This window comes from Bidens hawaiensis, unplaced genomic scaffold (assembly GCF_021521415.1).
Source record: "Bidens hawaiensis isolate Kalapana, Puna unplaced genomic scaffold, B.hawaiensis_p1.1 tig00000935_1, whole genome shotgun sequence".
NCBI lineage: Eukaryota > Viridiplantae > Streptophyta > Magnoliopsida > Asterales > Asteraceae > Bidens > Bidens hawaiensis.
In genome coordinates this window covers 76,036-148,124 of record NW_027491054.1, presented here as the reverse complement: position 1 = coordinate 148,124, position 72,089 = coordinate 76,036, and positions in this window count along the sequence as shown.

Here is a 72,089-nt window from a genome sequence, read left to right as displayed (position 1 = left end):
ATTAATAATTTAGTAAATAATTCCAAAATTTTTTTTTATAAAAATCTACATATTTTAATTGATAAGTGGCAAAATTTTCATAATCTAAGGATTAACGGATAATTAATTGTGCTAATTTAAATATTAAACAAATACAATTCCGATAAAAACCGACGAGTTAGTGATTAACGAACCTGTTGGAATATCAGAACACCAAGAGTGATCAAAAATCATAATTTTGAATTAATTAAGTAAAATCAAACTTTTTATGAGATACCCGGAGAAATTGGATAGATTGTGCGCGTCGTTCTCAAATCAAACTGAATAAACGGAAACGAGCCCTGTAGCGAATCCAGAACCCCAATATGTGATCTTTCTTTATAACTTGATCATTTTATCAACCAACACATTTACCCAAACTTAATTCCCCATAACTATTTTCTGAACGTATAAACGAACAACTTGGCCCAGCTGGGAAAACGGGGAAACTGAGCCAAGTTCGGTTTTCAGTGTTAGACAATGAACAACATCACAATCTAAGCCTATTGACACTTTCTGGGCATAGAAGCTATACCTAGATTAGATACACAGCCCAGTTTAGTATTGAGATTATAATAATATTAAAATATTAATATTATTATAATATTCATTATAGGGACCAGTGAACAAGTCAAACGAACTACAAGCTGACGCTGTACTGAATCCCCATTCAACCGTGAGTTTCATGACCCCACTTTAAACTATTTTTACGAACTTTTGGGGTGGTGAACAACATGTTGATACATATCTATATATATTCTGAATTGTTTGATGATGGGATTATCTAAGTGCTAACACACGAAAGTCCCCACGAACACAGTGATTAACTTCGAGCCAGTGGCTTGTCAATAGTACTATTGGTTTGACAAACCCAGGCGGGGCCAGCACGGTTTCCTAAGACATTATCCCGTTTGCACATGACCATAATTATACAAACACGCTATGTAGTGTTAGACATAGCTACTCGGGCATGTTGTGGGCGGTAAGGGGGCCACAGTGGTTGATTGAGCGTGGGAAATGGACGCACGCAGCACAAGCAGTCAAGGTTTCACTGTAGCTTAGCATAATTACATCATAAACATAAAAACAAACGTACTTGTGAACGTACATACACACATACTTGCGTATTTACAACTGTGATTGTTGTACACACAACTGATTTCTTGAAACTCGTGAAACTCACAAACTATTTGTAGTTGACCCGTTTTAACATGTTTTTCAGGTAAACCAGACTTGGGCTAGAAACTCAATGTGCTACGTGTTTGACTTGCAATCAATGCTGGGTGAATTGATGCAAGTGTGCTAGTAAGAAGTAAAGTCGCTTAACGGGCTGGATTTAGTTTGTATCACCTAGTTGTAAACAAAGTTAGATCGATGTAAAAAATTATAAACTAGTTTGCAATGTTCTTTATAAACAATGTGGTTGATACTAGAGGTTTCTGTTACATTTCCGTTTTACGCTTCCGCAAATCGCTCAACGGGGTGTGACAATAAATAAAGGATATGTTTTGAATTCCCCGAATATTGAACTTATCTTTAAATTTTTATTGTAGTATGTCAAGAGAATAAAGTGAAAACACTCAGAATAATCCTTCCAATAAAGTTGGAAGCGGAGAGAATATTAATAATGAAAACAAGGAACTTACCCCCCAATATAAAGATGAAATCCAGAAGATGATCCAAGAAGCTATCACGGATAACTCTATCAATCAAAGCCAACCAAAATCTGATAAGAGCAGTAAAGTAAATCTGTTCATTTAAGAAAGGAAGAAGCTTATGATAGCTCTGCATCTGACAATAACTCAAAGGACAAACCTCGAAATAAGTTGAAGCATCAAAAAGGTTGCAACTTCAAAAATTTTCAAGCTTATAATCCTAAGGAATTTATGGAGACAAGGGAGCTATAGCCGCTTTAAGATGGCTAGAAGGACAAGAAGCAATTGTCTACATTAGCAAGTGTAGAAACGAAGAAACAATCCAATATTCTTCTCAAATGTTCAAGGGAGAAGCTCTTGAATGGTGGAATACTCTAATTTGGAATAAGGGACGAGAAACAATGTACAATCTAAGCTGGGAAGCATTCAAAGGTCTCGTTATAAAAAAAATATTGTCCACTCCACGAGATGGATCGGATTCAAACTCAGCTATGGAATCATAAGATTGCTGGTACAAATCTTAAAGAATACAATAAAGTAACTCACTATAAGAGAAATAATTGAGAAATAAGAGATTTGGTAAGATTCAATATACCGTAAACAATTGAGTCGGCCATGGAAGTAGCTGGATACTTGATCAACAGCATGATAAGAAATCAAGAGGAAGAAAAGAAAGAAGAAAAAGAAATCAAGAAACCGAAAGATTTCGAGAAGATAGAAAAAGAAAGAAATATTCCAAAATCCACTTATAAAACTTGTGGAAGAAAACATTCTGGGAAATGTCGACTAGAAGGCACAGACAAGTCTGCATACTGTAGAAGAGCAGGGCACATGATAGAAGAAAGCGGGAAGAAATCAGGAATATGTTACATATGTGGGGAAACGGGCCACTTCAAAACAAATTTCCCGAAAAGAAAAGCTAATCAAGACTAACATCAATGTCAGAAGAAAATCAGAGATATCTGACAAATAATCAAGAAAAGAATAAACAAGAATTATATCAAAAGAATGTCAGATAGAATAGTTAATTTCTATATATTAAGTTGTAACTCATTCAGAAACGAGAAATTTTGTAAACTGAAAAAAAGGTATTTAATTCCTTATGTTCTAAATAAAATATTAGTATACAGATCTTGTTAATACATAAGAATGTTCATATTCAGTATTTCTAAAAGGAAAGAAAATCGAGCATATGAATTTAAAGCTGATATTCAAAACCGATAACATGTTGATTTGGGTTTATCATCTGACAGATTTATCCAGTTGGATGGACTATCTTTATTAGGCCAAAGCATGCCATACCAAACCTTATATGTAAATAAGAAACATATTTTCATAAAACGATTATAAACTCTATTAAGGTTAGGTCAAACCTAAGAGTCTGCTGAAGTGAATTAGACTAAAAGTCTGCTGATCAGACCAATAGTCTGTTGAATTAAATCAAACTTAAAAGTCTGCTAATCAGACCACAAGTCTGCTGCTACGAGCCTGCTGAACTGAAACAGACTTAAAGTCTGCTAATTAATCAAGAAACACCATTTAGATACTTATGCAAGTATATTAAAAATATAGGTTAATAACATACTGAGGGAAAAGATTCTGAATGCCACTGAGAAAGGATAATTAGATGTCGAGAGATATCAAAATATCCAAAGACGGAATATCATTGAAAAAAATCTATGCTCAATCGCAAGATATTCAAGAAATACTGTTAATGAAATGATCAACAAGGATTGATCAAAAAGTCAAAAGAACTCGAGAATGCTCATAAAGATATGATTGATCGCATATCAAATACGATACTATCAGAAAATAAGGAAAACAAATGATTGGGATCAAGAGATATAATTGATTCGACAGATCAAATCCAAAGAAGCAATAGAGCTAACATTGGTAAATATTTAGAATACATAAGGTAAGGTAAATAATTAAACACAACTGACCACTGTGCTTTGCAATTTACAATTACTTATAACATTCTGAACTATTGACTTATTACATCAAATAAGATGTAAAGTTAGCAGTAAATCTGAAATTTCAATCCTTCTGCATAGAAAGTTGAACTCAAGAATCAGATTAGATAGAATCTAATCCTGAATCAACAAAGTAAAAACACCCAAAACTAAGACAGTGAATCTCAAGGACGAGATTTATTTCAAGGTGGGGAGGATGTAACATCTCCTAAAATTTCATATTTATTTTGAACTAAAAATGTCAACTTTGAAAGTTGAAGGTTTTTTCAAGATAAGTCATGGGAAAAATGATTTAAGAAAAATAAAGACATCTTATCTCAAGAAAATGAGAAAATCCATCCCACATGGAAACAAGAAAAGAAATGGAAGCTCTTTATAAGGAAACAAGTTTCCATAGTAATATTCTTATGTGGCTAACCACTCTCCATAGTCCAAGCAGAGGGTGCGAAGCACCCGACGCGCTCGAACTCAGACACGGACACGGACTCGGGCGATGGGCGTAATGTGGCGTTTTGATGGCGCACTTTGCACTTCGCACGCTCGCATCGCCACGATCGCATAAGGGCCGCTTTAGTATTTTTGGAAAATGGAAGTATGATCAAGAAGTGACAAGTTATCAAAAGACAAGGGACAAAAAATAAAAAGTTTAAATTCTGAAACCCATCGCGCTATGCGATGAGCCCATGAACAAGACCATCGTGCTATGCGATGGAGGGTGATGACGCATCAAACACGTGTCGCAACGGGGAGACCCGTGGCGGAAGCTAGGGCTGAGTCAGCAGCCACGAGTCATTCCCCTAACATCACGCTACGCGATACCCAAGGAGAAAGGACCATCGCACTATGCGATGGTACGCAAAATCAACTATAAAAGGGAGGGGGTATGACATTCTCATCCCACACCAAATCACATACATTTTCACACAATTAGCCTCGGTTTGCGTGCCGATCTCATGGAACGTGCCAAGGTCCGAAGCTCAGACGGTTTAAGCTGTAGAACGCGATATAGAGTAGAAGTGCTGCTCGATCAGTCATAGGCATTTAACTCCAAATACCCGTGTGAGGTAAGGGTTCTGATTAAGTTATTATTTTATTATTATTATAATGGCTTAGATCATAGTCAGAGGTATAGCCCGAACCTTGATTACTGTTAAGTATAATATAACTTTTCGTAAGCAAAGGTTATAGTTAATTATTATTTCTTTATGATTAAGAAACGTAATCATTTGCATGCAAAGGGTATAGTTAGAATAGTATTTCTTAATGATTAAGAAATATACTATTCATTCACAAAGGTTATAGCTAAAGTAATGTTTCTTCTTGAAGAAAAAACTGGTATAAATGTTTCTTCCTGAAAAAGAAGCCTGACATATAATTGATAAACAAACAATAGGACTAAAGGTCCAAATGTTTTATACAAACAAATAAATTGCCAAGGTTACAGCTATACAAAACAGACTACGGGGTCTGAAGCTAGATCGTTGATCTAGATATTTATACAAATGTTATACTCGTACTATAGGTTCGAGATAACAACCAATCAATCAATCAGAAAGCTGAAAACAGAAACAGGAATCAGTAGCAGAAACTAATTTACAGACAGGGGTCAGTAGCAGAAATTGATCAATAAACAGGAATTAGTGTCAAAAACTGGTTACAATCATAAAAGGTGAATACGCCCTAAACTTTTACAATTTTTTTAGAGTTTGACAGTTTGCATAGGATCTACGAATCCTTAAAACTTTGTGTTACAATAATAAGAAATGGGCATACTCAGATTAAGAGTATACATGTGTCTGGATCCATTCATACATGCTGACTCAGAGTTCCCCGAGGCCATGCATATCATCTAACATGCCTCTGGAAGTCTACGGGACTGTTCAGAGAAATGATATTATGTATATGATTAATTGCACATGTACTTAGGATAATTTTATCCCAATAAGCTGGGTTCCTAATTAGTGTTGTCACAAAGGTATTATTATTGTTTACACAATGGTACTGAACTGAGTCAGCGTCATTCACCGGCTGTGTGTTGACGTATTTTTCCCCCACATTTCAGGAAACTGTAAAAGATAGAACTGGCAGGCAAGACAGACTAGAAGATTGGAGACATAGTCATTAGAGGTGATCTGATGACTCAGATATTTTATTCAGAATATTATTAAAGAATTATATTTTCAAAAGGCAGGTATTTGAATTATCAAATGGGTATTTTAACCCAATACTTTTATAAATGAATATTATATTTTAAAGACTTCCGCTAAAACAAATCCGCAACTCTGATATATTTTCAAAACAGATACCAACTAACGGGTGTCGAACATAGGCCCTAAGTCGGGGTGTGACAAAACTTATTTTTAACCACATGTTTTTAATTAAAGTTTAAATCTTTTGGTGCATAATTAAAGTTAATAAAAAATGTAAACCTAAATATAACTTTTTCTCTTTCCTGAATACATATATAAAAATTAGAAAAAAAATTGTTAAAAAATAGCAAAACAATTTATTTTTTATTTTTCGATGTTTTGTATTAAATGTACCAACATATATTACATGTGAAAAAAAAAACAAAAAAAAATGATGTTATATAGGGTTTTCACGGGGTTTCACAACTTAAATGGGTTTTCATTCTATATTTCCTCATATATATATATATATATATATATATATATATATAGGGGTGGGATCAAATGGAAACTTCTTTTAAAGAGAAAACTTAAAAACTTTTAAAAAAATATTTTTAACTTTAAAAAAAAAAACTTTTATGGTGTTTCTTTTTTTTTTCATTATTTTTATATGTTGATATTGTTAAAAAAAAGTCCTCGTCGGTAAGTTCGTTGTTGTAGTGCATACGAGCAATAGTGTGTATTGAATATATGCAAGAGTGTTGTATTACATAGAATACAACACTATTGCACATATCTGATACACACTATTGTATATATGGATAATAAGGCTAATGCATACATTGAATGCACATTAGTACGTATGTGTAATAAAACACTAATGACATGTGCATTACATCGACTTTTTTTATATATATTTTTCGCATATAATACAACAGTACTACACATATACACTACACAAATATTGAATATATGCAATAAAATACTATTTAACATAAAAATACACAGTATTACGCATGTGTAATACAACAGTATCGCATAGTAATATGTATGTGCATTACAAAGTCTTTTTTTATTTATTTTTTGTTTTTTCCGGTGAAGAGTAACAAAATATAAGAAGAATGAAAGAAACAAAATTTTGAAAATATTTTTTATTTTTAATTAAAAATAATTATTTATGAGTTTTTTAGTTTTCTCTATAAAGATAAGTTTTCTCTTGATTCTCTCTCTCTCTCTCTCTATATATATATATATAGGATCAGGATTATGTGTGAACTTTTTGGGAATTGAGAACTATAAGAACCATTTTGGATCACAAAAAAACCCAAAAATAAAAAAAAATCATAAAACAAAAAAAAACACAAAAATAACAAAAGTAATAAAAGTAACTAGAGATTAAATGAAAGTATACATATATGTATAGATATAATACGAAATAAAAAGAAAAAAAATTTCGTTTTTTTTATTGAGACCAGAAGGAAATATAATAATTCTAGTTTTTTACTTTTTAAAAATTTTTGTTTTTTTTTTGTTTTATAATTTTTTAAAGATTGTTTTTAGTGATTTAAAATGCTTCTCAAAGTTTTCAATTTGCCAATAATTCTCATAGAATCCTTATCCTCATTCAATAATAGGAATCTTATCCTCATACATTGTGTATACACTTCTTTAATAGCAATTAAAGTTGCCTGTTTTAATATAGTCCTCAACTCATTCAGTTCATTTCAACGTCACGCTATATATTACATTATTAATTACTACATCTAGGTAGTACATTAAGCAAATAACTAACCATATAATATATCATACACGCATATGCACTATACCATGTCCGTTAATCCTATGAAGGGCATCTGGTTTTGTATGCTTGTACTATTGTATGTGATAAACTAGTTTTTATATTTTATGTAAACTTCTACTATGTTATCATTTGATAGAATTAACCAGCGAAACAGTAAGAAGATAAGTTTTTGTTACGTAAAGTTTTTTTTCTAGTAACACTTCTTCTCAATCTTTGTGATAGCCAAATATGGTCTTAAGAAATATTCTATAAAAATTTGGCATATAATTGTCGAAAATAATACTGAATTAGTTGCTTTTAAGACTCCTAAAGACTGAGATTTTGCAACTTGATTATAACGTGTAAAGGGACTTTATCTTCAAAATCCCACCACCTTATCCTTTCCCTTGTTCATTGTTGCCACCAAGCGTCACCAATAACACTAGAAGCTCAGATATTATTTACGGACATTAGTACATATGATATACATACTAGCTATATGATATACATACTAGCTGATCTAATAGTTGACAGACTCTTATATGAGTTGTTACTGGTAAAAAACGACAGAAGAAGCCCACACTTAAAAACGACACATGTGCTACGAGTGAAATTATAGAGATCGCCACTATTCAACAAAAAGGTCTCAAGGACTGAAACCATTTGACAAACCTTCATGGCTCAGCTATTATACTCAAATTTCACACTAAATGTGTCAACGGACGCACCAACCGTAATGGAGTCGGATTCTTGATGCTATTAATGAATTAAACAAACAATTAAGTCTAAACAAATCAAAATATCAATTGATTTGAAATTGGAAATAATTCTTCATTAAAAAGTGTTGATTGGCCATGAAAAGTTTAAAATATCAATTGAAAAAGTGTTGGTTCACTATTCTTTTAGGCAATTAGCAAACCAATGATAGGATAACAAGAAGCTATTGACAAAAATAAAAAATCATTCCTTTTGAAAATTAAAGTTGAAATCCAAACATTAGTGAAACATAATTGAATAGAAAAAATTCCAAAAAGTTAAATCCCCATAGAAAGAATTCTAAGCAGAACAAATTTAGATTTTAATTAAAATAGATAAACTTTATTTTAAAAGATCAACATTTTTAATCGTTAGTATTGCTTTGACTTTTGAGCAGTTATTAAGTCAAATTCGATACTTACAAGTTACAATCTTAAAAATTAATACAATATAATTGCTAATATATTAAATACATAATTAAATTAAATTGATTTATTTAGTGGATGTGGATAAGAAAAAAGGGAGAGTCATGAGAGCATGACAAGTGGCAAAACATGGTACTTATTTATTAGAGTAGTAAGATTTTAATTTCATTTTGCATTAGTTGTTTTGAAATTTCAAAATCTTAGCAAACCGGTTAAAATTAGAAAAACCCTATATACAGGGTTTTCATGTAATCGTTTCATTATTTAAATTCTAATAAGTGTTCTTCTTTTTCGAGAACTACGTTCTTTCTTGATTTTATTGTTTTCGCTTTACATTACACATACACAAGTCGAAACGTGGGTTTTCAAACCATGAACTAAATGAGTCTCTAAATAACGTAGTGAACCGATCAATTTTCTTCAATTTATTAAACGGTTAATTTTAAAAGTTTAGGACACTTCTAGACAAAAATGATTTGAAACCTCTTCTAGTTTTTGTTCATCATTATCAATTGCTAAAAGTGACAAAATGCAGATATTATTCCGTAAACTATATACTAGAATATCATAATATAGTTTAGGCATTACATATATCGTCATGAAGGGATTGGGTCCGTAAGAGGCTCTTAGACCACAAGAATTCCCCCATAGACCAGACCCACCAGTGCAAGAACATTCGCGGGAGCCGCTCGCATAAATTACACCAAACGCTTCTAGAAGCCTACATAAGTCATCAGCAGGCAGAAGAATACAAGTGACACCGTTAGGCGGATAGTTGATCATAATCAAAAGATTCCCTGGTAGTGACGTTTACCTGCATAGGTAGGAGCACATGAAAGCTGAACCAACGAGAGGATGTTAGCAAGGCACTCCCTAACGGTACTGCACATGACCCCACTGTTACATTTGATCAGAGATAACCACGTGTTCCTTCAGGTGAAGGAATGTTCTTCTGATAGTGGCAGCCTAGCCAATCATTCCCCCCCCCCCTTCCCCACTTTCGGCTATAAATTGTTAACCAGTTCTTCACATTGGTAATGGAAAACATGAATATTATGATAAGCCTATAATTAGACATACCTATTACAACAAAGAGAGTTGCCACGGCTAATGAGAATGATCCAGATGACATGATTGTCAACTTGGTCGAGTTTCCCTTTAGGATGTATATTAGTGATGGGGATTATGGTTCTTGAGAAAATGAAAAATATATAAAGAGACAGGTCACGAACTTTTGATGTGTGCGTTAGTGTTATGTCTTATGATGTTAATTAGTCTCTCCATATATTTATATACACCCAAAGGGAAACCCTTGATTAGCTAGTAATGTAATATGGCCATCAACAATTGCCTGGCTAATATAATAATAACGTATAATTTAATTATTTTAATCTATTATTATATAAATGATAATGATGGTTATACACACACACACACATACATATATTTATTCTTACATACATACCCTCATAACTTAACAAAGAGGTACACATGCATTCCATCAATTACACACTTATACTTTCGGGTACTTTCCCATATTGGAAACTTTAGTGATTCTCACGCCGGAGGGTGATTACGAGAAGATCTCCCATCTTGTCCTTCTCGTAACGAGCTCACGGGGGATTTATTTTATAGGTTTCAATCTGATTTAAACTAGTAACGGGCAAAACAGTACATTCGAAACCCTAACCCGGCCGAGACATGGGCTTGATCTTGATTGAGGGTCGAATCGGTGTTTCTTCGTTGGCGCTATCCGTTTTTTACTAGAACGGTTTTTGTTTTGTGGTTTTGATCAATATGAGTCAAGCTCAGGCAAATTTGAACGTTACTCCGTCATTCGCTTAGGGAGGTGCTGCCACGGGCGGTCCTAGCCCTAGCTTTTTTCACACCAGAGGTCTCTTAACAATATTTCTATTTATGTTATGGAGCGAAAAAAAATTCTTTTTTCCTTAGTTTATTTATTATTTGATCAAATAAAAGGCAACTTTGGGATTGCTGAATGACAGACAAATCATAGACAAAAAAATATAATAAATATATATAGCAACGGAGCCATCATAGTATTTTTGAATTCCTTCGAAAGGAAGGGTGGTAAGTTGATCATTTACCGATCGGCGGACATCTGACTATAGAAAACCGACGAAGTCAATAGACTCTAGATCAGAAGCCCGTTCCGGTGGAGTTCACCGCTTCAAGGGAATATGGCGCGCTCCCTAGGCATCAACAATCTCGATCTCGACGAAAGAAGCAAACTCCTGAAGAGTGGTTACGTCAAGAGCAGGATCGAATTGGAGATGAGTATGAACGCATGTTGCGGGGGAGATCAAGTGCCTCCAAGGAATTTAACATATGAAGAATCTCTTTCGCCATCCCCATCTCCTCCGCTGACAGAACATCATAGTTACGTTGGTACTAACATAAGAACTGCAACTATACCAAGAGAGAGATAGGAGAGGCGAAGTCATGACAGAGGTTGTTGTATGGATCAGAGTATGTCTCGCGGTCATATGTATGATTAGAGTCATGCTACCCTCGGGTACTGCGATGAAATGTATCGAGGTGATAATGATGGATATCCTAGCGATGATAGCCGGAATTATGCTCATGAAGAAACACGTCTTCCGCGGATGATGGTCAAACACACCTAATATTGTAGCGCCGTAGAGGTGGATTTCACAAAACCCTACATACCCGTGGCATTCGCTGAAATTTCAAAGTTCATCCTGTGCATCGCCACTGCACCTTTCCCGATTAATGTATAAATCCCTAGTAACTTAGGAAAATATGATGGGATAACTATGTTCACGCTTACAATGACTAGAGCCGCCTGTAAATGGTTTGTGAAGTTACCGGATGGTCAGATCCAGAGTTGGAATGATCTTGTGGCAAAATTTTCACAAAATTTTAGCCAACAGAGGAAACACACTCGTGATCCCTCGGAATTTTGAATGTCGTTCGGTGGGATAAAAAATCAATTGAAGATTTCATCACCCTCATTAACAAGGCAGGGCTTAACATTGGAAGGATTAGTGAAGAAATGATAGGGGGCGCTTTCAGGCAAAACGTCTAGAATGACGATCTTATCCGTTGTCTAACCTATCGGGACGCTATGCCCAAGTCTAGGGACGCGATTATGATCGCCGCTAAAGTTTTCGCAGCAACAAAGAATGCTCTGGGGAGAGATATCCCGCGACAAGAGTACCGAGGGGAAATTAAAAATAGTAAAGCCACCTCTCCATTCAAAAGGGGGTGACGGCGCGGCTTATTGCCCGCTTACCACTTCTCTATTGAAATTAGTTCCTTTTGTTCAGTATATGAATTACTATTAAAAGGCTATAAAAAATAAAATAAAGCCAACAAACAAGAAAAATCTTCCATTCGGTCACGAATTCAACCACTCGCAGAGAGCTCCCACAGCCCAGACGCACGAATGCTGATTGGGCAAAGGGAAAGGACAGGGGTCGCGAACACGAAGAGCATAAGTGGACTCCCCTTATAAAAACTTCAACATAAATTTTGACTACCGAGAATGTTGAATTCAAGAAACCTAAACTAATGACTAGTAGGAAAATTCTAAATCCCAACAAACATTGTATGTTTCATAAAGACATTGGTCATCACACAGATGATGGCATTAGTCTGAAAAACATTGGAGAGGCGGCCATGACAAGGAAGTTGAAACACTTAGTTGAAAATGTCAAACAAGGTGCCTGTAACCAACCCGCCAAAATTAAAAATGGTTCATCGAAGAGGCAAATCAAACACTTGAATGTGCATATAATTCAAGGGGAAAAGTTCCGCGGCCATAAAATGCTAGTGGTGAATGATAAGGATTGGCTAGGTAACCTGTTGTTTTTCCAAGAGTGATGAGGGGCCCTTGCATGAAAAGTCTGCTAATCATGACGGTTGTGATTGGACGCTATCAGTTCCAATATGTATTCTTTGATACAAGAAGTACTTCAGACATCATGTATGAGAAATGTTTCAAACAACTCGATGAAGAGGACAATGCTTGTCTACAACCGGTGCATGCGCCGGTCATAGGATTCGGGTATGAAGTTAGGCATACAAGTGGCATGATCACCTTTCTTATAACCTTAAGTGATTGGATCCATTCAAGAACTGTAATGATTCCGGCAAATTCAGGTATACCCTAGCCGGAATATACTATTTATGTGTTATTCAATACTGAATATATGAATTATAATGTGTTTACACGAGTATATAAGATTCACAGTACGAATTATACTCGAATGAACAGTTAGTCGTATTAGAATTACGATTAACCGATGATCGGTTATTGAAACCCGAACGAATCGGGAATTACATTATAGACGATGTATATAATGTTTAGTGATGTTTACGAAGTATTAAAGCTTCGGGATAAGTGAATTATCGCACAGAAAAAGGATTTCGATTTATTAGTACGTCGGTACGATAAACGAAACCTTTAACATCAAACCAAGCAAGAGACGATCGATCAAGCCGAAAAAGATGCACAATTACCGACAATACGATGTGTTAAGTCATTTAATGTCATGGGTTAAGTTTTTTTTAAAGTTTTTAAATCAGTTTTATATAAATTTAAATTTTAAGCCGAAAAACGACTGTTTTGGACTCGTTTTGAGCGGAATTAAGCATTTAACCGAGAAACGAACTGAACCAGATTATCCACAACATTATCCGGATTGCGTAATCCGAATGTGTGGCCTAGAATGGATGTGTGGGCCCCACCCCACACATAACCTTGGACCGATCGGTCCTTGTACACATACACACACATTACATTTTCTTTTTTCTAAACATCCAACTCCAAAATCCTCTCAACCCTCATCTATCTTCATCCAAGTTCTTGATTTCCAACCAAGATTTGCAAGGTATAACACATGTTTTAATGCTTGAATCTTGTTTCCAACTTCATGATCTTGAGAAAAGGAGGTTTCAAATGTAAAAATGGGTGAAAACCCGAGTTGAAACCGATTCTCGCATGATCAAGTGATGTATACAAGTTATACAAAGGATCTTGATCCAAGTAATGAGTTAAAAGAGTTTAGAACGAAATTTTACGGTTGAAATCTTGTAAAATGAGTTTCCATGTGAAAGACGGGTGAAAACCCGAGATGAAACCGACTCTTGCATGATCAAGAGATGTATACAAGTTATACAAGGGATCTTGGTCCAAGAAATGAGTAAAAAGGGTCGAGAACGGATTTTTACGGTTAAAATCTTTGTTTTTATATCAAAACCGACACTATGAAAGAAATGGTTTGATTGTTGGTGTAACTTGCTTGGTATGGTGTTATTGTGCTTGTAAGTGTTGTATCTAGTGGCTAGCAAAGGCTAGAAACCAAGATCTTTGCGATCTAACGCTAGAAAACACAAGATAGTTCGGTTTTCGTGTGGTTCTATGATTTTGGACAGATTGTAGTGTGCTTAGAGTCGGGTCATGAAATTTCACAAAGATGATCTACACATGAAAATATGAGATCTGTGAAATTTTGGTAATTTTTGGATAAAGGATGAATATTTGGTGAATTTAATGCTCGGTTTTGGCTAAAAATGGTGAAAAATAGCTAAACATGATGAAAAATTCTTGAAAATTTAAGATAAGCTCTTTATAACATATAAAAGTCACACACAAAATTTGAGCTCAGTTGGAGAAGTCTAAGTGGGCTTTTCGGTAAAACGAGTTCTAGGGCTATCTAGCTCGGTTTTTGTGAAAATGGCTTGAAAAATGAGTTTTGGGTTCTGGAAAAATTCCAGGGAGTTATGAGGATGGCAGGGATCATCCCGGAAAAACTTGGGATTTTTCTAAAGTCTTTTGGTATTTTTGACATATTTAGTGTTTTAATGATGATTAAAAATAGATAAATAAATGTAAATATAAAAAATTAAATCTGGAAAAATTTTTGTAAAATTTCTTACTGTCAAAATAAGTGTTGTGTAAAATTTCAAGACCCGAGACTAAACGGGTAATTATTTGTGCTAAAAGGAACATAAAAACAAATTTCTAAAGCTTAAAACGTGTAAACCGGCAAAGTTCGCATAAGCGAGCTGACTGGTATATAAAAAAAAAAAAACCTAAAAATGGACCATTTTCATAAAACTAAGTAAATTAAGTAAAAGTAAATCATCCGAAAATAATTCGGATGATTTGGGTAATTTTACCCGATTTTACTGTTTCCGGCACCTAAATGACGGAAACGGGCCCCGCGGCCAAACGGGGTGTCCAAACCGAGCTCTAATTTCGTCACTTTAACTAAAATAACAGTCAAACACCATTTTTGAGTCGGGTGTGAACAAACTCATTTTTGAAACTAAAAACGGATAACCGTGCTAGGCACGCAAATCAAGGAAAACATAAAAATGATAATTTTGACCGTCAGACTCTAAGTAATGTCACAATCTGAGTCCTTAGAAGTGTCACGGGGTTAACATTGTCCCCGGATCGAGTACAGTACTGGGTTAACAATGTCCCCAGATGTACCGATTGACACGGATTTAATTTATGTGAATTATATAGTAACGACTAGATATCATATTACAGATCCAGGCTTATAGCAGTTCATTGTATCACGTCCCGACTCACAGAAAGGTGAGTTTTCACGAGCCCCTTTTTATTGAACTGTTTTAAATATTTTCCCGGGGCGGAAAGCATGTTTCTATCCAAAGTGTTTAAGTACATGCTAATCGCATGTAAACGAATGTATTTATATAATGTTTATTGTACGGAAATCGTACGGTAATGTATTAAGATGGTAATTAACTGAGTAGCTAATATTGTAAGGCCCGAAACAGTGTTCTGGGGTAACCGAGTTCCCAGAGGCTATTAAATGTGTTTCTGGGGTAACAGAGTTCCCAGAGGTTATTAAATGTGTTTCTGGGGTAACAGAGTTCCCAGAGGTATTTGAAAGTATTCTGGGGTAACAAAGTTCCCGGAGGTTAATCGTTATGTTTTGGGGTTAATAGAGTTTTCAATTGTGAACTCAGTATAATTACATCACTTACTTATGATTTTTATAATGATTTGTTATGGTTTATTTAAATTAGTGAAACTCACCAACTATTCGTAGTTGACCCGTTTTCTTTACATGCTTTCTAGGTACACTCATATTGGAATGAGTGATATGTGTTCGATGCTGTGTGCTATTTTATGGAAGTCTAGAGATCTATATTTTGCATTAAATATGTTAATGTACTATCGGTAACACTTATGTGATAACGCTTAGATGGTTATGAAACTCAGAACAATGTAATACGTTTAAATTAATGTAGTGGTGTTTTCTTTATAAACAATGCTGTTGATATCAGATGTGTCTGTTGCATTCCGTGTACGTTTCCGCTGCTGTTACGGGGTGTTACAGAACTTGGTATCAGAGCCATTGGTTATAAAGAATTAGGATGTCTTTAAAAGATACCTAAAATATAACCAGTAGCTCAAGTATTATAGGATCTGAATATCAACTAAATATATATTGTGACGAGATCGGGATGAACTTGGATGGACAAGTGGGTTATTATGGTCCGGAACATAATAACAGACTTGTCTGCACGAGGGAATTCAGGGAATGTCACGAGGGATTTTAATAGGTAAAATTGGCAACATACGTGCAAATATGTGATAATATTGTTATGTGGTCAAGTTGTATAAGTAAGTGCATATTAATTTGATTATGATTTACACTATGGAAAGAACTATATGTTTGTTAACTTGTGTGCAGGTAAAATGTCAAGAACCCCCAGTGTGTCGATTGAGGAGGACCCGGAGGAGGTCAGCTCGGGGGACTTTTCGGGAGCCCACTTGTAGCATCTAGCACCGAGCCTTCCGAGGCTAGCTTTAGGAGTTCCGGCCAGTCCTCCCCAGCTAGGATTGCCAGATCCCCGACCCCACCCGCACCACAGGTCGCTCCTGCACCCCCTGGATTCGGACCCCGCCTCACTGCGCGGATCAGTATCCCACCTGTCCGACCTATCTCGCCCCCACCTAGACCTGCTACTCGCAGGGGCGAGTCCTCCAGCTCTCGGCCCGAGCCTGCGACTCTACCCGTGTGGGGTCTCCCGAGACAGGAACGGGACGCGGCGGCCTGGATCCGAACGCTCACCGAACAGGTGAACGAGCACTCCGCCGCCCTGACGGTGGGAGTCCAGAGGAGGATGTACTTGGGTGATTGCATACTAGATCATCAGTATGTGATTACCCAGCTGAAGAGGGAGTGCTCATACTCCCAATGGATGCTTGACCGGATGGAGAGTCGGGTTCGGGTTATGATAGCTGTGTTAGTAGTGTTGGTGGCGATGTTGGTGGGGTTGGTTTACCACCGTGTTTAGTTGGTTTTGGGTTGGGGTTATACAGGGACCATCTTTTTGATACTCTGTGCAAGCAGTTAGTGGTGATGCTAACATGGAGTGAATCTTGGTTAGTTATAATACAACCACTGGCCCTTAGGGTGGGTCTCTTTTGGGGCATATCAGTATAGATACTTTTGGGTATCATTCAAGCACTGACCCGTTGCGGGTTATGTCGAGATGATGCCGACATAGGCCCTATGTAGGAAAACTTATCTAATGTAATAGTGTCAGGAAAGTAATGTGAACGGATGTTGTGTAATATGTACTAACGTTTATTAATGAATGGAATGTTTGTTGTGTTTTATGATTGGAATTTGTATTGATTATATATATTTTCTTGATGTTGTGTAGAATGGCACCAAAACGTTCAGCCCAATTGTCGGAAGTGGACGTGAGCCGTCTGATTGCTCGCCAGTTGGAGGCGGCGATACCAGATATAGTATCGCGCATCGCCGCCAGTATTAACAACTCGACCAATCCAACCCCTCCGAGCAATCAAACGACCCCCAATAATGACGGGGAACGAAATACTAATCCTCCGCAGAATGAAAACACGATTCCGAGTAATGACGCACCGCCTAGGGTAGTCGTTACTGATAGTAATGGCCCTATACCTAAGGTTGAGACAAACCGTACTGAACCGGTTCGTACATCCAGGGGATGTTCGATCAAGGACTTTATGTTGTGCAAACCTCTAGAGTTTAGCGGGTCTGAAGGACCAAATGGATTAGTTAAATGGATCGAGAAAATAGAATCCGTGGTGAATATCAGCAACTGCCCCGAGGATTGTGTTGTTAAGTATGCTGCCTGCACATTCACGGACCATGCCTTGACATGGTGGAACACGATAGTGCAGACTCGCGGTCAGGCGACGACAAACCGCATGACCTGGACAGAGCTCAAGGCTCTTGTATTGGAACATTTCTGCCCGAGAAACGAATTGTAGAAATTAGAAAATGAATTGTGGAATCTGGAGATGCAGGGGGCGGATCATTTGGGTTATACAAACCGGTTTAATGAGTTGGCGTGATTGGTACCATGGTTGGTCACCCCGGAGTCGAAGAGGGTGGAGCGTTATATTTGGGGGCTAACTCCAGTTGTAAGGAGTATAGTAAATTCTGGGGGACACCAGACATATGAGGGTGCGGTGACGCAAGCGGGTATCGTAACGTACGATTTCGTAAGGAGCGGGTCACTGAAGGTGGCGGGAGAGTCCGCGGGAGGAAATCGGAGTTCACATGACCATAGGACCCAAGAAAAGCAGCAAGGTAAACGTGCTAGACCCACTGCCCAGAACTACGCCATGACTAGTTCGGGCGGAAGGCAAGAACCGCAGAGGGGAACGTTTCCTAAGTGTGGGAAATGTGGTTACCACCATGGTGGCGCGTGCAAAGAGGTGGTGTGTCACCGGTGTGGCAGGATTGGACACTACGCACCAAATTGTAAGACAAATCTGAACAACCTGAACCGACAACCACAACCTATCCGTGCGCAACCATTTAAGACTCAACCAGCCCGACAGCAGAACCCGCAAGGAAACCAAATGGTGACCACCAGCCGTGCTTGCTATGAATGCGGCAGCACGGATCACTTCAAAAGACATTGTCCTAAACTGAACCAGGGAGGAAATGGGCTACAACCCGCGGGTCAGGCATCGTCGTCCAATCCGGCGCGAGGCCGAGCATTCGTGATGGGGGCAAACGAGGCACGCCAGGACCCCAGCGTAGTGACAGGTACATTCCTCGTCTCTGATCATTACGCTTCTGTATTATTTGATACAGGCGCCGATAGAAGTTTTGTCTCCGTTAGATTCCTTTCGATAGCAAACCTTCCTATTGGTGAAACCATAGAACCTTACACCGTAGAAGTCGCTAATGGTAAAACCATGATAGTTAATCAGATAGTTCGGAATTGCCCTTTTATTCTGAACGAGCAATCCTTTCTGATTGACTTGTTACCGGTAGAATTGGGTAGTTTTGACGTGATAGTGGGAATGGACTGGCTAGCACGTAACAGGGTAGAAATAAACTGTGAAAAGAAAATCGTCAAGATCCGGGTGTCGGATGACGAGGAGGTGTTAGTGCAAGGAGAAAAATCCGGCACCATGATACCATTTATATCCCACCTCAAGGTGTTAAAATATATACGTCAGGGATGTGTGGCGTATCTAGCAAGCCTGACGGCCACTGATTATGAGGAAAAACGGGTGGACGATATTCCCGTGGTACGCGAATTTCCACAAGTTTTCCCAGAGGAACTTCCTGGATTACCGCCAACCCGACAGGTCGAATTCAGAATCGATCTGTTACCTCAAGTTGGCCCTGTTGCTAAGGCACCTTACCGACTTGCACCATCCGAGATGCAAGAATTATCCAACCAGTTGCAAGAATTGTTGGATAAAGGATTTATTCGTCCTAGTTATTCCCCGTGGGGTGCACCGGTACTATTCGTGAAAAAGAAGGACGGGAGCCTTAGAATGTGCATTGATTACAGGGAGTTGAACAAGTTGACAATCAAAAATAGGTATCCTCTTCCCCGAATCGATGATCTGTTCGACCAACTACAAGGTGCGAGCTACTTCTCAAAAATAGATCTTAGATTGGGATACCATCAGGTTAGAATTCTGGAGGAGGATATCCCAAAAACCGCATTCCGGACTCGCTACGGTCATTACGAGTTCTTAGTTATGCCTTTTGGGCTAACAAATGCGCCAGCTGTATTCATGGATCTCATGAATCGAGTCTGTAAACCCTACCTCGATAAATTCGTCATCGTGTTTATTGACGATATTTTGATTTACTCGAGGAGTAAAGGAGAGCACGAGCAACACTTAAGATTAATTCTAGAACTTCTAAATCAGGAGAAGTTGTATGCAAAATTCTCCAAGTGTAACTTCTGGCTACAAGAAGTGCAATTCCTTGGTCACGTCATAAACCATCAAGGAATACATGTTGATCCAAGTAAAGTTGAAGCAGTTAAGAGTTGGCAAGCGCCTAAATCGCCAAAGGAAATCCGCCAATTCTTAGGCTTAGCTGGATACTATCGTCGATTTATAGAAAACTTTTCCAGCATCGCCCAACCTTTAACCCTCCTGACTCAAAAGGATCGAAAGTATGATTGGGGAGAAGAACAGGAAGCGGCGTTTCAAACGCTAAAACAAAGATTGTGCCAAGCACCGATCTTAAGTCTCCCCGACGGAGACGATGGTTTTGTCGTGTATTGTGACGCATCCCGTAGAGGATTGGGATGTGTGTTGATGCAAAATAATAAGGTCATAGCCTATGCTTCTCGACAGTTAAAAATACACGAGAAAAATTACACCACTCATGACTTAGAACTGGGAGCCGTTATCTTCGCACTTAAAATCTGGAGACATTATCTCTACGGTACAAAGTGCACCATCTTCACCGATCATAAAAGTTTGCAGCACATATTCGATCAGAAAGAACTGAATATGAGACAACGAAGATGGGTCGAATTATTAAGCGACTATGACTGTGACATCCGTTATCACCCCGGCAAGGCTAACGTTGTAGCCGATGCCTTGAGTAGGAAGGATCGGGTGAAGCCATTGCGAGTGCGAGCGCTGGGGATGATAGTCCAGTCGAACATTTCGGATTTGATTCGAGTCGCTCAACGCGAGGCGTTGAAAGAGGAACAATTGGAAAAAGAGGGACTTTACGGTAACGAGAAGAATTTCGAACAGCGCGTGGACGAAATTATCTATTTCAAAAATCGGATTTGGATCCCGACCCTCCATGACCTTCGTGAATTAATCATGGACGAAGCGCATAAATCGAAATATTCCATACATCCGGGATCGGATAAGATGTACAAGGATGTGAATGAGTTCTACTGGTGGCCGGGTATGAAAAAGGATATAGCCACATACGTCGGCAAGTGTACGACGTGTGCGAGGGTTAAGGCGGAGCACCAGAAACCTTCGGGAATGTTACAACAACCGGAAATTCCCGAATGGAAGTGGAAGCAGATCACGATGGATTTTGTGACACACCTCCCCAAGACGTCCCGAGGACATGATGCAATTTGGGTAGTCGTGGATCGATTAACCAAATCGGCACATTTTATCCCGATTAGAAATAATTATAACACTGAGAGACTTGCGCAGGTTTATATAAATGAAATTGTGTCTCGTCATGGGATACCCATCTCAATCATCTCTGATCGGGATAGTCATTTCACCTCCAAGCTGTGCAAGAAGCGCTGGGAACGCGTATTAATTTAAGCACAGCATACCACCCTCAGACCGACGGTCAGTCTGAGAGGACCATCCAAACACTGGAGGATTTGCTTCGTGCATGCGTACTGGATTTTAAGGGAAATTGGGATCAACATCTCCCACTCGTTGAATTTTCCAATAATAATAGTTACCATAGCAGTATAAAGGCAGCGCCTTACGAAGCATTGTATGGACGGAAATGCCGATCGCCACTCTGCTGGACAGAAGTGGGCGACACACAGGTTATTAGATCAGATCTTGTCCAGGAAACGACCAGCAAAATCCTTGAAATTAAAAACAATCTGAAGGCCGCGCGGGATCGGCAGAAGAGTTATGCCGATAACCGTGGAAAACCGTTATCATTTGAGAAAGGTGATAAAGTGTATTTGAAAGTATCACCGTGGAAGGGTGTGGTTAGATTTGGAAAGGCGGGGAAGTTAGCCCCTAGATACATTGGACCATTCGACATTATTGCAAAAATCGGTCCTGTAGCATACCGATTAGAGCTGCCTGATGAACTGAGTGCAGTTCACAACGTGTTTCACGTGTCGAACCTGAAAAGGTGTCTGTCGGATGAGACATCGGTGTTACCCTTAGAGGGTGTTCAAATAAATGATAAGCTCAACATTGTAGAGGAGCCCATAGAAATAGTAGACGGGAAAATCAAGCAACTTAGACACAATAAGATCTCGTTGGTCAAAGTTAGATGGAATTCGCAACGAGGCCCAGAATATACATGGGAACGAAAGAACGAATTTCGGAAGAAATACCCCCACCTATTTCCTCAAAAGGAAATAGTTGACGCGTAAAATTTCGAGGACAAAATTTTTATAACGGGGGGAGAATGTAACGATTCCGGAAAATTCAGGTATACCCTAGCCGGAATATACTATTTACGTGTTATTAAATACTGAATATATGAATTATAATGTGTTTACACGAGTATATAAGATTCACAGTACGAATTATACTCGAATGAACAGTTAGTCGTATTAGAATTACGATTAACCGATGATCGGTTATTGAAACCCGAACGAATCGGGAATTACATTATAGACGAGGTATATAATGTTTAGTGATGTTTACGAAGTATTAAAGCTTCGGGATAAGTGAATTATGGCACAGAAAAAGGATTTCGATTTATTAGTACGTCGGTACGATAAACGAAACCTTTAACATCAAACCAAGCAAGAGACGATCGATCAAGCCGAAAAAGATGCACAATTACCGACAATACGATGTGTTAAGTCATTTAATGTCATGGGTTACGTTTTTTTTAAAGTTTTTAAATCAGTTTTATATAAATTTAAATTTTAAGCCGAAAAACGACTGTTCTGGACTCGTTTTGAGCGGAATTAAGCATTTAACCGAGAAACGAACTGAACCAGATTATCCACAACATTATCCGGATTGCGTAATCCGAATGTGTGGCCTAGAATGGATGTGTGGGCCCCACCCCACACATAACCTTGGACCGATCGGTCCTAGTACACATACACACACATTACATTTTCTTTTTTCTAAACATCCAACTCCAAAATCCTCTCAACCCTCATCTATCTTCATCCAAGTTCTTGATTTCCAACCAAGATTTGCAAGGTATAACACATGTTTTAATGCTTGAATCTTGTTTCCAACTTCATGATCTTGAGAAAAGGAGGTTTCAAATGTAAAAATGGGTGAAAACCCGAGTTGAAACCGATTCTCGCATGATCAAGTGATGTATATAAGTTATACAAAGGATCTTGATCCAAGTAATGAGTTAAAAGAGTTTAGAACGAAATTTTACGGTTGAAATCTTGTAAAATGAGTTTCCATGTGAAAGACGGGTGAAAACCCGAGATGAAACCGACTCTTGCATGATCAAGAGATGTATACAAGTTATACAAGGGATCTTGGTCCAAGAAATGAGTAAAAAGGGTCGAGAACGGATTTTTACGGTTAAAATCTTTGTTTTTATATCAAAACCGACACTATGAAAGAAATGGTTTGATTGTTGGTGTAACTTGCTTGGTATGGTGTTATTGTGCTTGTAAGTGTTGTATCTAGTGGCTAGCAAAGGCTAGAAACCAAGATCTTTGCGATCTAACGCTAGAAAACACAAGATAGTTCGGTTTTCGTGTGGTTCTATGATTTTGGACAGATTGTAGTGTGCTTAGAGTCGGGTCATGAAATTTCACAGAGATGATCTACACATGAAAATATGAGATCTGTGAATTTTTGGATAAAGGATGAATATTTGGTGAATTTAATGCTCGGTTTTGGCTAAAAATGGTGAAAAATAGCTAAACATGATGAAAAATTCTTGAAAATTTAAGATAAGCTCTTTATAACATATAAAAGTCACACAAAAAATTTGAGCTCAGTTGGAGAAGTCTAAGTGGGCTTTTCGGTAAAACGAGTTCTAGGGCTTTCTAGCTCGGTTTTTGTGAAAATGGCTTGAAAAATGAGTTTTGGGTTCTGGAAATATTCCAGGGAGTTATGAGGATGGCAGGGATCATCCCGGAAAAACTTGGGATTTTTCTAAAGTCTTTTGGTATTTTTGACATATTTTGTGTTTTAATGATGATTAAAAATAGATAAATAAATGTAAATATAAAAAATTAAATCTGGAAAAATTTTTGTAAAATTTCTTACTGTCAAAATAAGTGTTGTGTAAAATTTCAAGACCCGAGACTAAACGGGTAATTATTTGTGCTAAAAGGAACATAAAAACAAATTTCTAAAGCTTAAAACGTGTAAACCGGCAAAGTTCGCATAAGCGAGCTGACTGGTATATAAAAAAAAAAAACCTAAAAATGTACCATTTTCATAAAACTAAGTAAATTAAGTAAAAGTAAATCATCCGAAAATAATTCTGATGATTTGGATAAATTTACCCGATTTTACTGTTTCCGGCACCTAAATGACGGAAACGGGCCCCGCGGCCAAACGGGGTGTCCAAACCGAGCTCTAATTTCATCACTTTAACTAAAATAACAGTCAAACACCATTTTTGAGTCGGGTGTGAACAAACTCATTTTTGAAACTAAAAACGGATAACCGTGCTAGGCACGCAAATCAAGGAAAACATTAAAATGATAATTTTGACCGTCAGACTCTAAGTAATGTCACAATCTGAGTCCTTAGAAGTGTCACGGGGTTAACATTGTCCCCGGATCGAGTACAGTACTGGGTTAACAATGTCCCCAGATGTACCGATTGACACGGATTTAATTTATGGGAATTATATAGTAACGACTAGATATCATATTACAGATCCAGGCTTATAGCAGTTCATTGTATCACGTCCCGACTCACAGAAAGGTGAGTTTTCACGAGCCCCTTTTTATTGAACTGTTTTAAATATTTTCCCGGGGCGGAAAGCATGTTTCTATCCAAAGTGTTTAAGTACATGCTAATCGCATGGAAACGAATGTATTTATATAATGTTTATTGTACGGAAATCGTACGGTAATGTATTAAGATGGTAATTAACTGAGTAGCTAATATTGTAAGGCCCGAAACAGTGTTCTGGGGTAACCGAGTTCCCAGAGGCTATTAAATGTGTTTCTGGGGTAACAGAGTTCCCAGAGGTTATTAAATGTGTTTCTGGGGTAACAGAGTTCCCAGGGGTATTTGAAAGTATTCTGGGGTAACAAAGTTCCCGGAGGTTAATCGTTATGTTTTGGGGTTAATAGAGTTTTCAATTGTGAACTCAGTATAATTACATCACTTACTTATGATTTTTATAATGATTTGTTATGGTTTATTTAAATTAGTGAAACTCGCCAACTATTCGTAGTTGACCCGTTTTCTTTAAATGCTTTCTAGGTACACTCAAATTGGAATGAGTGATATGTGTTCGATGCTGTGTGCTATTTTATGGAAGTCTAGAGATCTATATTTTGCATTAAATATGTTAATGTACTATCGGTAACACTTATGTGATAACGCTTAGATGGTTATGAAACTCAGAACAATGTAATACGTTTAAATTAATGTAGTGGTGTTTTCTTTATAAACAATGCTGTTGATATCAGATGTGTCTGTTGCATTCCGTGTACGTTTCCGCTGCGGTTACGGGGTGTTACAAGAACAGAGGATGTAGAGTTTCTGGTGTTTCTAGGGGTCATTTTCACGAATGATGATTTTAAAGCCAATCCTGAGAAACTCCAGTCAATTTCAAGGATGTCCTGACCCTCCTCCCTTAAAGAGTTCAAACATCAAATGGTCGTTCGGTGGCTCTAAATCATTTTTCGCCAATCATGTGTTGAAATCATTTCCTTTTGTGTCCACGCTTCATAACTTCCTAAAAAAGCTCAATTGAGATGGATATCGGAGGCGGAACGGGCCTTTAGGAGGTGAAATACCGTTTAATAGAGTTCACAATGTTAACAGCTCCGCGCCAGATAAAGCAATCGGGGAAGTTCTCTTAGTAGATAGGAAATCTGTCCAAACTTATATCTACTATATTAGCAGGACATTGGCGAATATGGAAACTAGATATTCCATGTTGGAAAATTTGGTCATAGCACTGGTCTATGCGTCTCGTCGCCTCTGTAGGTACTTTCAAGGGCACGTGATCAATATTCTGGCATACTACAAGCTAAAGAATGTTATTAGAAAACCAGAATTATCAGGGTGATTGGACAAGTGGGCAATTGAGTTGAAACCTAGGCCTACTATCAAAGGACAAGTCCTTGAGAACTTTGTTAAAGAGGTACCAATGGAAAAGTAATGGAATGCCAAGAAGAACAAGAGCCTACCAAAACGCGGGAGCAACACAAAGTTTGGGAGCTGTTCACTGATAGGGAGTCTAGTGGAGAAGGCTCGGGTGAGGGCCTGAGGCTGATCAATCCTGAAAAGCATGAGTTTACCTATGCAATTCTCTTAGACATCAAAAGTATAAATACTGAAAAAAAATATGAAGCTTTCTTGGTTGGCTTACACATAGCCAAAAAACCAGGCACTCACCATCTCGAAGCGCATGTGGACTCCACGTTGGTCGCGGGACAAATTAATGGGACATACGAGGCAATAAATGAAACAACGGCTTCGTACATGGCCCAGGCTAAAAATCTCATGTAGCAGTTCAATTCTTTCAAAGTAATTGGCATCAAACGTAGCGAAAACAAGCCGGCTGACGCGTTGAGTAAATTGATTTCCACAAGTTTTGAACATCTGGCAAAGGAAGTGCGTATTAAGGTGTTAGAACAACCATCGGTTCCGCAACACCAAGTGTTGGTTATCCAAACTGGCACACACTTCATGGATGACACCAATCATAGGGTATCTGTCGTCAAGTCCAAAAGAAAATTCAGCCCAGAAGATTCGTCACAAGGCGTTATAGTATCCACTCCTTGATGGAATTCTTTATAGGAATTCTTTCTTGGGGTCTGCATCTTCGCTACATAGACAAAGAAGATGCTAATTACATTATCAGGGAAATACAAGAAGGCGTCTGTGGCCTTCACATTGTCAAAGAATGGTGGTAGCAAAAATCATGAATGTGGGTTATAATTAGCCTGGCATGCATGTAGACGCAATGCAGGAAACTCGAAAATGTGATTCGTGTCAGCGTGGCGCGCCTGACACTCTCCGCCTCAAGAATGAGTTGGTTCCAGTTATAGCCACGTGGCCATTCTAAAAATGGGCTATAGACATTAAGGGTCCATTTCCGGAAGCTCCAAGATGTATGAAATTTTTTATCGTTGCAATCGATAACTTAACAAAGTGGGTGGATGCCAAGATAGTGGCTTCTGTCACAGCCACAAGAGTCAAAAAGTTTATTTGATAATTCATTATTTGCCGCTTTGGGTTGCCATTGACGATAGCAAGCGATAATGGTACGCAGTATGTCGATAAAGGCCTCCAAGAATGGCTTACAGAATTAAAAATCGTCAAGTCTTTACTTCTGTCGCGCACCCACAAGCAAATGGGCTAGTCGAACAAACTAACCGTAATATCAAAGATGAAATTAAAGATAGACATGGTACTAAGAGTATAGGTTGTATGGATGAGTTGTCGCATGGATTGTGGGCTCACCGGACCCATAAAAAAGATGAGCAATGTTGAGAGCCCTTTCAGCCTTACTTATGGTTCAGAAGCCATGATCCCCTTGGAGATAGGCGTTCCGTCTGCAAGAACACTTCTTATAGAAGATATTGACAAGGCATTGCGTTTGAATTTAGTCCTCGACAAAGAGAGGCGTGAACTCGCACAGATCAAAGAAAGTCATTACAAATCCCAACTTCAAAGATATGTATATCGTAATAATGAAGCTTCAACCGCTAAGACATTAGCGAAGTTAGCCCCGACTTGGGAGAGACCCTATAAAGTTAACAAGGTCATAGGCAAAGGGCATATATGTTAGAAAAACTAGACGGGACACTATTCCTGTGGACATGGAATGCAGCGCAACTTAAGAAATCATATATTTAAGTTTAAGCTCAATGTAAAGATAGGCCACGGGCCACCTTTTATTTGAATATACTATCTTCTTTTTACACTTATATTATAATTGTGAATTACAACAACAAAAAAATGAGGGAAAGAAGCAAGTATTTCATATATATACAAAAAGATGTGGCACAAACACCCATCTTCAAAAAAAAACAACAAAAGTAAAGCATATTTACATATTTTAATAAAAAATAAGGCACACAATCCAACTGAAGTTCCAGAGTTTTGAGGCTCTTCTTCATTTCTGTCAGGACCGTTAGGATTGGTAGTAGTTGCTCCAGTGTTAGAAGTCCCTCCTATATCAATGATTTGTTGTAAGTGGAGGACTCTGTCTGCTTCTTTTGAATAATTAGTTACCACACCAAGAACCTCGAAAGTTAGAGCGTCAAATGCTTGTTTCTTGGCTTGGTTTTCCGACCCGTGATCCTGTCCATGGAGTTCGAACTCTTCCAGTAGCCGCTGCTCTTCCACAAATCGCTTAGCCTCCTCAAAGTCAGCCTTGCGGCCAACTTGGGAGGATGCTTGGAGAGGCATGGCCACACAGTCCCCTAGTTTTGATCTGCCATTGATGTGCTCGATGATCTAAGAACATAAAGAAAGTTAGCGATGCAAGAGAGAGAGAGAGAGAGAGAGAGAGAAAGAGAGAGGGGGGGGGGGGAGAGAACAAAAACATACCATAGGGATGCCGTTGGGCATAAGCCAGTCCCTTTATTTCTTTATCTGCTCAGCCTCTGCATTAACTTCTTTTTTATCACCGACCAATCGTACATTGTCAGCAGTGAGGCTGGCTATAAATTTATCCTTCTCCAAGGCTTCAAGCTTAACACGCTCCAACTCTGTGTTGTGGCAGGCGATTAACTCTTCTTGAGTAGCCAAGTGCAAAGTTAGCCTCTAACGCCTTTTCCAGATCCACTTGCTTGAGGCGGGCCTGCTCCCTTGCGGATTCAAAAGTAGATTTTGTTGGTCGTAGGCCACCTTCTAGGCCTTAGCAGCCACGGTTTAGTTTTCATGGGCAGCCCGCAGAGCATCTTTGGCAACCAAAAGCTTCCACTTGGCATTGTTGGCTTCAAGCCGGTACTTTTCTTTTTCTTTTTTCTTCTCATTGAGCTCGTTCTCTACGAACCCCCATTCCTCGCCCATAGCCATCCATTCACGACAGATCTCCCGCCCGGATGATGCAACGTTGGCGAGGTCGTACATGAAGCTATCAATAAGATCAAAACGGGTTTTACCCCGCTGAAAAGCCCGCTCTGCGGGAGGGATGCCAGCAGTAAGGTAATCGCAGAACACCTCCATGTCGGTGAAGCGAGAGCCCTAGGTAAATGTTCACCGCGGATTAGGATGACCATAGTATTTGGTCTTCGTCATCCGGACCCACCTCCTTCACCTTCCTGCATCGACGAGGAAGAATGCGCATCTCTTCTTCCTCCTCCGTTTGGGGAGGGTCAAAGAGCAAAGAAGCATGCTCCACATCTGCCGTCAAAGGATCTTGTGTGACAAACTTCCCAATGTCAGTAGGAGAAGGGTCGGTCCGATAAAGGGGCAGTGGAGTTTGTAAGGGCTCTTGGATAACAATCATTTCTCCCTCTGTTGTCTTCTTTGAGGGACCTACGAAACAAATTCATTTGAAAAGGTGCCTAAAGAAGTTAAAGGACATAAAGGAAGGCAATGATACCTAAACTAGCCATCGCCGTTTCTTTTAATCAGTCGCTAAGTCGAACCTTCTTGAAGGCTTGCCTAAGGACCACATCGGACACCTCCATGTCGGTGAAGCGGGTTTGAAAAGCCTGCTGAAAAGCCCGCTCTACGGGAGGGATGCCAGCAGTAAGGTAATCGCGAAACACCTCCATGTCAGTGAAGCGGGAGCCCTGGGTAAATGTCTACAGCGGATGATGGATCAACAGGTCCTCCAGTGGATTAGGATTACCATAATATTTGGTCTTCGTCATCCAGACCCACCTCCTTCACCTTCCTGCATCGATGAGAAAGAAGCATTCTCCACATCTGTCGTAAGAGGATCAACATGTTCTTCACGATTCTTTCTTCAAATGAGGAGTTAATTGGTCTTATTCCTCTTCTGTTTGGGGAGGGTCAAAGAGCAAAGATGCATTCTCCACATATGCCGTCAAAGGATCTTGTGTGACAAACTTACCCTTGTCAGTAGGAGAAGGGTCGGTCTAATAAAGTGGCAGTGTAGTTTGTCAGGGCTCTTGGATAACAATCATTTTTGGACCACCCTTTGTTGTCTTCTTTGAGGGACCTACAAAACAAACTCATTTGAAAAGGTGCCTAAAGAAGTTAAAGGATATAAAGGAAGGCAATGATACCTGAACTAGCCATCGCCGTTTCTTTTAATAAGTCGCTAAGTCGAACCTTCTTAAAGGCCGGCCTAAGGACCACATCGGACGTCTTCGGCACCGTAGGCCCTCCAATTGAGGACAAACATGACCTTCTGCTTTCACCTCATCATCTAGAATGACAGTATCTAGTTGATTTTCTATGCCGCCGGTGGCGGAATCACTAGCGCCACCGGTTGAGTTACTAGTGGGGTCCTCGTTGCCACTCGCACTGGGTTCTAAGCGATGCTTCCGTTTGCGACCCAAATCTACAATAGTGTGCAGAATACTCGTGAAATCAGAAGTATAGGAAGGGGATGAACGTCCGTGGGGAAATAACTCCTCACATGAAGAAAGAATCGTGATAGCCTCGTCAGAAGCAAGAGCAGTTAAGGGTAGAGGGTTCAAAATAAACTCACCGGCCGCGGCCCTAGCCCTAGTAACCAGCGGTTCTGCAGGAAGGATACGCAGAAAAAGGAAGTTGTCCCGAGTACGGTCGAGGATAAGAAGCTCCTTCGGGTCGTGAGGGCGACGCTTCATGGTACCAGGAACCGAGCCAACAAAGGTGTAAAACATGCTTCCCTCTGCTGCAAGCAAACAATTCGATTTAGTAAAAGCGAAAATAGAAATAGCAAAGATACAAGTACACCTACTTTCGTCTTCCATACATTAGTACGCTTGGAATCAGGGAAGGGTCGCAAGCGGCACATCCCTACGTGCACCAGTGTAGACTCCAAAAAATGGCGCAGGGGAGTCAGTGTTTGGATTAGGGTAGCAAACCACGACCACCGACGTAGGATGCAGCATGCAAGTCAGGCAGCTTCTCAGTTAAAGACAGTGGACCATGCGAAGCGGAATCACGTCACCACATATTAAGAAGAACTTGCTCCGTCAGTCGTACGCACCACGGAGGAGTCATTGCTGTAACCCCCTTAGCAGTAGAGGCACATTTATAGCAGCCATCGTGTCCCTGAAGTTTTAAAAGAATTGTCAACCGTTGACAAATACCCTAGAGTGGCAGTAAAATTCAAAATGTCGGATACGCATTAATCCTAAAGGATGCAGCAGGAAGAGATCGATTTCATTGGCGTTAAGGAGGCTCGCCAGAAACTTTGTAATGGGTAACCGGAAATTGCCATCTAAAAAAATACTTTGCCCACTTTGTAGCGGGAGGCTTATCAGCTGTAGAACCAGAGGAAGGAAACTCTGGCTCCCATTCAGGTGTAATACCATATTCCTCAACAATCTCCAAGAAGCCTTTCCGTCTCCATCTGATCGGTAGACGGTGGATGACGGTCCTTTCTTTTCACCACCACCAGCCATTCAAGTTGGGAATCAAATAACTCACACCAAGCAATGATTGAAAACATGAAACAAGAACTCCGGCAAATATAGCAGAAGGTTTTGGGCGAAGAAAGAAAGCGAAGAACCGACGATTGTGGGAAATGTTGAAGAAACCGTTGGGGTCGTCTTCACCTATTTATATGCATCGTAGTTAATACGATGGGAAGATGAGCATCTGAGAGAGAAACCGTACATCCAACCGGTGTTCCCCACATCAGGCGGGAAAACAAAAAAGGAAAACAACTCATGCGAGTAGCCGTCACGCGCCTGTAAAATTTGAGAAACACGCTAGTCACCTTAGTGACATAGAGGCGTCCCATCAGTTTTTCCCAAAGCTCATCCTAAATAAACATCCAAAACCTAAAAAAGGATAATATTTTCTTCCACATAAATGACACTCGCGTCACGGAAGATCTCAAAAAGCAACTTTGTTAGTTCAGAATTTCACCCCGCATAATTAAATGTCCTGTGGAGAACCGTGGACTGGGGACTTGAAGGGATTGTGTCAGAAAGAGGCTCTTAGACCACAAGAATGCCCCTGCAGACCAGACCCACCATTGCAAGAACATCCACGAGAGCCATCCATAGAGATTACACCAAACGCTTCTAGAAGCATGCGGAAGTCATCCGTATGCGGAAGAATACAAGTGACACTGTTAGGCGGATAGTTTATCGTAACCAAAAGATTTCCTGATAGTGACGTTTACCTTCATAGGTAGGAGCATGTGAAAGTTGGACCAGTGAGAGGATGCCAACAAGGTACTCCCTAACGATACTACACATGGCCAGTAGTTACACCCAATCATAGATAACCACGTGTTCCTTCAGATGATAGGAATGTTCTTTTGATAGTGAACCTAGCCAGTCATTCTCTCCCACTCCCAGCTATAAATACCTTCATACAAATAACAAAGAGATACACACACATTCAATCAATTAAACAATTATACTTTCGGGTACTTTTCCACGTCGAAAACGTTACTGATTCTCACGCCGATGGATGGTTACTTTTCCACGTCTGGAAACATCTTTTCATTCTCGTAACAAGCTCACGGTGATTTATTTTGCAGGTGTCACTCTGATTTAAATTCGTGACGGCCAAAACAGTACCTTCGAAACCCTAACCCAATCGAGACATTGGTTTGATCCTGATTGAGGGTCGAATCGGTTTTTCTTCACATCATTATCATACAGCGATAACTTTTTAATAAAATAATATTATTTCTATCATTTTACATGTGACATCCGTGACAAAATCGAGTATGCCTTAGTATTTGTTTATCGAATAAGCGATTAACCGCTTATTGCGTAACCAACGAACGATTAACCTAACAGGTCTGGTTATGACCTAGATATCCCGGGGGGCCATCTATAAGTGATATATATCTATTATAAGCCAACATATTGATATTAAGACCTTAATATGATAGAAAACTAGTTAAACGAAAACATGCTCGTTTAACTACCCGCTATGGATTTAAACGAGAAAGAGAGTTACAAAACAAGCATTGTATCATCCGTTAAGCCAAAAAAGATCTACCAAACACTTTTTGGGGATGTTTTAAGTGATCTGTGAAAATATTTTCTATTTTTACAAACAATTAGTATGTTTTTACAAATTTACACAAAAATAGCCGAAAAACGATATTTTCGCTCCGATTGTCGCACGCGATATATTTTTGTCGCAAAAAAAAAACCGAACACAAAGTAATCTTGGACTCGGAGTTTCACACTCGAACACGCAAAACGAGACTAATGGGCCAAAATTGGGCCCAAAATGTCCAGCCGCCAAAGTGGACTTTTAACCCCTTTGGTATATCTTCTTGTTTTAAGACATGTTAAACTATTTTTTGCAATATATCTAAGATCCAGAAGCTGCCCAAGTCCAGCTCCTTCAAAAACCCAGCAAGGTAAAAACACATTTTTGGATCAAATTCAACTTGATTAACATGAGTTTTAGCATAACTAATGATCCATAATTATCAAAAACTCATTCTAACCATGTAAAAACCCTAAAAACTATCCAAAAACATTTTTTGATCCTACACATGGTTAGGAATCAGAATCATATTCTTTTCTGGCCATAAACACGGATTAGAGGGTTTAAACGACGTTTTTACAGTTCAAAAGTTCGGTTTAAAACCCTAACCGAAACCCTAACTTTCATGGCTGGTCTCTTGATGATACATGCTTGGTTTGTGATATAGGACCTGTAATTAGCTTATATATAAGCACGAGAACCTGGAAATTGGAATAAGAGAGCGAAAACGGGCGAAAACCGCAAACGTAATGCCGAAACCTTCGATTACGGGCCGGTTAGGTTAAGGTTGTGATGTGCATATTTTTAGGTCATGAAATTTTGCAGGGACATCAGGGACCATATCATTGAGTCTCATTCCAAATTTGGTAATTTTTCGACCATCCGAGAATATTTGGCGAATTTGTTACCGATTTGAGGCGTTTATTTGGGAAAAATACTTAAAATGATGGAAAAATTATGAAATTTTATGGGGAACTTAGACTTTGATATATTATGATCACATATGAAATTTGGGATCATTTGGAAAACCCTAGGTATGTTTTGTGCATTTGCGTTTATTCGGTTTTTCATAGTCGATTTTTGCTCGAAAATGATATTTGGTAAGATTTTTAGCTTCTGGAATTGCTACAGATTATTTTGGAAATTTTTTTGGTCACTCAGAAATTTTGATGGATTTTTCAGAAATCATTTGGTATAAACGGATGATTTTCGGGTTAAATATATCATATAAAATAAATTTTTATAAAATTATAAATCAGTAAATAATTCCAGAAATACTTTTATAAAAATATACATATTTTATTTGATAAGTTTCTAAATTTTCATGATCTAATGATTAACGGATAATTAATTATGCTAATTTGAATACTAAACAAATTCAATTCTCACGAAAACCGACAAGTTCGTGATTAACGAACCTGTTAGGATATCAGAACATAAAAAACAATCAAGAAGCATATTTTCGGATTAATTATGTAAAAATGAATTTTTGTGAGAAATCCGGACAATTTGAATAGATTGTGCGCGTTTTTCTCCAAATCAAACTAAATAAACGAAAATGAGCCTCGTAGCGAATCCAGACCCTAGAATTGTGATATTTCTTTATAACTTAATCATTTTATCAACCATCACGTTTACCCAAGTTAATCAAGTTCAAGCAACTGATGAAGTTCAAGAAAAAATTGAAAACGAATCTACTGAGTTGAATATGACCAATCTAGAGACAGAAGTATCTGCACAAAAAGTTGTGCAAACCACCTTTGTTGAAAGAAATCACCCTGCAGAAAATATAATAGGAGACTTGCATGGTAGAGTGACTAGAAGCTCTTCTGAAAAGGCAAACATATGTCTGTACGCCTGCTTCTTATCTCAAGTTGAACCAAAGAATATCAATCAAGCATTGAAGGACAACAGCTGGGTAGAAGCTATGCAGGAAGAGTTAGCCTAATTCAGAGACTTACATGTATGGGACTTGGTGGACAAGCCTAAAGGCAAGTATGCTATTGGAACAAAATGGGTATTCAGAAACAAGAAAGATGAAAGGGGGATAGTGATAAAAAACAAAGCAAGATTGGTAGCTCTAAGATGCTTACAGGAAGAAGGAGTAGACTTTGAAGAAGTCTTTGCTCCAGTTGCACGACTAGAGGCTATCAGGATCTTTCTTGCTTATGCAGCATCAATGAACATTAAAGTCTATCAACTTGATATAAAATCTGTATTTTTAAATGGAAAGATTGATGAAGAAGTTTATGTCACTCAACCTCCAGGATTTGAAGACCCAGTTCATCCCAACAAAATTTACAAGCTCAGCAAAGCTTTGTATGGACTGCATCAAGCTCCAAGAGCATGGTATGATGAGTTATCAAACCAATTGTTGGAGAATGGCTTCTACAGAGGAGCCATTGACAAGACTCTATTCTACAAAAGGAAGAACAAGGATCTGCTGCTGCTGCAAGTGTATGTGGATGACATTATCTTTGGCTCTACAAATGAACAAATGTGCAAAGAGTTTGAGCAAGTGATGAAGTCCAAATACAAAATGAGCTCAATGGGGAAAATGAATTTCTTCCTTGGACTTCAGGTGCAACAGAAAGCTGATGGTATCTTCATTAGTCAATCAAAGTATGTACAAGAGATTCTTAACAAATTCAAGTGCCAAGACTTCAAGACAGTGTCCACTCCAATGGACACACATGAGAAAATGGTACCTGATGAAAAGGGGGAGCCAGTGGAACAGCATGAATATAGGGCCAAGATAGGATCACTGATGTATCTCATAGCATCTAGGCCAGATATTATGTTTGCTGTGTGTGTCTGTGCCAGATTCCAAGCTAACCCCAAGGTCTCACATATGCTAGCAGTTAAGAGGATCTTCAGATATCTAAAGGGAAAACCAGATTTGGGGATTTGGTATCCAAAGAACCCTTCATTTGACTTGATGGCCTACACAGATAGCGACTATGATGGTTGCAATATGAGTAGAAAAACAACATCTGGAGGATGCCAGTTTCTAGGGAACAGGCTGGTGTCTAGGCAATGCAAGAAGCAAACTACAGTGTCAATCTCTACTGCTGAAGCTGAGTACATTGCTGCTTCTGCCTGCTGTGTACAAGTTCTGTGGATTCAAAATCAACTGCTGGATTATGGTCTGAATTTCTTCTTACACCTATTTTAATTGATAATACTACTGCTATGTTTATTGTTAAGAATCTAATCCAACATTCTAAGACTAAGCACATTGAAATTAGACATCATTTCATTAGGGAATGTTAGGAAAAAGGTTTAATAGAAATGAAAAGGGTAGACACATCTGATAATTTGGCTGATCTGCTCACCAAACCTTTAGATAAAACCAGGTTTCATTTTCTGTTAAAGTGCCTAGGAATGATAAATGCTGATGAAGTTTGATTTAGGATGTGTGCTTAAGTAAGGTGCCTACTGATTATTTGTGTTACTCACTTTGAATGTTTGCATGATAATTTGCTATGCTTTACTGATTATTCAAATTGCATGAATCATGTGTGTGACTGTCTTTGTGTTGAAACTTTGTTAAAACTGCTAATTACAGCCTTTGGTACCTTAATCTGTGCTTGCATGATGTATTTCTGTGATTCTAAGTACCTCGAGCATGAATCTGTGCTTGATAGTGTGCTTGTTGCTCCTCAAGCACAAGCAAAGGCTCTTGTAAGACTATTCTAAGTCACTCGTGCACAGATGTCATTGCTCAGCTGCTCGAGCATAGAATTTTGTATTGAAAAACTTTGTCAAGTATTTCGAGCATAGTTCTGTGTTGCATGGTGTGTTTAATGCTCTTCAAGCACAAACAAAACATACTTGAGGTTTCTCAAGTAACTCGAGCCCAAATTTTGTGTTACTTGTGGTCGAGCATGGACATGTGTTGTGGAAAACTTTTTAAGTATTTCAAGCATAGGTTCACTGCTCGAGCATTCTGCTAAGTCTTTTGAGCACATGCACTGAAATAATCAATTATAAGTTTGCTCGAATGACTTTCGAGTATGCTCGATGAACTTCCGAGCATGCTCGACAGACTTATGTGACTATCTGAATGATTTCTACTGTATGGATGAATGTGTTTGATCTGGTGATAGTGTGTGCTTGCTATCAATGCTTAAATAACAACACTGTTTTTAAAATCAATGTTTTTCAATTGAACTTTCAAAAGGAAATGGTTTTAAAATTTTAAAAATTTTTGACTAAGCAGCACTGTTTTCGGTGATATTTCATAAGAGAAATGATAATATTATCCAAGTTCCCAGATTCAAAGAAGCTAGAAACTATTTTCTGTGGAGATTGAATCCAACCTAAAATGGGAAATGATAGTATATTGTCTAATATCCTAACCCATAGATTGAAAGCTTAAAAGATTTCTGTTCAGCATATTGACAATTCGTGTGGTATCTTCTCATGAGTGTAGTAACTGATGTGACACAAACCTAAAAATTGTGCTAAGTTTGATGTGGTGATTCATCCAAAGACCATGGTATGTTTCCTTACACATCTCTCCGTATGATAGGAAGAAAGGTGATTACCCAATCATACACGAGCCCGTTGCTGTCTTGGTCTCTCAAAATCAAATTTATAAAATATATGAGCGTCAAAAGAGTTATATGCGATTGAAAGTCTATCAATGTTAAATGAAGCATAAAGAAAAATATTGAAAAGAAAATTAGAATATTGCTTCAAAAAATATTATTAAGAATAAATAAAATATCATGACTTTAAGGGGCACCAAGGGAACTACAGGAGTGGGGCATTCAAATAAGTCCTAAACACTCTGAATGTAAGGCATATAAGTCCAGATGGCTTGTAAGTCCAACGTTCAACCTTGAAGTCAGATATATATATATATATATATATATATTTGACTACTCAAATAAATAAAAATTTTGACCAAGGCATCAGGGGGTTGAAATCAAATTGTGGTGAATGGAGAAAGCTAAATAAGCTTTGAGAAGAGATAAGGAACAACCTAAAGTCCAAAGTGTAACCATTCCAACTCAAGCTCTTAATTGAATCTTAAGCATATCACGAAAGTTATAAGAATCATGTTAAGTGCTTCCACCTAGTGTCAACCTGACTTAAGTCATAATAAGGCTGAAAATGAAATGGTGTGACAGTTATTAGATAATCTGATCCCAAGTTGAGATCTTTCCAAATGAATTAAAATGAATTTTATTTTGAACTAGATTTTGATCTCTTATTTCACCTTAAACAAACTGTTTTGGTCAGCTCATCAAGTTTGAAATGATCATATTTTCATTCGAGCAAAAGAACTTTGCTTACTAAGCATGATTACATTGTGTCAAGCATCTTATGAGATGTGTATGAATTATCAAGTGTTTCGAGCAATACATTGTGTCAAGCATCTTACTGAGCATGATTACATTGTCTTATCTTCGAGCATACTAATGACATGAAAATTTGCTATCTAAGTGTTTCGAGCATGCATCTTACTTATGAGCACTCACTATGATGTGAAAATGGATGTTATGTGTTTCGAGTATGATTGCATGATAAATTGTAAGAACTAAGTTTTCGAGCATAGAAGTATGCTAAGTGTTTCAGTATGACCGTTCGAGCTTAAGAAGTTAATGGATTATTTTGTTAAGTAGTTCGAGCAAACTTGTGTGCTAGACCCTTAGGTTGTGTGTTCGAGTACAGGCATAGGAATGATTTAATATGCTAAGGCTTTCGAGCATAAGGGTACATCGAGCACATTGAGCTTTAGCAATCTAAGTTAGTCGAGCAAAGGTTCCAACACCATTAAGAATGCATCTCGAGCATAGGATACTGTCATGATAGATTTCTAAGTATCTTGAGCATGATGCATCTTTGAATAGGGTTAGATTGCAGGTGTGACTCAGGGTTACATATTGCGTAAACTTTGCTAAGTACATTCGAGCACACTACACCTCGAGTATGATTCAATGCTCGAGCATGTAATCTAATGATCAAACATTTGGCTAAGGCCTAGAGCACAAGTCTATTCGAGCACACTGTCTCGAGTATACTAGTGCTCAATTTTACTTCGAATACAGCCATCAGCTCTGTTTCGACTTCGGTAAGACATCATTATTCGATAATCGTCACACCGATTTCGAAATTAGGGTTTCAAATTGATTCACGAACTAATTGTTTACTTGTTTTTGCAGGTACGCATATTACTACGGAACAAGTTATTGAAGACACTAAAATCATCTACTCATCTTCGATTATTAGTTCTGCAACTTTGTGTACTGACATATTTATATTTTGCAGAACTAATGGCCTTAAAATTCGAGAAGAGGCACAATATATGCGCTCAGTTGGAGCTCGATGATGATAATCAAGAATTCGAGTTAATGATAAACTTTTTGAGGAACTCTAACTTGAGAGTAGCTCTTACTGAAAGCCCCACAATTTACAGAAATCATATTGCAGATTTTTGGGGCTCAGCTACCTATGTTAGTAATATTAACGGAGAACGAATTGAGGCATCGGTCCTAAATCACGATATTGAGATCACAGAAGCATCTATACGAGCTGCATTGGATCTAAATGACAACTTTAATGGTCATCCATCCTACTTGGTTCCCAGATTGTTGAGAGTCTTTCAGGAGACTATGGGATACCAAGGAGGAGTGAAGGAGGGCCAGTTTCAGAAACAAAGTTTTCCGTTAATCTAACGCTTCCTGATACATCACGTCATCCAGTCCTTGTCTCCTAGGAGAGGGACTTGGACATTATTGAGCAGAGAGCTAGGGACTCTCACTGTAGCGATTTTATACCAGCAACCTTTCAACATTTCAAGATTTATCTTTCAAGGGTTGGTATCAAACGCAGAGAAGCAAGTGAATCAACGATTTCTTCTGTATCCCAGGTTTCTATAGATTTTGATAAATAGAGAATTACCTGATCTTTAGAAAATGGGAGAGGTTTTGAGACTGTAGGACCCCTTGCAAAAGAATGAAAGATGCTCAGAGCAAATTTGTTGACAATGATGACTGGGATGTACTCCCATGGTTGCTCGTACCAGCACTAGGTGCTATTAATGTGCCTAGAACCCTAGGGAATAGTGATGATAAAAAAGATGATGATGTGAATGATGATGGAGATGATGATAGTGCAGATGATGATAATGATAAAAACGATGATGGGGACAGTGGTCTAGAAGGTGGAAATGCAATGGTTATTGGTGGTAATGATGATGCACAAGAGTTTATTGAGGGAAATGTGCAAATGATAGAATAATCTACTCAGACAGGAGATGCTGCATGTGTGGAAATAGGTGAAGACACCAATGAACCAGTTGTGAGTCCGATCAATCAAGCTACAGAACAAATGGATGAAGATGTATTTATAGCAAGTGTTATATCAGATATTGCAGCAACCATCCATAAGATAACTCCACCAGACTCACCACCACCCGAAATCTACAACGATGACATAGACTCAATTGATCTGAATGATGTCGATGAAAATGTTCCTTCCTCCCCAGCTACAACCGAACATGCCCTATCTGATGCTGAACAACTTGATGACACTCATATCCTTACACCACCTCCATCACCACTTCAAGATATACCTCTTCAAACTCCACCATCCTCTCCATTGAAAGAAACACGTGCCACAACCACTACCCAGCCATCCCAACCACTTCCCAAAGAATCTGAACCTTATAAAGTTCCATCTCCAGAGACAGCTGAATCTGAAGCATGGTCTGAACCTGCACCAAAGCCAACTCAAGAAACTCCACCCTCAAGCCCTAATCTTTATTATATTGTTTGTGAGAATGCCTGGCTTGAATTTGAAAACATCAAGTTGAGAGAACAGAATGCCATACTAGCTACAAGGAACTCGGCATTGGAGGCTACATTAAATGAAGCTTTGTTGAAGATTCGAACCCTGGAGGGGCAGTCTGAGGTTGAGAAGACCTCAGATGCACCAAAACAGGGGGAGAAACTTGAAGGTGCAGAGAGTTTAAAGGTGACGGAGAGTTATATGAAAGTTCTGATGAGGAAATTGTGGAAGTTGTACCATTAGATGCACTGAAGTTAATAAATGAAGAGTATGAAGATGAAAAATCTAGTGACGAGGGGGAGAATAAGGAAGAAGAAGAAACTGAAGAAGAAATGTTGAAAAGAAAAGAAAAGGGAAAGGAGATTGCACTTACTGATGATAATTTACATCCCTTGCCCCAACATAAAGTTCAATCTGATGATATACTGCACAAAGAAAATGTGATTGATCCTGATGTTGCAGAAAGTGAATCTGTCAAGACTTCTATAAGGTTAATGAATGAAGATTTGGAGGCTTTGAATAATGAAGATGAGGAGGAAATACCTCAAGAAGTGCTTAAAGCACCAATAAACATCAAAGAGAAAGAAAAGGTTGAAGGAGGCTGATGAGGCGATAAAAGCCACACTGGATGCTCTAAGAGAAAATATGAATGTTGATGAACAAGAACAGGACACAACTGAAGAACCAATGACAACTGAACATGAAGAACCTATAGTGATTGAACCTGAACTACCTGAATCTGAACCTGTCAACATTTAAATGGAAACAAATAAAGAACAAGAGACTGGTCTGGGATTAAGAGAAGAACCTGAGAAGGACGAGGCACCAGGGATGCCATGGAATGTTTATGTCAAATTCATTACTCAATTAGTTATGCTCAGAACACATTTTGACATTCTCCTACATCCTAATGAGTTCAGACCGGAAACTGTGGCTGCAGCCAGGAGAGCTCAAGAAGAACAACGACAGGAACACTGGAAGAAAAGCCAACTTTTGCTAAAAGACAAACCTGAGCCAGTAATAGATGAAGTGTGTGATGAAGAGGATCTTGGAACAGAACCAGTCATAGAAGAGATAAGTAATGAAGAATCTAAGACCTCTAAGTCAGTTAATGAGGAAATTTTGCTTGAAGAGCCAGAAGCTGAAGTGACACAATCTAATACTCCCACTCCATCTCAATCATCTTTGAAACTGTTGGTGCATGATGTCAGTAGTTCAGTGTCGAGTGTCTGTAGTCGTGTTTGTTAGATTTGAGTTTTGTATGTAAGCGAAGTTACTAACAAGTTCGCTTATATGGGCGAACTTGTTAGACAAGCGAAGTTAGGGACAACTTCGCCTGAACATGCCAGGCGAAGTTGTCGTGTCTATATAAGTTGTTTGTTACGGCTTATTCGATATAGATAGATTAAGAGTTTGTTCGTGTATTCGAGTTAGAGAGTTTTGAATTCGGTGATCATAGTATCACGTGTTTACGGTTGGAATACAACGTGTGTTTGGTTATCGTATCGTGCGTTAGCTCGTATTGTTTTCTATACTCGTAACGTCTTACGTAGGGATTCCGCACCTACGTAGTACGCGATATCTCGTGTAGATCCGGCTGGGAACCTACAATTGGTATCAGAGCTTTTGCTCGATTGTGTGGTTCGGGATTATCACGCGGGTATAGAAATCGTTCCGTTTGACTATTCGCGGGACGAGTTTTCTGAGCTTTTGTGCTATACTCTCCTCCTACAATCTTAAACAACCCATAACACCTTCACAAACCTCGAAAAACCCAGAAATCTAATCTGCAGAAACTTCGTGTTCATCAGGCGAAGTTGCTGTCACTGTTAGTAGGGTTTCGGCGAAGATATAAGGTTAAGCGAAGTTATCCACAACTTCGCCTACCTCTTCAAGTTCGCTTACCTCAAGCGAAGTTACCCACAACTTCGCCTACCTCCCAAGTTCGCTCAGCTTAAGCGAAGTTATTCTCAAGTTCGCCAATCCAGCGAATTTAAGAAAGTGAGCGAAGTTACAAATTCACGCGAAGTTAAGCTTTAAGCGAAGTTATCCACAACTTCGCCTACAGAGCTGTTTGAAAATAAATTTTTTATTTTCGGATTTCTTTGAGTTTAGAGAAGGATGTCTTCGATAAACATTACCAAACTAGTAAAGATGGAAGTAGAAGCAGGTTCGGCTACAAAGGCACCTAAGATGCTTAAGAAAACTGATTATGTAGCGTGGAAAGATCGTTTTGAACAATATGTCAAGTATCAAGATGCCAAGATGTGGGTGTGTATACAAGATGGTTACATTCCACCTACTGCTGAGTATGAAGGTCGTGATCAAATCAAGAAATACAAAGAGATGGAAGAAGAGGAGAAGAAAATGTATGAGGCAGAAAGCAAAGCTCATGCAGCAATTACAATGGCTCTTCCACAAGAGATACTTCACACCTTCCGAAAGTATAAAACTACTAGAGAGCTTTGGGAAGCACTTGAGAACCGGTTTGAGGGCAATGTGGGAATTCGTGCCTCGAAAATTAAACTTCTAAAAACCCAATTCTCGGTCTTCAAGTATCTGAAGAATGAATCACTTGATGATATCATCACTAGATATTATCATTTGATGACTGAACTCAACAACTATTCAATTGTTTACAAAGAAGATGAGATTGTTGAAAAGCTTCTTGATGCTCTCCCACCGAAATGGGAGATGTATACTGTGTTGATGAGAGAAGACAAAGACTTTGCTGACTATGACCTGGAGACAGCAGTTAACAAGCTAAGAACGTTTGAAATGAACATGGTACGAAAGGAGACACCTACCGATCAGGTTCAAGATCCGGGTATGTATGGTGCAAAGGTTAACTCTGGATCAAGTTCGAAAACTGAATCATCTGCTTATTACTCTAAGGGAGAGTCAGGCGCTAGCTCAACACATGAAGGACATGTATCTCTCAACATGAACGGTGATGTGTGCTTTGTAGCTGGAGGATCAAATGCTTCTCAACCTCAAGCGACCAAGAGTAGTTTTACCCCAAGTGTTTCAAACAACAACTACTCGAAGATGCCCATGAGTGTTAAATCTGCTGAACAACAGTTTGCTCTCTATGCATCTTTTATTGCTTCGTATGAGAACTACATTCAGGGTAAGATTGTTGATCCTGCAATTTTGGATGAAGATTATGATCAGATCGATGCTGATGATCTGGAGGAGATGGATCTGCAGTGGCAGATGGCTATGATTGTCAGAAGGGTGAAAAGGTTCATGAAGAAGACTGGCAGGAAGTTTGTCGGAGAGAGGCCAGGGTTTGATAAGTCGAAGGTACGCTGTTACAACTGTCAGCAGAATGGCCACTTTGCAAAAGAATGCAAAAATGAACGTGTAGAACGCAGTCAAAACAGATCTACACAGCAAAGTGGTAGTGGTAATGACTATAGAGCCATGATTTCCAGACAGAATGAGGAGTACAACTGGAATCTGCATGTTGAAGAAGTATTTGAACAGGCCAATTTGGCAAAAATCGAAACTGCAGATAGTGAGAAGGGAACTGGCGAAAATGAAGCTTATATGGCAGATGTGGCAGACCAGCTCTCCGAGGTAAGTACCGAACTCTCTTGTACTAAGTGTGAACATCTGTCTGAACAACTGACAACTATAACTGATCAGTTTGTTAGTTTGGATGCGCAATTTAAAACTTTAAAAGAAGATCATCATTTCACTAAAGCTAGAGAAAATAGTTACAAAGTAAAAATTAAAGCTAGTGAGAAGGATATTAAAAGTCTTAAAGCAAAGCTTGCTGAAAAAATTCAAGTGATTGATCTTAGCTATGAGGTTCTAGAAGAGAAAACCAAACTAATAGCTGAAAGGGAAAAACAGATAGCTGATCACCAGGTAAAAGTGGTGGAACTTAACAGGAAACTGGAGCAATTCAGAAATTCCTCCGCTATACTTGATCACCTCGTTAGTGATCAAGGTTCCCCAAAAAGGGGAGGAATTGGTTATCATGAAGTTCCACCACCTTTCAATCATAATTACACTTATGACCCTAGTAATCAGAAATCTGTTGATGTTGACTATGGTCAGACAGTTCCAGTTCAAGTTACTACTAAAGAACCAGAAGTGAGTAAGCCTGTTGCAAGTATTAAGATTTCTGCTCCGAGTCCTGTCTCATCTAACTCAGACAAGTCCTCTGAGTCGTATGAGACAAAACAAGAGGAAGTGTTACCGAAAAGTGGAGAGAAAAATAAAACACCTGAAAAGAAGTCTCCACTAAACCCGTATGTCCCAACATATGTGAGACAAACGGGCAGTAATACAGCCTCAACATCTAAGTCAACTTTTGATAAGAAAGTTGGACACAGGAGTTGTTTCAGATGTAATCAAATAGGACACCTTGTTGCTGATTGCCCTCTGAAGCAGAAATTCAGAGGTGTGAGGACTTCAAAATCTGAGAAAAGAACTAACGGTAATCAATATAATGGTAAAAATGAGAACCCATCAACTTTCAGAAAATGGACTAATTCAGGTTTTCAATAAAATAGATCTCAGTTTTACACTGCTAACAACCAAACCTTAAGTAATAATTCTTTTAATTCACGAAGGTTTGGATGGCCTCATAGTCAATCCACAAGAAGGTATCCTGTTAGGACTCACAGAAATTATTATGATACTAACTTTGGACAGCCAAGGTACGGAATGTATCGACCCAAGACCAATCGGTCTTGGGTCCCTAGATTTTAATCTTCTGCTTTAATCGTGCAGGAACAGTTGAACAAGGCTGCCAACAATCAATGGGTTGTGGATAGCGGCTGTTCCCGGCACATGACGGGTAACAAGAAATTGTTACACGACTTGAAACCTGTTCAAGGTGGAAGAGTGAGTTTCGCAGGAGAGAGCGGTGGAAGAATTACAGGAATAGGGACGGTGTCGAATGGAAAGATGACTTTGGAGAAAGTAAATTTTGTTGAAGAACTGAAGCACAATCTGCTGAGTGTTTCGCAGATTTGTGACAAAGACTACACCGTACATTTTACAAAGAATGAAGCGATTGTGTTGTATCCTGGTTTTAAGATACCAGAAGATTGGATTGTTATGAAGGCTCCAAGAGTGAAGAATACGTATATCATGGATATGAGATCGACTGAGATGACCACAGAAGAATCATGTCTTCTGTCAAAAGCGACTGAATCGGAGTCCGAGTTGTGGCATAGGAGAATGGGGCACATTCATCTTCGGAAAATGAACTACCTTGTCAAAAATGGGCTTGTGCTGGGTATTCCCTTGAAGAATTTCAACTTTGAAGACAAATGTTTATCATGCAAAAAGGGAAAGCAACACAAGAAATCCCATCACACCAAGAAGGTCAATTCAATTGTCAGTACCCTAGAATTACTTCACATGGATCTCTTCGGTCCCGTGAATGTAAGAAGTCTAGGAGGAACATCGTATTGCTTGGTGATCACTGATGATTTCTCTCGATATTCCTGGGTATATTTCCTGAAGTCAAAGGATGAAACAGTGCAGATGGTAAAGAATTTGATTACCAAGGTTGAGAATATCATGGGGAAACGGGTTAAATTCATCAGGAGTGACAATGGAACTGAGTTCAAGAACTATGAGATGGAGATCTTTTGCTTACAGAAGGGGATAGAACATCAATACAGCGCACCGTATACACCGCAACAAAATGGAGTGGCTGAAAGGAAGAGCAGAACCTTAATTGAAGGAGCCAAAACTATGCTGGCTGATTCGAAACTTCCCGTGGTGTTCTGGGCTGAAGCTGTTGCTACAGCCTGTTATATCCTTAATAGAGTGTTAACTGTCAAAAGATTAAATAAAACCTGTTATGAACTTATTCATGGGAGAAAGCCAAACTTGAGTGGTTTTGAACCATTCGGGTCCCCATGTTCGATATTAAAGACCAATTCTAAATTTGGTGAAGTAGCCGACGAAGGAATCTTAGTCGGATACGTTGTTGGGACTCCCAACAGACGGGTCTTTAATACATCGAACAGCAAGGTTGAGGTGGTGTGTAACACTGATATCACAAGTTACAAATCACCAAAACCAAGCTCGGGACCCGCTAGGGTTTTCGACTATGATAGACTTTTTAAATCTTTTAACATACCTTATCTGGATTTTGCAGAAGTTGAGGAAAGAATTGCTACGAAGATGATATGCGATGAGGAAGACACTTTGGTGCAACAACCACAGTATGATGAATGTCAGCCTTCCTCGTCAAATGCTGTCAATACCCCTGTTGCCTCTACTGAAGAGGAATTCATCAATCCGTTTCACTCTCAACATCAATCACCCATTGATGAGCTATCTTCAAACTTGGAAGATAATCTGAATGTCAGTTCGGTTCCGACTATGAGAATTCACAAAGATCATCCTTTGGAGAATGTGATAGGTGATCTGTCCGCCGGTGTACAAACAAGACACAGCTTGAATGAGCACACCTGTGTTTACACAAGCATTAAAGAATCAGGCATAATCAACGAGTGCTTGTACACCTGCTTTATCAGCCAGATTGAACCAAAGAACTATCAAATGGCTCTTAAGGACAGCTCGTGGGTCGAAGCCATGCAAGAAGAGTTAGCTCAGTTTAAGAAAATGGAAGTATGGAACTTGGTTGCAAAACCAAGAAATGTGCATGCGATTGGCACGAAATGGGTCTTCAAATGTAAGAGAGATGAGAAAGGGATTGTTATCAGGAACAAGGCGAGGCTGGTTGTTAAAGGCTTTAATCAACAAGAGGGGATTGATTACAATGAGGTGTTTGCTCCTGTGGCAAGATTGGAAGCCATTCGGCTGTTTTTGGCATTGCTCATAAGGAGATGAAGGTTTTTCAGTTGGATGTGAAGAGTGCGTTCCTAAACGGTAAAGTCGACGAGGTTGTGTATGTTGAGCAACCTATTTTCCTGACCCTGACTTTCCCGATCACGTGTACAAGCTAAGTAAAGCGCTGTATGGACTACATCAGGCACCTCGTGCCTGGTATTCAACCTTATCAGATTACTTGCTTGAGAATGAGTTTGAAAGAGGTAAAATTGATAGCACATTGTTCTTCAAGAGAAAGGGTAGCGACTTTCTGCTGGTGCAAGTCTACGTGGACGACATTATCTTTGCTACATCAAAGGTCGCCATGTGTCAGGAGTTTGAGGCCGTCATGAAGAAGAGATTTGAAATGAGTGCTATGGGTGAACTAACTTTCTTTTTAGGATTGCAGGTTGATCAGAAGAAAAACGGGATGTTCATTCATCAGACGAAGTATGTCCATGATGTTCTCAAACGCTTCAAGATGGAGGACAACACTCCATATGATACTCCGGTCTGCGTCAATCACAAATTGGGTGCTGATTCAGATAACGATGCAGACGTGGACCCAACCCAATATCGGGCTATTATAGGTTCTTTAATGTACTTAACTACTTCTAGGCCTGATATAATGTTTGCTGTTTGTCTTTGTGCACGCTTTCAGGCAAACCCAAAAGAATCTCATTTGATGGGTGCGAAGAGGATACTGCGGTATCTCAAAGGCAAGCCGAAGCTGGGGTTGTGGTACTCGAGAGGAGGAGACTTAGAGCTAGTCGCTTACACAGATTCTGATTATGGTGGGTGCAATCAGAGTCGGAAGTCTACAACTGGTGGATGTCAGTTTCTTGGTGGCAGACTAGTGTCGTGGCAATGCAAGAAGCAGACCTCAGTCGCAATTTCAACCTGTGAAGAAGAATACATGGCAGCATCCAACTGCTGCTCCCAGGTTCTTTGGATTCAACAACAGTTGCGCGATTATGGTCTGAATTTCTCACTTACTCCTATTTGCATTGATAACACTGCTGCTATCTCAGTAACTAACAATCCCGTGAAGCACAGTAAAACTAAACATATTGACATACGTCATCATTTTATTCGGGATTGTGCTGAGAAGAAGCTGATTGAGCTCGAAAAGGTTGACACGTTAGATAATTTCGCTGACTTGTTCATGAAAGCGTTTGACAAAACTAGATTTCAAAACCTTGTTGAGCTGAATGGGATGATCAATCCCGAGTAACCATGTCATATGTTTGTGTTTAAAAAAAAAAGTCACTATCGCTTAGAATTATGTCGGTTGCCTCAGTTTAAAGGACATGTCTTCGGATATGTTTGGTCCTCATTTCTACTTGTAGAATATGAGGATAGCCATTAACCAAATGACTGAAAGTGACCGGGGCGGTTTATGATGAGTTTTTCATTCTTTCGCTGAAAATTAGTCGATCATACTTAGTTAGAAGGACACATACTAGTATGTGGTCGGTCCTGCTGATCCATTGGATCTTCGGGATAGCCGTTTCCCTGAAGACTTTGAGTTGGTCGGGGCGATTGATGTTAAAAATTTTTTCTTTTCGGGAGATGAAATTATTTTTCAAGTCTACTACTTCGTAAGAAGTAACTTTACTATGTTTAACAGAAAATTGATCTAACCTTGGAAAATGATAGATATACTGATTCTGTGTGCTTAACTAGTGAAGTTATTAGGCCTAAAAGACTTTAGAACAGTCATTGTATGTCATGGTAGCTTTTTATGGTGCGTAAAAGTAGAAGTGATACTAACTAAATCTACTCGATTTTTTGTGGAAACTCCTTAAGAGTTGTGCATGTCTTCATACATATCTTTCCGAATGATAGGCAGAAAAGCGATTACCCAGTCATACACGAGCCCGTGAGTGTTCTGATTCCCGTGAAGATAGCGTGTCAAGACGCTGCAGTGATCCAGATTCGGGACTTGCAGTTATTTTCTACTTGAGGTTTTGTATATACATGTTAGATTAAAAAAAAAAAAATTCTAGTTTTCATAATGATAATGATTATCAATCAAGACACAAGAAGGTGAACAGGAAGCAGAGTCTAAGATCGAAGAGTAATTACTACTTAATCAGACACTACGGGTCAAGGTCAATTCGGGGTGACTTGGGGAAAGCCAAATACGCCTTGAGAATAGATAGGAGGCATCATAATCTCTGAGTTGTTGCCCACTTAAGTTTTGAGCTTAATTGAACCTAACTCGTATCACAGAAACGATGAAAACCATGTTAAGTAGATTACCTGCTTACAACCTGTTTCTTTATGTCATAATACAGCTGAACAAGGATCTGTGTGACAGTCACGAAATTAGTATGATTCCTGTTCGGATTTTTTCTAAAACATGGTAGTCCCTGTCGAGACTGAAATTTGATCCCGTGTACTTTAATTTTTCAAATTTTTGTTACTTTTGTAATTGTTTGATTTTATACCTGGTTACTTGGTCTTGATCATATCATTTAACGCTTTAAAGGATGTTTTTTAAAAACTTTTTTGAAAATTGTTAAAAGTATAGGGGTTTGTTTTGTAAATACAGGCGAACTTGTTGATAACTTCACCTGGAATAGTCGAAGTTATCGATAACTTCGCCTGTACTAACTTTGACCCTATATAAAGGAATTAAAGGTCAAACAGTTTCATAATTCAAAATCTCAGCGAACTTATACTCTCTGAAACTTTAGCGAAGTTATCGATCTCAATTATCTGTTTTTCTTACCTCGATTCAAATCAGATTAAAGGTGTGTAGGGTTCGATTATCATATTATCATTGTCTATTGAGGTTAATCATCGGTCGTTTCGATTCGATTCTCGACCTCGTCTTTCGAAACCTTAAACACCCGATTTCAAACTTGTTTTTACGTGATAGTAAACTACTTGAACGTCTAAAACTTCATAAAAACATGTATTTCGGAGTCCTTGATCTCCGAAATCATCATCTACACGTCGTTCAAAATCCCTAACTGTTGCCGATTCAAATTCGGCGAAGTTACAGTTTAGGCGAAGTTATCCGTAACTTCGCCTGAGGTTTAACTTCGCCTGATTATTAATTTTTGAAACAGCTTATGAGGCGATGTTGTGATGAGGCGAAGTTATCAGTAACTTCGCCTGGACCATTTTACTTAACTATTATCAGACGAAGTTCAAGTTGAAGCGAAGTTGTTTCCCAACTTCGCCTCACCTTTAACTTCGCCTATACAGAATTGATCACAACTTCGCTCATGGTAAAAGGCGAACTTGTGATTCGCTTTGACGTTTATCTAACTTAACCTGTTTGTTGCAGATATGGCTGCTGTTGCTGGAGCAGGTGGTGCAGGCGGTGATGATGGAGGTGATCACCAGAGACAGTTCTTCCCGGGTCACAACATGTACATAACATTAGACCCGGAGGCGAGCGGAGTTGATGATTTCCGTGAAATCATCACATTTCTTTTACGCTCGAGGATATTCCACGCAATTACAACAACTCTGCCAATATCCTTGCCCAATATTGAGGATTTCTAGCAGACAGTGGAATACGACTGTAGAGTCGAGCCCCCGGTGATGCGCGCAACCGTCAACAATCATATTGTTCAGTTCTCTTCTGAACAAATCCGGGCGGCTTTACGATTTGGGAATGAGACAAGGGATGACCCAACAGAGTTTGTAGCTCCTTTCCGTGATGAAGCGTTTTTGAGAATGGGATACTCTGGTCCCTTGGGGGATACGCATAGGAGGAAAGGCTTTTTACTTGACCAGTGGCGCTTTCTCATGCATGTTATGATCGTTTGCATGTCAGGGAGAAAGGCGGGCACTGATGGCACGGGCGCGACCATGCAGTCAGCGATGACTGCTCTGACTTACAATAAGCGATTCAGCTTTAGTCAGATGGTCTTTTATGAGATTGATCGTCAACGAAGAGCGATGGCGCGTGAGCGATTCATCATGTATCCAAGATTCCTACAAATGATCTTGAATCATGTTGCTCCAACGCTTCCTCAGCGCCGTCCGATCCGATACGTTGAGAGTGTGAACAAACGGATCTTCGCCCAATGTAGATCCTCCAGTGCGAGGAGCAAACCTGAGCTCCGTCCTCGACATACTCCACTCTTTGGGTACTTGATCAACCCGGGGTATGTGCCTGCTCGAGGGGACGAGTTTAGGGACCCGGCACCACAACAGGCAGGAGCACCTCAAGCTATACCTGCTGCTCCTGTTGTGTCACCGGAGGAGAACGTGGACCTTGATGCAGAATTTGGTGGTCAAGGCTTCTTTGATATGGATCGGGTGGATCCAGAGGAGAACGTTCAGGTCCCGGTTGAACGTGCTTCGACTGTGAATGTTACTAGAACAGCTGCTACGGTGGCTGGTTCTGATTCTGATGATGAAGTGGCAGAGGCCAGAAGGATTATGGTGACTCGAGAAAGACTACATGGGAAAAGAAAGAGAACAGATGATGATAGCGAGTCTGATTATGAGGAAGAGGTAAAACAGTTGATCCGGAGGTCAAGAAGGGAACGGATAGGTGCAGGATTAGGAGCCGGTGAGAGCTCTAGGGTGGTACGTTTCACTCCACCAGCACTATCCGGTATGACAATGGTTCCCTCATCCCTACAGGTTACATGGCCAAGCGCTACGGGTGTTCCCGTGGTGGCTACCTCGTCTACATTTGGCCTCCCACCCACTACTTTCCAACTTTCGACTCCTGAGATAGTTTCATTGCCGCCTCCGACCGTTACTCCATCGGAGGTCGTGGCACAATTTATAGAGTCGACTGTTGTGGCCACTGCAGGGCTATCGGTGACGATACCACCTGCGGTTACGTCTATTTCTACTTCTGAGGTCCCGGTGACTACGGAAATCCCTCCTCAGTACACTCATGATTTATCGCATATGAGGTTCGATTTCGATGCAACCCTATCAGATTCTAAACGAATAGCAGCACTGGAACGGGTCGTGGCAGAGCAGTCAAGGATTAATCTTATCCAGACCCAGGCTATTCAGCGCCTAGTTACAGAGAATCAGATGCAGTCGTCCCTCCTGGTACAACATGGAAAAATCATAGATGCTTTCAAGGAGTTCTTGGCATCTCAGGGGGAGACGAGCTGTAAAGGCGACGAGTTGAGGACCAAGAGACGAAATGATAGAGACGATGATCCCAATGCATCGAAAGATGCAGGTTGTGAGTTGCCAAGAACTGATCAAGCTCTTGGAACTTCCACAACTCAGGGGGAGTCGACATCTGCAGCTGGTGGTGATGATGTGGTGGTGGTGGACGTAGAGGAGATGGATGATGTTTTGGTTGGTGATGACGATGTACTACCGAGTGATGTGACAAAGAAGATTGGTGAAGAGATTGTGATTGATACAGAGATAGAAGAGGGAGAGATAGTAGAGGAGAATGTGGAGCATGAGATACCGCAAGTCGAGAACGTAGATATGAGTCAACAGATTGGGAATGATGAGCCTGAATGGGAAGAGCAGCCTAGATGGAAGGAAGGCTATGCTCAGTGGTTCGTCAAAACGAAGAAACCGGCGGTCCCTACAATGTTTATGAAGAGTTACAACATTAAAGGCTATGCTGAAGCGAAGAAAGGGATTATATGCTGGATATATGTTGAGCAGTTGAGGCTCTTCGTGATTAAAAGGTATGACGGTGTTCAGTACTTTAGAAGGATGTTAAGATCGTTGAATACACTGCCAGAATGTGAAGTGAAAGACTTAGCCAGATTGGGATTGATAAACAGAAGTGACGATAATATGGCTAGAGTCATTGGGAAAATTGTGTGGAAAGAGAGTATAAAAGAGAAGAAATTTGAGCTGTTGAAGCCACAAAAGGGAAAACTTGTTGAAGACAAGGATAGAGGTTTGAGAGCTGATGGAAAGCCTTAGATGATCATGAAGTATAAACCGATCCGGTGTTTGAAAGAAGTACCGATGAAGCTAATGCCCAAGGATGTGCTTAAAGACCTGAAGTGGTGGTTTGTAGATTGTGAGACAGCTGAGGCAGTGATGGAAGACGAAGATGAACAAGAGCTGCTTAGAGTGTACGATCCGATGCACTTGGTAAACTTATCGCAAGCTGATTTGCAGGTGTTGAATGACAAGAAGATATTTTATATTCCTGCTTGGAAAGACGAAGCAAGGAAATATCAAAGAGTTGTCTCGGTTTGTGTTCGAGAAGGAGTGCATGCTTGAAGATAGAAGATTGAAGATTACAAGACACGTGTTTGAAGCTAAAGAGATGAAGCTACTGCCAAGGGGGAGTCTGTTGGTGCATGATGTCAGTAGTTCAGTGTCGAGTGTCTGTAATCGTGTTAGTTAGATTTGAGTTTTGTATGTAAGCGAAGTTACTAACAAGTTCGCTTATATGGGCGAACTTGTTAGACAAGCGAAGTTAGGGACAACTTCGCCTGAACATGCCAGGCGAAGTTGTCGTGTCTATATAAGTTGTTTGTTACGGCTTATTCGATATAGATAGATTAAGAGTTTGTTCGTGTATTCGAGTCAGAGAGTTTTGAATTCGGTGATCATAGTATCACGTGTTTACGGTTGGAATACAACGTGTGTTTGGTTATCGTATCGTGTGTTAGCTCGTATTGTTTTCTATACTCGTAACGTCTTACGTAGGGATTCCGCACCTACATAGTACGCGATATCTCGTGTAGATCCGGCTGGGAACCTACAGAAACGAAAGGATACAGCTGAATTGAAACACCCAAATCCAAAACACAAAAATCTGTGAAGGTAATGGTGTACAAAAGAAGGTTGGACAAACTGGAAGAAAGGAGGAGGGCTCAATCCGCAAATAATGAAGAACCAATGATTGTGGCACTCCATAACCTTGATGAAACTATTGATATTGAAGATGACAGTGAAGAAGAAATGAAAGATGTTGAAAAAGAAAATGAAGACAGAGATTACTTAATCAGTTTAGACTATGACTTAAAGTACCTTCTAAGACTATCAAAAGAAGACCTAGCCAAAGAAGTTGATGGGTGGAGAATGAGAAAATCAAAAAGGGAATCTCTGATTAAAGCCGGTCATAAGTCTGAATTCCTGAACTTACAATCTTTTGACACAATAGATAGACTATACAGGAATGCTCTTGTAGATGACATCTCAAACTATGTGAAGAAGGTATCAAAAAGGAAGGTAGGGGGAGAAAAGGTATTAAAGGAATCGGACAATAGTAAAAAGAGAACTGAAAAGAAAGCAAGGGATGAAACAAACTATGAAGCATTAAAAGCTAAACACAATGATATCAAGTTTCTTCAACTATATAGCTACAGCTATAATTTCTTGATAAATCTTTCTCCTGAAGAATTTAAAAGAAAAATTCAACTTGTAAAAGCCTCTCAAAAAGATCAAAAGAGTCGAGAAAAATATGAGAGAGAACAGGAGTTGAGAATCAGACTGCAAAGGGAAAGAGATGACGCCAAAAGGAAGGAAGAAGAAGTGAAAAGATGGTTTGAAGACCCTCAGAGGGTAGATATGTTAAAGAAGATTTTCATGGAGAAAGGAATGACGGAAGAACAGTTTCAAAACATGCCTCGTGAGCAATTAATGGAAATATACAATAGAGAGCAGAAACTGTATCTTGAAACTCAAAGAAAATTGCAGGAAGCAAAGAAGAGAGCCGAAGAAGAAGTTCGAGTCGTAATGATGAGTGCTCTACATAAAAAGGGAGCAAAAATTTCAAGGCTAGTCGTACAAACTGATGAGACTATCAAAAGATGGTATGTAGAAGAGGGACTTGATAAGTTAAAGAAAACTCAACAAGAAAGCACTAGCCGAGCACCCTTGAGGTCTGAGAGTGTGAGGCATGAGCAACCGAGAAACTTAAATTTGCCCACGTATCTCTTTTTCGACAAAAGATCCAAGACCTTGAGGGTTGTTACTGAAGATAACGAAGAAATTCTAGTCATCTTCAGAGATTATTTGAGAAAATTCTCAGTGGAACAGCTAAAGAAAATGGCTGAAATGGACCTTCATGATAATCAAAACAGAAAACAACTGGCAGGGAAACAACGAAACGATCTCTCCAAATTCATCAAAGAACAAGCAGAAAAGGGATTCTCATTTCTGAACCAAAGGAGAAGAGAAATATGGAGTCAAGCCGAGAGAGATAAAAGAAACAAAAGAATCAGTGAAGTTCATACAATTGAACTCTCTTTCTCTGACACGGGCAAAAGGAAATCCATAGCAAGCAGCTCACACAGCTAAAGAAAAACTTTAAAGGAGTGCCTGGCTATGAGAGAATTGATGCAAGAACCAAACTCATTGGTGCAACAATATGGGAGAATCACGTACATAACTTACAATCAGCACAATGATTCAATTTCATTGACAAATGAGTCTGGCATACCCATTGCAGTGATAAGAAATGATGAAGATCTTAAATTTATGCATCCTCAGGACCTTCAAGACTTAATTGATGCCAAATTTTCATATGACTCCTCTGATGCTGTGGAACTCGACATGATTAAACAAAAAGCAGCCCTTGTCAAAAGAATGAAAGAAAGATCTGATACAAGGAGCAGGAGGAGGAGATAGCAGAAAGGAGCTCAACGATGATTGTTCTTATTTCTGTTTATCTTTGTAATTTTGTTATTTAGTAATTAATGTAAAAACTTTGATGTGTAATGCCCAAGAGGTAGAATTCCTGTTTATGTAATGAAATGACATGTTCTTAAATTATATATCTTTGATGTCTGATACATGTGTATCTCTATGCAGGTATGTTTTGGTGCATCTGAGCTTGTTCCAATCTAGGCGGAGATTGTTGAGTCGAATTTTTGATAGGAAGATTGGAATCTTCTCAACCTCCTCAGAAAACGGCTAAGTATGGACTTCGAACAAGTCTAGACGATCGAGCATGGTTTTACTACTTCGAGCAAGGTCTTCAAAACCTTAAATAGTTAATTCTTCTAAGTGTTAAGGCTTCGAGCAAGCTACACTTCAACGAGCAAGAGTGTTCTTCTATCAAGTATGGATTGCCAATCGAGCAAGCAGCTTGATCATACAAGTTTTAACCAAGTGTTACGAGCACATGATGATCGAGCACATGGGGACATGCATGGATGCAATAAGAAGATGTCACGTGTTCAAAGCAAGGACTTCGAGCACGGCTCAGTTCCCCGAGCAGGATTTACATCCGAGCATGCTAAAGATTGCTAAATAAGAAGACTGAAGACATCAAGAAGAATGAGCTTGCTCGATGGACTAGTTCGAGCAAAGCATGGATTAGTCAAGAGGAATGAAGCTTGCTGGAAGAGAATATCTTCACTGAAGATAATCTAAGTAAAGTATGCTCGAGGACATTAATCGAGCATACCTAGCGTAGTGAGTTTGCTCGAGCAAGATTGTTACCATGCTCGAGGACTCAACACTTGTATTATTTTGTATTTCATTATGTAATGATTAGGAACTTCTAGAAGGAATGTCAGGGTCTATAAATAGAGGTCCTAGGTTTCCATTTAGGGCACGGAATACGAGAAACATTCTAAAGGAATATTCTATTTGTTTCCTCGTATAGCCGCCGCCACCGCCGTCATACACGAAACCCTAGACATTCCTTTCACTGTTTCATTAATGACCCATTTAATACAGTGAATCTTTGCCTTTGAATGTGCTTTTATTGATTATCTATTATTGTTTTGTGTTTGCTATTTTCACTCCTTCGTTCCAACACGTTGGATAACCTGATTCTGCCGATATATTCAACAGGGCTTTTGGGTAATCGAGTCGGTGTGTTCTTGTCAACCTTTTCGAAGGTTTCACCTGACTCACGGTCCTGACAGTGAATGGGCTACTGTTCTAAATTGAATCGCATTGGAAAGCAATCGCATCGCATATGTAATTCAATCGCATCGCATATGAAACCAATATTCAACCAATCGCATCGCATATGAAACCAATTGAGTCGCATTTGAACCATTCGAATCGAATCTCATTTCAACCAATCATATCGAATTGCATTTCAACCAATCGAATTGCAATCGAATCAAATCGCATTTCAATCAATTGAATTGAATCGCATTTCAACCAATCGAATCGAATCGCATTTCAACCGATCGATTCGAATCACATTCTGCCGATCGAATCGCATTCGTATGAATGCGATCCACATTGGGTTTTCTGGATATAATCGTTTTCTTTCAACCCTCTAAGACCTATCTTACCATTATAACGAGTTCTGGGCTATAGCAACTTCATCTACTAGTTCTTACACGGTCCGAACATACTTGTTCATACCAAATCGCACCCGTTAACTCTTTTACTACAAAGTTTATGTTTTTCTTACATATTATAACCCGATTAGTTACACTACAAAATCCTACAGCAAACCGACCTCAAAATCTAGTCTTTTAACCTTAAAACGTACCTCGAGATGAACCAAATTGGATCAGTTCTTGAACGACACTAGAATTGTCACACCCTATTTAGCAAATCGTGGAAGCGTAAAACGGAAGTGTAACAGACACCTCTGGTATCAACCACATTGTTTATAAAGAACAATACAAACTAGTTTACAATATTTTACATCGATCTAACTTTGTTTATAACTAGATGAAACAAACTAAATCCAGCCCTTTAAGCGGCTTTACTTCTTACTAGCACACTTGCATCAATTCACCCACCATTGATGACAAGTCAAACACGTAGCACATTGACTTTCTAGTCCAAGTCTGGTATACCTGAAAAACATGTTAAAATGGGTCAACTACAAATAGTTGGTGAGTTTCACGAGTTTCAAGAAATCAGTTGTGCGTAGAACAATCACAGTTTGTAAATACGCAAGTATGTATGTATGTACGTTCACAAGTACGTTTGTTTGTATGTTTATGATGTAATTATGCTAAGCTACAGTGAAGCCTTGACTGTTCTTGCTGCGTGCCTCCATTTCCCACGCTCAATTAACCCCTGTGGCCCCTTTTCTGCCCATAACATGCCCCGAGTAGCTATGTCTAACACTACATAGCGTGTTTGTATATATGGTCATGTGAAAACGGGATAAAGTCTTAGCAGCACATGCCGGCTCCGTTTGGGTTTGTCAAACCAATAGTACTATTAACAAGCCACCGGCTTGAAGTTAATCACTGTGTTCATGGGGACTTTTGTGTTTTAGCACTTAGATAATTCCCATCATCAAACAATTCAGCATATATAGATATGTATCAAGATGTTTTTCACCCTAAAAGTTCGTAAAACAGTTTAAAGAGAGGGGTCATGAAACTCACGGTTTAGAAGACAATTAGCACAGCGGTACAGTGTAAGTTTACAGTTGTTTTGACCTGTTCACTGGTCCATATAATGAATATTATAATAATATTAATATTTTAATATTATTATAATCTCAATACTAAACAGGGCTGTGTATCTAATCAGGGTATAGCTGTTATGCCTTGAAAGTGGTAATAGGCTTAGGTTGTGATGTTGTTCAATGTCTAATACTTAAAACTGAACTTGGCTCAGTTTCCCCGTTTTCCCAACTGGGCCAAGTTGTTACGCGTTCAGAAAACAGTTATGGGGATGTAAGCTTGGGTAAATGTGTTGGTCAATAAAATGATTAAGTTATAAAGAAAGATCACATATTGGGGTTCTGGATTCGCTACAGGGCTCGTTTCCGTTTATTCAGTTTGATTTGAGAAAACCGTGCACAATCTATCCAAATTGTCCATGTTTCTCAAAAAAAGTTCTTTTCTACTTAATTAATCCAAAAATATGATTTTTCACTTTTGGTGTTCTGATATTCCAACAGGTTCGTTAATCACGAACTTGTCGATTTTTATTATAATTGAATTTGTTTAATCTTTAAATTAGCACAATTAATTATCCGTTAATCCTTAATTTATGAAAATTTAGAAACTTATCAATTAAAATATGTATATTTTCATAAAAATATTTCTAGAATTGTTTACAGGTTCATTAACTTATAAAAATTCATTTAATCTGTTATATTTAGCCCGAAAATTGTTCGTTTATACCAAATGATCTCCGAAAAATCCGCCAAAATTTATTTGTCACCAGAATATGACCCAAAACAACCTATAAAAATCCCAACCTCTAACAATCTTGCCAAATATCATTTCCGAGCCAAAAACGACTATGAAAATTCAAATAAACGTGAATCCATAAAACATACTTAGAATTTTCCAAATGACCCCAAATTTCTTAAGTGATGATAATATACAAAATCTGAGTTCTCCACAAAATTTCATAATTTTCCAAGCATTTTAACTATTTTTCCCAAATAAACGCCCCAATTCGGTAATAAATTCGCCAAATATTCTCGGATGGTCGAAAAATTACCAAATTTGAACAGTGACCAAATAATATTGACCCTGATGTCCCTACAAAGGTTATGACCTAATTATATGCACATCACAACCTTAACCTAAACAGCCCGTAATCGAGCATTTCGGCATTACCTTTGCGGTTTTCGCCCATTTTCGCTTTCTTAATCCAATTTCCGGGTTCTTGTACTTCTACATAAGCTAGGTAAAGGTCCTATATCATAAACCAAGCATGTAACATCAACAAATCAGCCACGAAACTTAGGGTTTCGGTTAGGGCTTTAAACCGAACTTTTGAACCGTAAAAACACCGTTTAAACCCTTTAATCCGTGTTTATGGCCAAAAATAGTATGATTCTGATTCCTAACCATGTGTATGATCAAAAAATATTTTTGGGCCATTTTTAGGATTTTTGCATGGTTAGGAATGATTTTTGGTAACCAAACTATGTTTATATGGAATTAATCTTGATTAAACATGTATAAAATTGATCAACATAATGATATTACCTTAGGGTTTTTTTTGTTGTGGATGTGAAAGGGCTGCAAATTCTTGACGTTCAAGTTCTGGAAACTAAAATAAAATATCTTTTGCTTGGTTACTTATTAAGAAACTAAAGTAATAATACTTTAGTATGGGGTGGCGGTCGGAATTTTGAATGGGCCCTCTTGGGACTCATTTTGGCCCAATGGCTTGACGTTGCTTGCCCGAGCATGAATTCCCGAGTTCAACTTTATTTCGGGTTCGGTTTTTAGCACGAAAAACATATCGGGTGCGACAATCAGTGCGAAAACGAGTGTTTTTCGGCTACTTTTGTATAAATTTATAAAAACATATTATACGTTTGTAAAATTCGAAAATATTTTCACGGACTTAAAACATTTCAAAAAAGTGTTTGGTAAGTGTTTTTCGGCTTAACAGGTCATACAATGCTTGGTTTGTAACTATCTTTCGCGTTTACATCTATAGCGGGTAGTTAAACGAGCAGGTTTTCGTTTAACTTGTTTGCTATCGAACTAAGGCCATAATACTAATATATTAGCTTTTATTAAACGTATATCACTTATAGATGGCCCCCATGAGATATCTTGGTCATAACTAAACCCGTTCGGTTATTCGTTTGTTCGGTACGTAATACGCGTTTATTCGTTAAATTGGTAATTGCGTATTAAGGTGTACCTGGTTTTGTCTCAATTGTCACATTCTCCCCCCCGTTAGAAAATTTCGTCCTCGAAATTCGATTATGCCAATTATACGCTCCTTAGGGACAAACAGGAGTATTTGTTTTTGTTTTCAAATATAATTGGTTCCCCGTTGTGGATTTTACCGAACATTGATCCTTGAAATTTTTATTGAGTCGTAACTGTTTGATTTTCCCGTCCACTATTTATACGTGTTCTTCACCAAATTTAGTTATTTGAAAGTTTTCAAGTGGCATTATCTTTGCCTTATCAATAAGGCACTTGTTTGTTTCTGTATATAAAAAATTGTTAGTAGAATTAAAATTGAGAACGAACTCGATTCTCGAGATAGTTTATTCAATATGCTACGGGATTAATTTCCGAGACAACCTCGTATAATTCTGTGTATGTTGATGTCAACTTATCAGTTTCCTCAATTCGAACAACACTTTTCAAAGGTCAACAATTCATTACGTACATCGGTGTAGTTCTTTAATTAAATTTATGCGGCCTTCAGTTTGTTTTTGATTTTTACGAGATTTATCTGTGGTTTCTGGACTCAAATTGGATTTTTCGTTTTGAGTGTTGCTTACTTTTAGCTTCTTAAGGTAACGATTTATACTCTTGCTTGTATCGTACCAGTTATAGTGTCGCTAGTATAATACTACGGTAGTTATTAGAATACGAGGATTAGACCAGTGGAAAATACTGGCCTTAATTTCCTTCAAGATTTAATATACGGTTGCAATGTAATTATCCCAATATTTATATAGTTCACCCAGATCGATCTTTTATTTAGGAATGACAGGTCGTGCATAAACCGATTCGGCTTCCTAGATTTTGCCAAAAATAAGAGGCCTGATGTCTACCTCGATCTAAAATAAATGGGATAGACGCGCCATTCTATGATTTTCAGTTGCGTAGATGTTATAGGTTAGGAGAAAGTGTGTGATTTAAGTTAGCCGGACAATTAACACCCGGGCCATATTATGTTCTCGGAATGATTTAGGAGAGTGTGTTGTGAAGCTCATTGTAATTTGTTCCCACTTCTACTGGGAGTTTCCAGTTGTTATAATATTATGGAGGGTTTTTGATTCTCTGCTTTAATTATAGCACGAGGCAGACATTTGGCTCACCAATAATATTTATTTGAATGTTTGTGCATCTTATCGGCACCTAGATTAATAGAATCTTTGGACTTATATGCTTCGTCCATGATCAGGTCACATAGTTTAACAAAAGTTGGAATCTAGACTCGGTTTGTTGGAGGTATAGAATTCCATCGGATTTCCTTTCAAAGTTCTTATCGTCCCCGTACAAAATTTTGTTTTCTACATGTTATGCTCTTAGGGTTTTCTTTTGAGCAATATGAATATGCCCGATAATGTTTGTCTAAACAATCATTTCAAATACCCGTACTTTCCAATGTTTAACTTTAACCCTTCATCTTAAGGCATCGGTTTTTCTCAATTACAATTGTTCCATGACTTTACTCTTCTTCTTTACCCCATATCTAGTTTTGACAGATCAATTGTAGGTCATAAGCTTCTACGATTCCTGTAATTTGTGCATTTGATGGCATAATAGTAGCATGCCCATGCGTTAGATGTAAAATAATCGTCCCATACTCCGGATTAATGATAGTATAATTCTTCTCGTGTGCTTTTGATCGTTGGGAAGCGTATATCGGAACCTTGTTTTTCTGCATTAATACGCACTCTAACCCTTTTCAATGTATCCTAATAAATTACCAGAACATCTGTCCCTTCTGGGAGACTTAGCATAGGAGTTTGATAAAAAAAAATTTTTGGCCTCATCAATTGAGAAGCCACCTCTTGTTCTTCCCCCCAATCATAAATTCAATTCTTTTTGGGTTAGGAGGGTTAAAGGTTGGGTTATACTGGATTTTTAATAAGGCGTCGGTAATACCCAACTAATTTCAAAATTTGACAAATTTTTCTTGGTGACTCTGGTATTTACCAGTTTTGCTCGGATGTATGTGAATTTTGTGTCAACTAATAACGTGTTCTAAGGATCGTACTCCTTATAGCCAAAATTCGTACTTGGACAATTTGGTATACAATTTCTCCTACCTTAACAATTCCAAGATTGTTTGTAACTGTTGCTCGTGTTCTTTCTTTTGGTTTTCGAATATATTTGGAGATCATTACTAACGTTATAATGAATTTATCGCGGTATAGTTTACAAACTCGGTTCGGGTGATCCATGAAAACTGCGGGTGCATTAATCGGTCCGAAGGGCATAACTAAGGGTTCATAGTGACCATACCGAGCTCGAATCGCTGTTTAGAAACATCTTCCTTTTGGATTTTAACTTGAAGATAGTCGGATCGGAGATCGATTTTCGAGAAGTAATTCGCTCCTTGGAGTTGATCGAATAATTCGTCTAATTGTGGGAGGGAATATTGGTTTTCGATGGCAATTTTGTGGATTTCCTGGTAATCAACACACATCCTAAAGCTTCCATCCTTCTTCTTTACAAACAACATAGGTGCTTCCCAATGAGGATAGCTAGAGTCTATGAAATCCTTATCTAATAATTCTTGTAATTGTATAATTAGTTCTTACATTTCGGAGAATGCCAGACGATAAGGTGCCTTGGTAATAGTAGTTGTCCCTAAGGTTAGTTCAGTTCTGAGTTCAATTTGTTGGGTAGTGGAATTTCGAGTAGTTCATCAGTAAGGATATTGGAGTATTCGAGTATTACGGGGATATTCCCTATATGTTTCATTAGGTTTTTTAATGGTTATGATCTCCAGAAATGCCACACATCCTTGGCGTAAGAGTTTTAATATTTTAAGATGAGACACGAGATGTGATATTGAACCAAACTCCTCTCCTTGTACCATAATCGCTTCATCATCTGGGTGAGGAATTTTAACTACTTAGTCATTACACACGATTTCTGCCTTGTATTTACCTAACCAGCCCATACTGACAATTACATCGATGCTTCCAAACTATACCAGGATTAGGTCAATAAGGAATGGTGGTCATTTAGAATAATAGGACAGCTCTTGAGTATAATTTGGTTAATAGTTATAGGTTTTCTGTTAGTGAATTCTATAGCATAGGGGTCTACTGGTTCATTAATCGATATGTTTCCCGGGGATAATAAGTTAGTAGGAATAAGACTTCTATTATTGTCTATATCGAACGAGACTGAAGCATATTAATCGAAATTTACGAATGTATTCTTTCACCACAATTAAGTCTTGTCGTATACTAACTGATCCAATCACTTACGCGGCCTCCAGCCGAGTTAGAAGCCAATGCTTGTTCTTGGTTTAACCAGGGACAGCTCTTTTTGGAGCATTTCATACTTCCTCAATCATAGCATTCAAGAGGGTTTATCATAGTTTGTGCGCGAACTGGGTGCGATTGTGATAATTGGGAAGGGTGAGCTTAGAACGACCTATTTACAGCACTTATAATGTTCCATAGCTACAGGTATAGTATTCAATCTTTCTGTTTTTATGACATGCCTTTATTTGACATACCCTTTAGCAAAGGTTCATTGTATATGTTTAATTCTGACTTGAGTTGATTTTCGTTTTATTTTGAGTTGTAAGGTGCGCACGTTTAAATTGTTGTAGCTCTTGTACTCTTGTTTCGTGATTAGCTCGTTTTGTACTAGATGATTTCCCGATACTCTCAACACACCTTTACTGACATAATTCAAAGTTACCACCCCGGCTTGCGTCACGGTATTCTCAAAAGTTAAGTGGCTAACAAAATAAATTAAGGTCTCTTTTTCTGGAATACTAACCATAGCATTAGTCGAACCAAATTGTTAGAACGGTTTGTGCATTCTAGTTGACCCACACTTTCGTTTTGGATTTTGCGGGTTCGTGTTTTTAATTTCTAGATTTCATTCCTTGGGCAAGAATGTTTCAATATAAGGGTTTTAAGTCTTGTCATGCGAATAATTGCCTTTTTGTTCCCGAATTTGTACACAAGGGCATGGCTAAGTATTGTAATAGTAACATAATTAACGATACAATTTGATGGGAGCTACTGGTACGGATAACAGACTTTATCGTTTCAATCCATTTTACTAATTCATTTGATTCCTTAGTACCACTAAAATTTACATGTTTGCACGACTTAAATTGTTTAAACGAGTATTCCCGTCGTGAAGGATCACTGTTGTTACGACTAGTATTCATGTTCGGTAAAAGATTTTTGTTGCCAATGGCATTTAGTGGGGGGAAATTATTGCTATCGGCAGTATCACCAGTGTCCCGCGTGAGAGTATTATTCGTGACAATGTTAGTATTTATCGAGAAAATAACATTTGTAGGTGTATTAGTATTGGGCGGCGAAATAATATTCGCGGCTGTAATAGTGCTTGGCCTTTTATTTGTATTCATTGTTGTATTAATGCTGGCAGTGAATCGCACTGCGATTGTCAGAGTTACTATCTGCAGTTGCCGAACAATCATTTCGACCACAACTGCCTCAAATCACGTGTTTGTTTTCTTCGGGGCCATTCTATAATGATAAAAACTTCACATAACAGTAATTTTCCCTATAACTCATTGTGCAAGGAATCACATTAGCTAACATTCAGGTAATTTAAAGAGCATATACGTATTACAAACACCGAATCATATATCCATATACCTAGGATAGTACATAGATTTAGCCTGATAAGGCCATTGTTTGCATGTATATATCGAAAATTGTCATCCCATGACAAGAAATTAAAACCCAGTAAGGGTCAATGTTTGTACTAATAGATCCAAATCGTCTCCCACATCAGCATAGCACACTACCAAATTCTAGCATGGAGTATCGAAACTATGCACAACGTTGTCATACTATCCTTGTCTCTTCGAGCACACATTATAATAATCACGAATAGTTTACAACTTGCACAACAATTATTTAGATGTAATCCCACCATTGGGTACTGTTTTATTCTGCCTCTCCCGTAAATAGACATTTGTTCGTTATGAGTTTAAACAGTATGTTATAGTCGAAGGCATTTGTATACTTCCCTTGACCTTTGAATATAATTAAATATAACTACAGAATATTCTTTCATCAGATTATTCAGTACCCATAAGCATGCTGGGTCTACCAAAAGTGGTAATTTATTAGTTGGGAGTAAGTTGGTTCTCTATAGGCCAAGACACGTCATTGGTCTGTGGCGTGAGGTTTCCTTTCTATGATAAATCGATCGGAGTGGCAAAAATATGGGAGGGGTTAAAGATACTCATATACACATGATTTGATGAGTTTGTTGATTAGGTGGATTTGGCAGGGATGGTTGTACTGATGATATGAAAAGCTTTTGAACTATAGCTGATAAGTAGTATATACGGGTGATTACGGTCTGTTATATATCGAGGATTTCGTAAAGTACTTATTATATTTTGTAATTTCATAAATTCAACTCGTAAATAGGTATTTTCCTAAGAATAGTGTTTATCCTTGAACGAGGGAAGTGGAAAGATGACTAGAAAAGAGCTCAATCTGCTGTTAGAAACTGGTATGTGAGATAAAGATTAGGCCCAAATCGAGAAGTGTCGTGTTCCTTGAGATGGACGCACGTATATCATACCTTCCACAGTTCCTTTATGGGCCTTGAATTTACGCCCGGTATATGATTAATTCATACAACAAGGTTTAGTTTGGACTTGCTAGAACGTCCTTGCATTCCCGTTTACAGGCAACCTCAGTTCTTCATCCGATATGAGACTACAACTTTCGTTTTCACAATTTGTCATAAAAATAATATTTTTCAATAGTAGGAATCAGAGTAGAGAATATTATTACTTAAGGCCAAATTAAATATTTTATTTTTAATGGTCAAGTACAATATTAATTATGATAAAATATAATATTATTTTTAATAAAATATAATTTTATATTAATATTGATTATAATCGAATATAATATTCGCTATACGAAGACTTAGTATTATCGGTAGTACAATACGTACACGTATTCGTACACCTTGTTCCAGATAAGCACGTATGTATATATATATATATATATATATATATATATATATATATATCCAGACTCAGCATTACCTTTTATACATATATGCTGCCATTTTTACCTACCCGTATGTTCCGCGACTTCTCCCTGAATTTCCTCGTACAAGAAAGTCTGTTATTAGGTTCCGGACCATAATAACTTACTTGCCCTTCAAGTTCATCCAAGCATCCATCAGTATATAATATTATATTTATCATTTATTTTCCTAGATTTAATCGAGCCTAAGGTTATATTTTAGGCATCCTAAGGGATAACCTAATCATTTATAACCAATGGCTCTAATACCAACTTTTGTCACACCCCATTTAGAAAATCGTGGAATTGTAAAACGGAAGTGTAACAGACACCTCTGGTATCAACCACATTGTTTACAAAGAACAATAAAACTAGTTTACAGTATTTCACATCGATCTAACTTTGTTTATAACTAGGTGAAACAAACTAAATCCAGCCCGTTAAGCGGCATTACTTCTTACTAGAACACTTGCATCAATTCATCCACCATTGATCACAAGTCAAACACGTAGCACGTTGACTTTCTAGTCCAAGTCTGGTATACCTGAAAAACATGTTAAAATGGGTCAACTACAAATAGTTTGTGAGTTTCACGAGTTTCAAGAAATCAGTTGTGCGTACAACAATCACAGTTTGTAAATACGCAAGTATGTATGTATGTACGTTCACAAGTTCGTTTGTTTATATGTTTATGATGTAATTATGCTAAGCTACAGTGAAGCCTTGACTGTTTGTGCTGCGTGCCTCCATTTCCCACGCTCAATCAACCACTGTAGCCCCTTTTCCGCCCACAACATGCCCCGAGTAGCTATGTCTAACACTACATAGCGTGTTTGTATAATTATGGTCATGTGCAAACGGGATAAAGTCTCAGCAACATATGCCGGCTTTGTTTGGGTTTGTCAAACCAATAGTACTATTCACAAGCCACTGGCTCGAAGTTAATCACTGTGTTCGTGGGGACTTAGATAATTCCCATCATCAAACAATTTAGCGTATATAGATATGTATCAACATGTTTTTCACCCCAAAAGTTCGTATAACAGTTTAAAGAGTGGGGTCATGAAACTGACGGTTTAGAAGACAATCAACACAGCGGTACAGTGTAAGTTTGCAGTTGTTTTGACCTGTTCACTGGTCCCTATAATGAATATTATAATAATATTAATATTTTAATATTATTATAATCTCAATACTAAACTGGGTTGTGTATCTAATCAGGGTATAGCTGTTATGCCTTGAAAGTGGCAATAGGCTTAGGTTGTGATGTTGTTCAATGTCTAATACTTAAAACTGAACTTGGCTCAGTTTCCCCGTTTTCCCAACTGGGCCAAGTTGTTAGTTTACGCGTTCAGAAAAAAGTTATGGGGATGTAAGCTTGGGTAAATGTGTTGGTTGATGAAATGGTTAGGTTATAAAGAAAGATCACATATTGGGGTTCTGTATTCGCTACAGGGCTCGTTTCCGTTTAATCAGTTTGACTTGAGAAAAACGTGCACAATCTATCCAAATTGTCTCGGTTTCTCATAAAAAGTTTGTTTTTATTTAATTAATCCAAAAATATGATTTTTGATCACTCTTGGTGTTCTGATATTCCAACAGCTTCGTCACGAACTCGTCGGTTTTTATCAGAATTGAATTTGTTTAATTTTTAAATTAGGACAATTAATTATCCGTTAATCCTTAAATTATGAAAATTTAGACACTTATCAATTAAAATAGTATATTTTTATAAAAATATTTCTGGAATTTTTTACTGATTCATTAATTTATAAAAGTTCATTTTATCTGTTATATTGAGCCCGAAAATTGTCCGTTAATACCAAATGATCTCCAAAAAATCCGCCAAAATTTCTGAGTGACCAGAATAGGACGCCAAACAACCTGGAAAAATCCTAACCTCTAACAATCTTGCCAAATATCATTCCGAGCCAAAAACGACTATGTAAATTCAAATAAATGCGAATCCATAAAACATACTTAGAATTTTCCAAATGACCCCAAATATCTTATGTGATGATAATATATCAAATATGAGTTCCCCACAAAATTTCATAATTTTTCAAGTGTTTTAACTATTTTTCCCAAATAAACGCCCCAATTCGGTAATAAATTCGCCAAATATTCTCGGATGGTCGAAAAATTACCAAATTTGAACAGTGACCAAATCATATTGACCCTGATTTCCCTGCTAAGTTTTATGATCTAACAATATGCACATCACAACCTAAACCTAAACAGCCTGTAATCGTGCATTTCGGCATTACTTTTGCGGTTTTCGCCTGTTTTCGCTTTCTTAATCCAATTTCCGGGTTCTTGTACTTCTACATATGCTAGGTACAGGTCCTACATCGTAAACCAAGTATGTATTATCAACAAATCAGCCTCGAAACGTAGGGTTTCGGTTAGAGCTTTAAACCGAACTTTTGAACCGTAAAAAACGCCGTTTAAACCCTTTAATCTGTGTTTATGACCAAAAAAGAGTATGATTCTGATTCCTAACCATGTGTATTATCAAAAAAATGTTTTCGGACCATTTTTAGGATTTCTACATACTTATGAATGATTTTTGGTAACCAAACTATGTTTATATGGAATTAATCTTGATTAAACATGTATAAAATTGATCAACATAATGATATTACCTTAGGTTTTTTTTTGTTGTGGATGTGAAAGGGCTGCAAATTCTTGACTTTCAAGTTATGGAAACTAAAATAAAATATCTTTTGCTTGTTTACTTATTAAGAAACTAAAGTAATAATACTTTAGTATGGGGTGGCGGTCGGAATTTTGAATGGGCCCTCTTGGGACTCATTTTGGCCCAATGGCTTGAAGTTGCTTGCCTGAGCGTGAATTCCCGAGTTCAACTTTATTTCGGGTTCTGTTTTTGACGCGAAAAACATATCGGGTGTGACAAACAGTGCGAAAACGAGTGTTTTTCAGCTATTTTTGTATAAATTTATAAAAACATAGTATACGTTTGTAAAATTCAAAAATATTTTCACAGATCGCTTAAAAATTTCAAAAAAGTGTTTGGTAAGTCTTTTTCGGCTTAATTATCGCTTAAAGATAGTATACAATGCTTGGTTTGTAACTATCGCTTAAAGATAGTATACAATGCTTGGTTTGTAACTATCGCTTAAACACAAAAGATAGTATACAATGCTTGGTTTGTAACTATCGCTTAAAAATAGTATACAAACCAAGATGATACAATGCTTGGTTTGTAACTATCTTTTGTGTTTAAAATATATAGCGGGTAGTTAAACGAGCAGGTTTTCGTTTAACTTATTTGCTATCGAACTAAGGCCATAATACTAATATATTAGCTTTTACTAAACGTATATCACTTATAGATGGCCCCCCTGAGATATCTGGGTCATAACCACACCTGTTCGATTATTCGTCTATTTGGTACGTCATACGCGTTTAATCATGAAATTGGTAATTGCGTACCTGGTATTGTCTCAATTGTCACAAGAATCTTGGTATGTTCCTTGCTATTCAGTTAAGATTGAACCATAAAACTCCTTGGTTTCTTGGATATCGGATCTGATGAAATATGGGGGTGTTTGTGTATGTTTTTGAGTGTGTGGAGGCAAGATTGTGGGAATAAGGGTTTTAGGGTTTTGGGGATGTTTATGGAGTTTCTATACTCCAAGCTCATTGAACTTAAAGCCCACAACCTATCTTCATTCCATCTTTTATCTTTAAGCCCACAACTTAACTTATTATTTATCCTTATTAAATAATAACGCATAATTAGATAAATAAAACTTATTTATTTATTATTTTTAAAAGACTGATGTTACAAGTCTACCTTCCTTAAAATAGGTTTCGTCCCCAAAACCTATTTATCACTCAAACAACTGCGGGTAGAACTTCCTCATTTCATCCTTGACGTCCCAGGTTGCATATGATCCCTTGTGTTGTTTCCATATCTCCTTTACTAAAGGAAGAACTTTACGTCGATGATGCTTCCCCTTCCTATCAACTATCTCTATCGGCTGCTCAATGTAGTTCAACTGTTCATCCACTTTGATATCTTCTAATGACACAGGGGGTATGTCATCCACTAGACATTTTCTCAAGTGAGAAACATGAAACATAGCATGAATTCCCTTATTGTCGATTCAAGTCTGTATGCCATTTCACCTACCAAGGCAAGACCTTAAGCATCATGTTGTACCTTGGACTCAGCTTCCCTCTCTTTCTAACATGAATAATCCCCTTCCAAAGCGAGACCTTAAGCATCACGTTGTCACCAACATTAAACTCAATCGATCATCGCCGCTTATCACCGTAAGACTTCTAACGATCTTGAACAACTTTCATTCTTGCTTTGATTTGATTAAACTTAGAAGAGGTGACCTACACTACTTCTAAAATGCCAAGCTCTTTCTGGCCAATCTCTCCCCAACATACAGGAGTTTTAGAATGTCTACCATACAAAACCTCAAACGGCAGCATACCAATGCTCGAATGGTAGCTATTGTTGTCAGAAAATTCTGCTAGGTGTAGGTGATCATCCCAACTTCTTCCAAAGTCTAACACACAAGCACACAACATATCGTCAAGGTTTTGGATAGTCCTTTCAGACTGCCTATCTGTTTGATGATGATTCGCTATACTGATGTTAAATCTTGTTCCCATCGCTTCATGAAATTTCTTCCAGAATCTTGAAGTAAAGCGAGTGTCTCTATCGAACACAATCGACAATGGCACCCCATGCGTTGCCACAACCTCATTAATGAATACTTTAGCTAACATTTATGACAAGATAGCTTCTCATATAGGCAGAAAGTGAGCACTTTTCTTCAAACAGTTCATAATCACCCAGATGGTATCATGGTTTCTAGCTTACGTGGTAGCTTAGTTATGAAATCCATGTTGATATGTTCCCATTTTCTTTCTGGTATTTCTAATGGTTGCATCTTTCCATACAGTTTCTGCTGCTCCGCCTTGACT